General features: G+C 39.0%; 4 protein-coding genes and 1 pseudogene across 4 annotated transcripts; 3 read left to right on the top strand and 2 right to left on the bottom strand.

The window, feature by feature from the left end:
- Positions 1-1,531: 1,531 nt before the first annotated feature.
- Positions 1,532-2,456, top strand: LOC101120437 (olfactory receptor 56A3-like; annotated as a pseudogene).
- Positions 2,457-18,618: 16,162 nt separating this feature from the next.
- On the top strand, positions 18,619-19,566 carry LOC101120190 (olfactory receptor 56A3-like). The gene has a single exon (XM_004016219.2). It carries the CDS (start codon positions 18,619-18,621, stop codon positions 19,564-19,566), a length of 948 nt encoding a protein of 315 aa, XP_004016268.2.
- Positions 19,567-49,734: 30,168 nt separating this feature from the next.
- Positions 49,735-50,569, top strand: LOC101114052 (olfactory receptor 56A3-like). The gene is made up of 2 exons (XM_027979852.2): positions 49,735-49,990; positions 50,226-50,569. Exons 1-2 carry the CDS (start codon positions 49,735-49,737, stop codon positions 50,567-50,569), a joined length of 600 nt encoding a protein of 199 aa, XP_027835653.2.
- Positions 50,570-54,455: 3,886 nt separating this feature from the next.
- On the bottom strand, positions 54,456-56,378 carry LOC101113790 (olfactory receptor 56A4-like). The gene is made up of 2 exons (XM_004016628.3): positions 56,130-56,378; positions 54,456-55,151 (listed from the first exon to the last, which is right to left on the bottom strand). Exons 1-2 carry the CDS (start codon positions 56,376-56,378, stop codon positions 54,456-54,458), a joined length of 945 nt encoding a protein of 314 aa, XP_004016677.2.
- A 13,426-nt stretch (positions 56,379-69,804) lies between these two features.
- LOC101119931 (olfactory receptor 56A4-like) lies at positions 69,805-70,983 on the bottom strand. The gene has a single exon (XM_004016218.5). It carries the CDS (start codon positions 70,981-70,983, stop codon positions 70,042-70,044), a length of 942 nt encoding a protein of 313 aa, XP_004016267.3. The 3' UTR covers positions 69,805-70,041.
- Positions 70,984-72,089: the final 1,106 nt, after the last annotated feature.

Below are 72,089 nucleotides of genomic sequence, written 5' to 3'. Positions count from 1 at the left end.
AATTCACTAACATTTTCAGTGTATAATTTTTTTAAATAAATACATCAGATTATGGTGGTTGAAGGTCTACAATCATTTATCTGAGTCCCTAGTTTGTACTCTGCTACTTATTTCCATGTGTTGTTCCAGCTAAATTGTAGATATCACAGTCTATATGAAAAGTGAAAAAGTGAATGTTAGTTTCTAGGTTGTGTCTGATTCTTGGAGATCCCTGGACTGTAGCCCACAAGGCTCCTTGTCCATGGAATTCTCCAAGCAAGAATCCTGGAGTGGGTAGACATTCCCTTCACCAGGGGATCTTCCAGACCAAGGGATCAAACCTGGGTCTCCCTCATTGCAGCAGATTCTTTACTGTGTGAGCTACTAGGGAAATCCATAGTATATGTAATCATTTTGAAATAATGAAGGAATATGAATACGAATTTAGATACTTGTTATTAAGTAGTTTTCTAGGTAATTTCCCCCTTCTCTATAGTTTCTGTAAAAATTTAGCAATTCCATTAAAAATAGCAAAAGGGTTTCCCTGGTGGCTTATGGTAAAGAGCCTACCTGCCAATGCAGGAGACAAGGGCTTGATCCTTGATTCAGGAAGATCCTACATACCATGGAACAACTGAGCCTGTGTGCCACAACTACTCCACTTGTGCTCTAGAGCCCGGGGACCACAGCTACTGAGACCACATGCCACGACTACCGAAGCTGACCCTAAAGCCCGTGCTGCATGATAAGAGAAGCCACCACAATGAGAAACCCATGCCCCGCAAGTAGAGTAGTCCCTGCTTGCTGCAACCAGAGAAAAGCTCATGCAGCAACAAGAACCAGCACAGCCAAAAATAATTTAAAAGTATAAAGAAAATGGTTTTAAAAAGAGTGAAGTAAGTTAGAAAGTGAAAAACAAATATCATATATTAATTCTTACACACACGTGAAATATGGGGAAACGGTACAGATTAACCATTTCCAGTACAGGAATAGAGATAAGATGTAGAGAACAGACTTTGAAATAAGAGTGGTGTGGGGGAGAGGAACTGGTAGTTTGGGACTGACATAGATACACTAACATGTGTGAAATAGATAGCTAGTGGGAACCTGCAGTATCACACAGGGAGCTCAGCACAGTGCTCTGTAATGATTTGGAAGAGTGGTATGGAGGGGTAGAGTCGAAGGAAGGCTCAAAAGGGAGGGCATATATGTTTACATAGGGATGATTAATTCTGTTGTACAGTAGAAACTTACACAATATTGTGAAACAACTATACCCCAATAAAAATTTAAAAATAAGCTTTGAACAAATCAAACATTTACAAAGAAATCATATCATATCATCTGTATTGTTTGAAGTAATGTGACTACTCCCGGGAGGGCACAAAAGATGCACATGTAAATTCACTAGGCTTGGATAAATTGCCAGGATCCACAAGTCCCTTAAGTAAAGCAATTTCTTCTGTCACAATATATCTTGAATGAGCAACTAATTTTATCCTAAAATTATAGCTCAACTAAAGGAAGCTGCAGAACTATATGACAAAATATGACAACACACCAAAATGGCAGCATCTCCACTGAGTTTTCAGACTTCCTTCTGAACTGTTTTGTCAGGTCCCCCAGCTGGCAGCTCTGGCTATCCCTACCTCTTAGCTTCCTCCTGCTCCTGGCTCTGGGTGCCAACATCACCCTCCTGATCCCTATCTGGCTGGAGGCCTCTCTGCATGAGCCCATGTACTACCTGCTCAGCCTGCTCTCTTCGCTGGACACAGTGGTCTGTCTCACTGTCATCCCCAAGGTCCTGGCCATCTTTTGGTTTGACCTCAGGCCCATCAGCTTCTTTGCCTGCTTCTTTCAGATGTTCATCATGAATAGTTTCTTTGCCATGGAGTCCTGCACATTCATGGTCATGGCCTATGACTGCTATGTGGCCATCCGCCATCCATTGAGGTACCCATCCATCATCACTGACCAATTTATAGCCAAGGCAGCCATTTTCATTTTGGCCAGAAGTGTCTTTTTGACACTGCCCATCCCCATTGTCTCAGGACGTCTGCATTATTGTGGGAGAAACATCATTGAGAACTGCATCTGTGCCAATATGTCTGTCTCCAGGCTCTCCTGTGGTGATAGTACCATCAATCGTCTCTACCAGTTTGCTTGTGGATGGACTCTGCTAGGGTCTGACCTCCTCCTCATCTTCCTCTCCTACCCCTTCATACTGAGGGCTGTGCTGAGACTCAAGGCACAGGGAGCTGTGGCTCCCACTTCATCCTGATCCTCTTCTTCAGCACCATCCTCCTGGTTTTTGTCTTCACGCTGTGGTAGAAAAGAAAATGTCCTCTGACGTGCCCATCTTGCTCAATGTCCTCCACCATGTCATCCCTCCAGCCCTCAACCCTATTGTCTATGGGGTGCGAACCCAGGAGATCAAGCAAGGAACCCAGAGGTTACTGAAGAAAGGATGGTAACTAGGACAACTGGATCTCTTCTTTCCTAAAACTGGATGGTATTTGCATGGATTATTCAATCAATTATTGAATCAATCAGTGGACTGACATTCATATCAATGAATTTTAATCTCAAACTGTGTAAACTGTTTTTGTGTTCCCTTTAATAAAGCTTCAATCTCATTTAGAATTCCTCTTTCTCTCACACTTCAATAGGAATCTCCTTTAAAAAATTAAAAATAAAAAAAAGGAATCTCCTTGACCCACTTGTCTCCTTTCCCCACACTTCTTATCCTATTTTGTCCAAAATACTAAGATTCCTTAAGCAAGTTTTAAAGTGAGAGATTTATGTTCCTGAACAGACAACTGTTAATATATCATATATTTCTTATCTTGGGGATACAACTGCATCTATTTGGTGGGCTGAGTTGTGTAATTTGTAACGTGTTCTTATTCTTCTTTCCACTGAAGGGAGTATATTGGAAACTAAGATAGTAGTAGTCATTTCAGTCGCACAGTCGTGTCTGACTCTTTGTGACCCTATGGCCTGTAGCCCACCAGGCTCCTCTGTCCATGGGATTCGCCAGGCAAGAATCTCTTGGAGTAGGCTGCCATTACCTTCTTTAGGGGAATCTTCCCACCCACAGATTGAAACTGCTTCTCCTGCGTTGCAGGCAGATACTTTACTAGCTGAGCCACCAGGGAAGCCCAAAGATAATAGGAGTTGAAACTTCAACTCTGAATGCTGGGAAGTTACTAATATTCTGTAATTGTCTTTTTCTCTCAACTTTCAATGATAGTACAGACATTATTCAACTCACTGTCTCTCTGTCTCTCTTTTCTTCTCTTCACTTCTTTTCTCTATCAATGTGCATTAGAAAAGGGCAGGGTTTTTTCCCCGAATGCTCATGTGTGTAACAATTATCATAAAGTTTTAGTAGATTTAAGGGACTATTGAATGTATGACCCAAAGTGTCTGTGCATTGGACACGTATCTATCAGATCCAGGGTTCCATGGTGAATGATACGCAAACACATGGTATGCTAATGAGTTAAAGAATTTAAGCAACGTAATATACGATTCAGTAATAATCCTCAAATATACAATAGACTATATGAACATTATTTCTTGTTAATTTTAGTTTCTAAGTACACTTGGGTTCTGCAGATTCCATTAGCTATTAAAGTACAAAAATAAATAGAACATTAGAATTGCTTTCAGCCTTCCCTGGTGGCTCAGTTGGTAAAGAAACTGCCTGCAAAGCAGGAGATGTAGGTTCAGTCCCTGGGTCAGGAAGATTGCCTGGAGAAGGAAATGGCAACCCACCCCAGTATTCTTGCCTGGGAAATCCCATGGACAGAGGAGCCTGGCAGGCTGCAGTCCTTGGGGTTGCAAGAGTTGGACACAACTGAGCCGCTAAACCACTGCCACCCCTGTTTTCAGGAGCTCAAAGTTGGTTCAGAAAGTGTGTGTGTTAGTTATTCAGTCATGTCCAACTCTTTGCAACCCCGTAGACTGAAGGCGACCAGGCTCCTCTGCCCATGGGATTCTCCAGGCAAGAATACTGGAGTGGGTTGCTATTCTCTTTTCCAAAATTTGGATTAGGAAGAATATAAATAATGAGCGGTAACAGGCAGGAAGACTGGGGTCCCCAAGTGGAGGAAATAGACTGCAAATGTCAGACTTTTTTCCTCTCTCTTAAGAGGCAAGAGGAAATAAACTACCAAAGTCACGTGTTTTTTTTTCTTCTCTATACAAAATTAAAAGGAGGTTTCTTTTAAAACTCTGTGTTACCATGAGAACATCTGGTTCTGCCTGAACTGAACTTTTCTCAAACCTTGAGTTAACCAATGTGTTTTTCTTATGGAAATGTTTTTCTTAAACTATTTTAATGAACTGTGTATTTACTTTATTTTTTTTTCTTTTCCATTATGATTTATTACAAGATATTGAATATAGTTCTCTGTGCTATACAGTGACACCTTGTCATTTATTTTATTTTATTTTATTTTTAGCTTTTTATTTTTTAAATTTTAATATCTTTAATTCTTACATGCGTTCCCAAACATGAACCCCCCTCCCACCTCCCTCCCCATAACATCTCTCTGGCTCATCCCCATGCACCAGCCCCAAGCAGAATCTGCCTTTTTTCAAGTCGGTTCCACCTAAGACTGAGGACTGATAATGGCTCAACAAACCAGTATGTTTTACTCATGGAAATGTTCTCTTAAGCTGTTTTAAAGAAACTATGTATTTGCTTGGAAACCTGCCTTTCTTCAAGATTCATGTCAATTGTTTTATGGCCTGGGATGACTCACCTTGTGCCAATGCTTTCTTAAAATGCATGTTATGGGTGAGGGGCCTAGGGCAACACTCCCATTTTGAGACATTCCCTTTCTCTAATTAACAGCTTGCTAATAGGTGTATAACTTCTTGCTATAAATTAATAAAGGAGCACTCTTTCTGCCCCCTTCTGATGTCTATGTCAGAAGCTTTCTCTATCTCTTTTATACTTTAATAAAAGTTTACTACACAAAAGCTCTAAACAATCTAGCCTCATCATGGCCCCGGATTGAATTTCTCTCCTCCAGAGGCCAAGAATCCTGGTTCTTGTTCATGGCTCATAAGAACAACCTTTTAATGATAATTTCAAAAATATATTATTCTCATATGAAGAAGTTGAGGAATAAACAATGTGTCTCTACAGGAACTAAGATGCTGAGAAACATAGGAAAGCACCAGATGGAGTTAGAAGGTATGAGTTGTAAGCCTTGCACAACCACACACACATAAAATTAGTTTCCTGGAAACAAGTGAGTTGGTATTATTGTGTTTCATGTTACTCTGTTATCTGAAAATAGTGAACAATTTGTTTAGAAGATCCCTTCTACACATAAGACCTGTGCCTCAGTGACAACATATAATTGTGTTATTTTCACCGTGAAAGGAAAAATCTACCAAAAGTTCAGTACTATTCTCAACATCTGGTTCTTTCAGTCTTTACTGAAAGCATCAGGAACACATCTCTTGCCTTACGTAAGCTTTCATCCTGCAAAGATCTATCCATTTCTTTTTCTTCTTCCACTCACGGTGAAAAAGAATAAATATATTACTATTTGATTTCTCTATTCCTGTATAGCACTATGAACTACTATTTGAAAAATAAGCATGTACTCACATAAAAAGAAATAAGTAAAAGTGTATATTAATATAGGACTTTCCTGATGGCTCAGAGGGTAACGGGTCTACCTGAAGTGCAGGAGACCTGGGTTCGATCCCTGGGTCAGGAAGATCCCCTGGAGAAAGAAATGGCAACCCACTCCAGTACTATTGCCTGTAAAATTCCATGGATGGAGGAGCCTGGTAGGCTACAGTCCATGGGGTCACAAAGAGTCGGACACATATTTTATTGAGAAAAAGCACTTCTCAAAAGTAAAAAGGAATCTGTTCAGATTGCTTGGTTCACACCATAAATAACAGTTTTATTTATTACTTGAAGAAGTCTCCCGAAAAGCTTATTCATTTAAAGATTTCAATATAAAAAAATTGTCTTGGCTCAAAACTGCATAAAATTGTATAACTGGATACAAATGTAAAGGTCTTAAAAATACAGATATAATAGCCATCTAATATAAATACAATATAAGTTTTTATCTGTTATGAATGAAACTGTTATGAACAAGCAGGTCAAGAATTTATGTGAATATATGTTGTAAATTTTCCTTGGTAAATGTTAGAAGTAGATGGCAAGATTGTAGAGTATAGGTATACTTAAATTTCTAGCAGAATATCACAGTTTGAACAGTGCTTACCCTATTTTACTTTCCTTCCAGGAGTAAGAATTCCAGTTCTTTCTTCCTCCACATCCATGCCACCACCTGGTGTCATCTTTTTAAATGTCAGCCATTCTTATAGCTGCGCAGTGGCATCTCATTATAATTTTAATTTGCATTGCTTCAATTGGCCATTTAAGTGGCTCTTTCTGAAAAAAAAAATTCATTCTTTTATTTTTGTAACTGAGTTACTCATTTTATAGTTAAGTGATAGCATTATATATTCTAGAAAACAGTACTTTGCAGAAATATGCATCATGAAAATTTCTCACAATCTGTGTCTTGCTTGCATTCTCATTTTTCCATTTTTATTTCTTAAAGAGAAGTTATTTTAGATTTTGATGAAATCTAACATCATTATTAAGTCCTTTAAGGCATACTCGTTTTGTTCTAATTAAGAAATACTGACCTGTCTTAAGCTTATAAATATTTTTTCCAACAACTTCTAATAATTTTTAATTTTTAATTTTAGGTATAAGTCTATAACCTAAGGTTTGTTTGTGGTGTTGGATAATTACTAGAGGTTGTTGTTACTGTTGTTTTCCAAGTAGAAATACAGTTGGAAGTTTCCAGCAGCATTTGCTGAAAAGACTATCATTTCTCCTGTTGAATTACTTTGGGTCCTTAGTCAAAATGCAATATTTGTTCATGCATAGGTCTATTTCTGGACCCTCTATTCTTTTCCATTATACCAGTCTATGTATACTTACTTACACAGAAAACACGATGTCTTGATTACTTTATCACATTTTATATAATGACATGACATAATGTGAGTGCTCTAAAGTTGTTTCTTCTTAAAATTGCCTTTACATCCCTTTCAGTTTCATATAAATTTTAGAAGCAGTTTGTCAATTTCTCCAGAAAAGACTGCTGGGATTTTAATTAGGATGACATTGAATCTACAGATCAATTCAATGAGAATTAATGTTCTGAAAGGCTCCCTGTGGATCTGCCTGCTAATGCGAGAGACATGGGTTCTATCCCTGGATTGGGAAAATCCCCTGGAGAAGGAAATGGCAACCCACTCTAGTATTCTTGCCTGGAGAATCCCAGGACACAAGAACCTGGAAGGCTACAGTCCATGGGATTACAAGTGTCAGACATGACTTAGCGGCTAAACTACCACCACCAACATCCCGATATTACCCCTTCAAACATGTGCAAATAACACTTATTTACATTTTATACATTTTCTTAATTTATCTCAGCAATACTTCTCATTCCCATGTATAGATCTTTCACATATTTTTAAAAGTATTTCTACTTATTTAATATTATTTTCAACATTTTTCCAGTTCATTTTCCAATGGCTTATTTCTAATATATGAAAATATTGATTTTTATCTGTTGATCTTATATTCTGAGATATTGACAAATTAGCTTGTACAGTTTTAAAAATCGAATTTGTAAGACTTTCCACATACTTGATTTTCTTTAAATAAAGACAATTTTGCTCCTTCATTCTTCCCAAACTATGTTTTTTTATCCCTTTAATTTATTGCACTGCTTAGGAAATCCAGTGCAATGTTAACTGAAAATGCTGAGAGTGGATATCCTTATCTTTTCTCTTACACTGAGAAAAACATCATTAAGTACTACCTCAGCTCTTCAGCATCAATTTGAAAAAGTTTCCTTCTTTCCTTTTTTCTTTAGTATTATTATGAATGATATTGAATTTTGTTAAATATTTTTCCAATTTGATTGAGATAGCTATATAATTTTCACTCTATATTGTTGATATAAATAACAAGGTCAATTTATATTTTATTATGAAGTCAAACTACAACAGATGAATGGGTAAAGAACATGTGGTATATATATATATATATATATATATCTGTGTGTGTGTGCATATGTGTGTATATGTGTGTGTGTGTGTGTATTTATATATGGCAACAACATTGGATGGACTTGTAGGGCATTATGCTTGGAGAAATAAGTCAGACTGAACAAGATAAATATTGTGGCTATCAAGTCTATGTGAAATCTCAAAAACAAAACAAGCTAGTAAATATAACAAACTCATATTTATAAATAACAAACTATAAATAGAGTAAAACTTTTACTTTAAAATTGAGAATTTCTATGTGAATCACCTAAAACCTACAACAACCATGAAAAATTTTTAAATAAGTTTTTAAGCCATAACTAAAAAAAAAAAAAAAAAACTTGCTCTATTTTTTCTAGATCCTCAAAGAAATGTGTGAAAGTGCAAGTCACTCAGTCCTGTCCAACTCTTTGCAACCCTCTGGACTATACAGTCCATGGAATTCACTACGCCAAAATTCTAGAATGGGTAGCCTTTCCCTTCTCCAGGGGTCTTTCCCAACCCAGGGATCAAACCCAGGTCTCCTGCATTGCAGGCAGATTCTTTACCAGCTGAGCCACAAGGGGAGCCTTGAAGAAAAGAAATGTGTACAAGGATATAAACAGTAGTAGTATTTGTGTGTGTGTGTTCAGGCACTATTTTGTGTCCAACTCTTTGCAACCCCATGGACTGTAGCCCACCAGGCTCCTCTATTCATGGGGTTTTCCAGGCAAGAATATTGGAGCTGTTTTCCATATCCTCCTCCTGGGGATCTCCTGAACAAGGGATTGAACCCATATCTCCTATCTGAGCTTCTTACATTGGCAGGCAGATTCTTTTACTACTTGGTAACAATTATTACCAAAGAAGCTGAAGTTGAACCATTTTATGAAGACCTACAACACCTTCTAGAACTAACACCAAAAAAAATATGTTCTTTTCATTATAGGGGACTAGAATTCAAAAATAGGAAGTCAAGAGATGCCTGGAATAACAGGCAGGTTTGGCCTCCAAGTACAAAATGAAGCAAAGGCTAACAGAGTTTTGCCAAGAGAATGCACCAGTCATAGCAAACACACTCTTCCAACAACACACAAGAAGACTCTATACATAGACATCACCAGACAGTCAATATTGATATCAGATTGTTTATATTCTTTGCAACTGAAGATGGAGAAGTTGTATATAGGCAGCAAAAACAAAACCAGGAGCTGACTGTGGCACAGATCATGAACTTCTTATTGAAAAATTCAGACTTAAATTGAAGAAAGTAGGAAAAACCATTAAACCATTCAGGTACGATCTGAATCAAATACCTTATGATTATACAGTGGAAGTGACAAATAGATTCAAGGGATTAGATCTGATAGACAGAGTGCCTGAAGAACTATGGATGGAGGTTCATGACATTGTATAGGAGGCAGTAATCGAGACCATCCCCAGGAAAAAGAAATGCAAAAGGACAAAATGATTGCCTGAGGATACCTTACAAATAACCGAGAAAAGGAGAGAAGCTAAAGGCAAAGGAGGAAAGGAAAGATATACCCATCGGAATACAGAGTTCCAAAGAAAGCAAGGAGAGATAAGAAAGCCTTCGACAGTGATCAATGCAAAGAAATAGAGGAAAACAATAGAATGGGAAAGACTAGAGATCTCTTCAAGAAAATCAGAGATACCAAGAGAATATTTCATGCAAATATGGGCCCAATAAAGGACAGAAATGGTGTGGACCAACAGAAGCAGAAGATATTAGGAAGAGGTGGCAAAAATACACAGAAGAACTATACAAAAAAGATCTTCATGACCCAGATAACCATGATGGTGTGATCGTTCACCTAGAGCCAGACATCTGGAGTGCAAAGTTTTGTGGGCCTTAGGAAGCATTACTATGAACCAAGCTAGTGGAGATGATGGAATTCCAGCTGACATATTTCATATCCTAAAAGATGTTGCTGCTAAAGTGGTGCACTCAATATGCCAGCAAATTTGGAAAACCTAGCAGTGGCCATCGGACTGGAAAAGGTCAGTTTTCATTCCAATCCCAAAGAAAGGCAATGCCAAAGAATGCTCAAACTACCCCATAATTGCACCCACTTCACAAGCTAAAAAGTAATGCTTGAAATGCTCCAAGCTAGGCTTCAACAGTACATGAACCAAGAACTTCCAGATGTTCAAACTGAGTTTAGAGAAAACAGAAAACCAGAGATTAAATTGCCAACATCCATTGGTTCATAGAAAAACCTAGGGAATTTCAGAAAAACATCTACTTCTTCTTCATTGACTACCTTAAATCCTTTGACTGTGTGGATATCAACAAACTGGAAAATTCTTTAAGAAGTGGGATTACCAGGCCACCTTACCTACCTCCTGAGAAATCTGCATGCAGGTCAAGAAGCAACAGTTAGAACCAAACATGGAACAATGGACGGGTTCCAAATTGGGAAAGGAGTACATCAAGGCTGTATATTGTCACCCTGCTTGTTTAACTTACGTGCCGAGAACATCATGCGAAATGCCAGGCTGGATGAAGCGCAAGCTGAAATCAAGATTGCTAGGAGAAATATCAATAACCTCAGATACGCAGATGACACCATCCTTACAGCAGAAAGTGAAGAGGAACTAAAGAGCCTCTTGATGAAAGTGAAAGAGGAGAGTGAAAAAGCTGATCTAAAACTCAATGTTCACAAAACTAAGATCATGGCATCTGGTCCCATCACTTCATGGCAAATAGATGGGGAAGCAATGGAAACCATGAGAGACTTTATTTTGGGGGACTCCAAAATCACTGCAGATGGTGATTGCAGCCGTGAAATTAAAAGACGCTTGCTCCTTGAAAGAAAAGCTATGACCAACCTAGACAGCATATTAAAAAGCAGAGACATTACTTTGCTGACAAAGGTCCATCTAGTCAAAGCGATGATTTTTCCAGTAGTCATGTATGGATGTGAGAGTTGGACTATAATAAAAGCTGGGTGCTGAAGAATTGATGCCTTTGAACTGTGGTGTTGGAGAAGACTCTTGAGAGTCCCTTGGAGTGCAAGGAGATGAAACTAGTCCAACCTAAAGGAAATCATTCCTGAATATTCATTGGAAAGACTGATGCCGAAACTGAATCTCCAATACTTTGGCCACCTGATGTGAAGAACTGACTCATTGGAAAAGACCTTGATGCTGGGAAAGATTGAAGGTGGGAGGAGAAGGGGACAACAGTGGATGAGATGGTTGGATGGCATCACCAACTCGATGGCCATACGTTTGAGCAAGCTCCAGGAGTTGGTGATGGACAGGGAAGCCTGGCATGTTGCAGTCGAAGGGGTCGCAAAATATCAGGCATGATGAAGTAACTGATTTGAATAATTATTACAGATCACATAGGTGTGAGCCAAAGGGGATAATGAGCACAGTGGAAACTGAGCCCCACTCAAAAATAATGAAGTCAACTCACCCAAAGCAACATATGACATATTTTTAAGATTTAGTGCGAGGAAAATTAAAACTAACATCATATTTATAACACAATGAATTTTATGAAAATTCAATACACAAATATATAGCTAAATAAGCATACTGGAAATTAATTAGTAGCACATATTTTAAATACACTAGAGATTTCACATTTTGGAAGGCAGGAGAACTAGGAAGAATGTTGAGATATGAAAAAAAGTGAAATAAAAATGAAACAAAAGAAGGACCTGAAGAAAATGGATGATGCTTGTATAACTTGAAAAGTATGAATAATTCATATGAGGTTAAAAATGAATAAAAAATAAAGGATCAAATCATTTTCCCAGCATATAAATCCCATTTTAAAAAATTTGAAGCAGAAAAATTACTGTTGCTTTTCTCTCTGAAAAATACATTGTGTTTTCTCAATAATATTTTCTTCACTTCCTCTTGCACTTTTATCATTATCATGCTGTGATAAAAGTGATGATATATTAACATCAATTCATTCAATAACACAATTTTGGATGTCACTATCTATTAAGCATGTTCAGGAATTCCATGAGAGTTTCTGAGTGAGTTTACAGGATCGATAGAAGACATCCAAAGTGTATATACAAACACAAATGGACATGTAAGGATGTATGTAAGACACTCACATTTAGGAGACTAACTAACTGCCAATAGACACATGGCAGTGTAGGGCTGGATTCCCAGAGGTCCTTCCTTTTACAGAGAAAGAAAATAATTTCTTCTCTCATCTGCCTGCCTTCCTTTCCCAGAATGGCCTTAAGTGCCAAAGGGAGCAGGGATGGAGGAGTTCCCAGAGGGCAGAGTCCCTAAAGCTCCAGAGGTATACCTACCCCAGGTACTTGGAAACTATCCAAGGCTTCAGTATCAGTGGAACCAGAACCCATGCTTAACATCATCCATGACTGAGTGAAGAAAGATATACCAGCATTAACCAGAAGACAGGAAAGACTTATCTTTTCATCGGGGGTCTGTGTTCATTTCCATTCCTGGGCTAGCGCTGCTGAAGTAGTCTGAAAACCAGTAGACTTCTGTGTCAGGTGAGTAAGTGCAAGTGAAAGCTCTGCTCTGGAAACTTGTTCTCTCCTTTGCCCTTCTTTTCTTTTCTTTTTCATTTTTTTAATTTTTTTAATTTTTACTTTATTTTACTTTACAATACTGTATTGGTTTTACCATACATTGACATGAATCCACCACGGATGTATACAAGCTCCCAATCCTGAATCCCCCTCCTACCTCCCACTCCGTATCATCTCTCTGGATCATCCCCATGCACCAGCCCCAAGCATCCTGTATCCTGTATCGAACATGGATTGGCACTTCGTTTCTTACATGATAGTATACATGTTTCAATGCCATTCTCCCAAATCATCCTACCCTCTCCCTCTCCCTGAGTCCAAAGTCCGTTCTATACATCTGTGTGCTGCGATCCAAAAGTCTACAAGCAATAAATTCTGGAGAGGATGTGGAGAAAAGGGAACCCTCTTACACTGTTGGTGGGAATGCAAACTAGTACAGCCACTATGGAAAACAGTGTGGAGATTCCTTAAAAAATTGCAAATAGAGCTGCCTTATGACCCAGCAATCCCACTGCTGGGCACACACACCAAGGAAACCAGAACTGAAAGAGACATGTGTACCCCAGTGTTCATTGCAGTACTGTTTATAATAGCCAGGACATGGAAACAACCTAGATGTCCATCAGCAGATGAATGGATAAGAAAGCTGTGGCACATATACACAATGGAGTATTACTCAGCCATTAAAAACAATACATTTGAATCAGTTCTAATGAGATGGATGAAACTGGAGCCGATTATACAGAGTGAAGTAAGCCAGAAAGAAAAACACCAATACAGTATACTGACACATATATACGGAATTTAGAAAGATGGTAATGATAATCCTGTATGCCCTTCTTTTCTATGATTTTTTTTTTTTGCTTGGTGATGACAGAGATGCAGAGGGGGTGAAGTTTGTCCATAGGAGACGGTGGGGAGCTTGAAAGTACATCATCTGGACCCCACTTATGAAAAGTTCAAACATTTCAACAAGGAGTATGGACACTGGGCACAAAGTATTCATGCAAAAGTACTGTAATCATGGGGTAGGAATAATATTTATTGTATATAACTTAAGAGATAAGAATGGAGATCACAGTTGGGGGTCAGAGGGTGTCAGAAAGTAGCTCCTCAGATATTAGTTCAATCTAAATAATATCTAAAAACTACAGCTGCCAAAACCAGAAAATGATGCCCAAAGATAATCAGTAATGTCTGTAACTGCATTTTAAGGAGATGTCTTAAAGGTCTGTCTGAGTTCTGTGGATTTAGGTGAACCCTAACAACCTTAACATTTAAATATATAAAATAATATGGCAAATAAGATATGCATTTCTACCTCACTGTGATGACACAGGACACAGCTGAATGCATATATTCAACGGCTTTGGGCCTGACGTTTGTTTCTTTCACATCCAAACCCTAGCGGTTAAACTGAGGAAAAGACATATAACACCACTGAAACAATTTTTCCATTTGAAGACGTAAATTATTAAGATAGTCAACCTGACTCACTTTCTTCAGAGTGTGGTTACTATTATATGACATGATATGTGTACAATTCATCCCCCAATTGTCAATATTACTACTAATGTATTCTGTTATTAGCAAGAGGAAAAAAATTGGAAGATCATTTAATCTCGTCTACGTATCAGGTGGAAACAGGTGGAAAGGCCATGCCTGGCATGTCCCAGCTAGACAGGACCCTTTGTCTGGGGAAGCAGAGGACCAAGAGGAGTAGAGAGAGGAGACTGGGAGGAGACACCCCTTCTCCTTCCCCTGAGAGTCAGCCCTGGTCACTAACAGGGAGTCTCTGGTGAGGAGAACTGGGGAGCTGAGGAGGACTGAAACTGCATTCGGAGGTTAGAGTTCATAACTGGAAACAAGAACACAACTTGAAACGGTACAGAATCAAAAGTTGGTTTCTACTGATATGAAAATACTGTTTAGTTCTGGGTTCACAGTTTGATTAAATCTTCCTTTCCCCTGCTACTCTGCCCCCATCCCAAAGCTATTTCTCGTCTATCAGTTCTGTTTTCAGAACTACTAATTCTATCATTGGTGATTTTTGATTACTCTTTTATAGTATTGATGAGGAAAGTACATTATCATAGAATGTTTTTTAGGGTCAGAGAGAAACTGGAAGTTGTTTGAATCTAACACACTTGATTAGAATTAGATAGGAATAGGATTAGCCTAGTACTGGGTAGATGGTTAAGATTTTGAGAATCATTTCCCTTGTTTGTAATGTGATGATAATAAAACATATTTCACAAGAGAGTGAAAGAGAAAATGAGATGAAGTCCTAGATATTGGAGCACCATTCTCAGCAAGTGACAAGAGTTTAACAACTAAACAGTATGAAAATTTACATTATGTTAGCAAGCCTAGTGAGAAATTGAGAGAGAATTTTAAAAACTCCTGGAAAAAAGTTTGTAAACCCACGTGATAACTCTTTATATGAGACTCTGTTTATGAAGACAGATTTGACTACAATGGACTGCATGATTTGAAGGCTACCAGAAAGTCCTAACCTATACATTTTGCCATGTTACAGTCTTCTTTTGATTCCCTGTCACAATTCAGGTGGAGGAGAACCTTAGAATTCTTCATCTGCAATGTAAATGAAGATGGGTGCTAAACTGTTTCAATTTTATCCAATTCCTGGCGACCCCATGGACTATGGTCCACCACGCTCCTCTGTCTGGAGTGGCTTGCTGTGCCCTCTGCCAGGGGATCTTCCCAACCCAGGGATCAAACCCATGTCCCTTATATCTCTTACATTGGCAAGCAGGTCCTTTATCATTAGTGCCATGAGGGTACCACATCACTTTACTCACAATTCTCTTTCTCCAGCCTATTCCCTATGCCTGTTAGTCAGCACTCCCCTGAGCTATGCTGTGCTTAGTCGCACAGTAGTGTCCAACTCTTTGCGACCCCATGGACTGTAGGCCGCCAGGCTCCTCTATCCATGGGGGTTCTCCAGGCAAGAACACTGGATTAGGTTGCTATGCCCTCCTCCAGAAGATCTTCCCAACCCAGGGATCAAACCCAGGTGTCCTACAGTGCAGGCGGATTCTTTACCATCTGAGCCACCAGGAAAGCCCAAGATTACTGAAGTAAATAACCTATATCCCTTCTCCAAGCAGCCCTCCCCTACTCTCTCATAATAGTTTATGCAAGACCATGTCATTGCTCATAGCACTTATTAGTATTTCTGTTGTCCCAAAATGGTTTTAGTTCTCCCTACTTCAGAATAGAGATGGTTTCGAACTCAATTTGGTGACCCTAGTATCTAACAGCATGCCAAGGAGAAACTTTAAATGATGAGACAACAATGGCAACATTGAGCTGGCTGGGAGGAAAGAGGGAATGTGCACCTGGATTATTGCACTGAAGATGAAAAACAGAAACAGAAAGGAGATGGAAGGATTTTAAAGGTAGATCTCATCACCCTTACACTAATGCAATCAGAAGAATCAAGGTTCCTCCTGCTTACTGTTAGGTATCAGTCCAGCAGAGCTGGGTGGAACTGCTCATTCTCCTTTTAAAGTTGTTTCTTCCAGAATTTAGTAATCCTACATGGGAAATAGATGGGGAAACAGTGGAAACAGTGTCAGACTTTATTTTTGGGGCTCCAAAATCACTGCAGATGGTGACCACAGCCATGAAATTAAAAGACGCTTACTCCTTGGAAGAAAAGTTATGACCAACCTAGACAGTATATTGAAAAGCAGAGACATTACTTTGCCAACAGAGGTCCATCTAGTCAAGGCGATGGTTTTTCCTGTGGTCATGTATGGATGTGAGAGTTGGACTGTGAAGAAGGCAGAGTGCAGAAGAACTGATGCTTTTGAACTGTGGTGTTGGAGAAGACTCTTGAGGGTCCCTTGGACTGCAAGGAGATCCAACCAGTCCATTCTGAAGGAAATCAACCCTGGGATTTCTTTTGGAAGGAATGATGCTAAAGCTGAAGCTCCAGTACTTTGGCCACCTCATGGGAAGAGTTGACTCATTGGAAAAGACTCATGCTGAGAGGGATTGGGGGCAGGAGGAGAAGGGGACGACCAAGGATAAGATGGCTGGATGGCATCACAGACTCGATGGACGTGAGTCTGAGTGGACTCCGGGAGATGGTGATGGACAGGGAGGCCTGGCGTGCTGCGATTCATGGGGTCGCAAAGAGTCGGACACGACTGAGTGACTGAACTAAACTGAACTGAACTAATATGAAAAACTAAGAAATAGAGTAAACAAAAAGCAATTTTTACAAATAATCCAAATCAAAATGACTTTTTAGACAAATGCAAATTCACAAACATTATTTGCAGTGCCTAATTTTTAAAATCTATAATTCAGTTCAGTTCAGTCGCTCAGTCATGTCCAACTCTTTGTGACCCCATGAATCGCAGCACATCAGGCATCCCTGTCCATCACCAACTCCCGGAGTTCACTCAGACTCACGTCCATCGTGTCAGTGATGCCATCCAGCCATCTCATCCTCTGTCATCCCCTTCTCCTCCTGCCCCTAATCCCTCCCAGCACCAGAGTCTTTTCCAATGAGTCAACTCTTCGCTTGAGGTAGCCAAAGTATTGGAGTTTCAGCTTCAGCATCATTCCTTCCAAAGAAATCCCAGGGCTGATCTCCTTCAGAATGGACTGGTTGGATCTCCTTGCAGTCCAAGGGACTCTCAAGAGTCTTCTCCAACACCACAGTTCAAAACCATCGATTCTTCAGTGCTCAGCTTTCTTCACAGTCCAACTCTCACATCCATATATGACCACAAGAAAAACCATAGCCTTGACTAGATGGACCTTTGTTGGCAAAGTAATGTCTCTGCTTTTAATATGCTATCTAGGTTGGTCATAATCTTTCTTCCAATCTGCAGTGATTTTGGAGCCCCCCAAAATAAAGTCTGACACTGTTTCCACTGTTTCCCCATCTATTTCCCATGAAGTGATGGGACCGCATGCCATGATCTTCGTTTTCTGAATGTTGAGCTTTAAGCCAACTTTTTCACTCTCCACTTTCACTTTCATCAAGAGGCTTTTTAGTTCCTCTTCAATTAAAGCATAATAAATACAGCTGAAAGGTCAAATTATGGTAGCTGGTGGTCTATAGTCATTTATCTGAGTCTCTAAGTTGTGCCAGGTTCTGCTGCTTATTAGCATGTATTGTTCAAATTAAATTGTAGATATTGTAGTCCATGTAATCATTTTTAAATAGTGAAGAAACAAGAGTATGAATTTAGAGACTCACCTGTTATAAAGAAGCTTCCTAAGTAATTTTCTCCTTAATTTCTATAAAGATTTAACAGCTCTATTAAAAATTACAAAATGAAGTGAGTCAGAAAGAGAAAAAGAAATATCATATATTAATACATATATGTGAAACTTGGTGAAACAGTACAGCTGAACCTATTTGCATGGCATGGATAAAGATCTAGTCAGAGAGAACAGATATGTGGATACAAGAGTGCTATGGGTGGATGAAGTGGGAGACTGGGATTGATGTATATACTCTACCATGTTTAAAATAGATAGCTAGTGGGAACCTGCAGTATAGTGCAGGGAGCTCAGCTCAGTGCTCTGTGATGACTTAGGTAAGATGGCAGTAGGGGTGGTGAGGGGGAAGGAGATTCAAGAGGGAGGAGATATATGTGTACATACAGCTGATTCATTTTATTGTACAGAAGAAACTAACAAAATATTATAAAGCAAATATATACTCTGTTAAAATATTATAAATAAACCTTGAAGAAATCAAACACTACAAAGAAATCATAGCACCTCAGCCTTCTGAATTGCTTAAAGTAATATGAATATCATATTGCATACATAAGATATACACAAAAATTCACTTAGAGATGGATAATCTGCCAGGATGCATAAGTCACTTAAGTAAAGCAATTTGTTCTGTCTCCATGTATCTTGAATCAGTAGCTAATTTTTATCCCAATTTTACAGATCACTAAAAGGAAGGTGCAGGAACATTTGACAAAATATGACAGCACACCAAAATGGCAGCATCTCCACTGAGTTTTCAGACTTCCTTCTGAACTGTTTTGTCAGGTCCCCCAGCTGGCAGCACTGGCTGTCCCTGCCCCTCAGTCTCCTCTTCCTTCTGGCCATGGGGGCCAACACCACCCTCCTGATCACCATCTGGCTGGAGGCCTCTCTGCATGAGCCCATGTACTACCTGCTCAGCCTCCTCTCCCTGCTGGACATGGCGCTCTGCCTCACTGTCATCCCCAAGGTCCTGGCCATCTTCTGGTTTGATCTCAGGTCTATCAGCTTCTTTGCCTGCTTCCTCCAGATGTTCACCATGAATAGTATTTTTGCCATGGAGTCCTGCACATTCATGGTCATGGCCTATGACCGCTATGTGGCCATTTGCCACCCTCTGCATTACCCGTCTGTCATCACTAACCAATTTGTAGTCAAAGCAGCCATTTTTATTTTGGCCAGAAGCATTTTCTTGACAGTACCCATCCCCATTCTTTCAGGACGTCTCCATTATTGTCAGGAAAATGTCATTGAGAACTGCCTCTGTGCCAATATGTCTGTCTCCAAGCTCTCCTGTGGTGATATTATCATCAATCGTCTCTACCAATTTGCTTGTGGATGGACTCTGCTGGGATTGGACCTCATCTTCATCTTCCTCTCCTACACCCTCATTCTAAGGGCTGTTCTGAGACTCAAGTCAGAGGGAGCTGTGGCCAAGGCCCTAAGCACATGTGGCTCCCACTTCATCCTGATCCTCTTCTTTAGCACTGTCCTTCTGGTTTTTGTCTTCACGCTTGTGGTAGAAAAGAAAGTGTCCTCTGATGTGCCAGTCTTGCTCAATATCCTCCACCACGTCATCCCTCCAGCCCTCAACCCCATTGTCTATGGAGTGCGAACCCAGGAGATCAAACAAGGAATCCAGAGATTACTGAAAAAAGGTTGGTAACTAGGACAAGTGGATCTCTGCATCCCTAAAATAGGATGGCTTTGAGTCAATAGTGGATGAGTGGATTGAAATTTGTATCTATGAATTTTAATCTCAAACTATGCAAATTGTCTGTTTTTCCTTTTAATAAAGCTTTCATTTCTTTTAGAGTTTCTCTTTCTCTCACTTCTCAAAAATGAATCTTCATGATCATTTCTCCCCTTTTCCCACACTTTTTTTTCCAAAAGTGCAAAATAATAAATGTCCTTAAGCAGATTCTAAAGGAAGAGATTTATGTTCCTGAATGAAAGTGAAAGCGTTAGTCACTCAGTCTTGTCCCTCTCTTTGCAGCTGCATGGACTATAGCCTGCCAAGCTCCTCTGTCCATGGGATTCTCCAGGCAAAAATACTGGAGTGGGTAGCCATTCCCTCCTTCAGGGGATCTACCAGACCCAGGGATTGAACCCAGGTTTCTGGCATTGCAGGCAGATTCTTTACCATCTGAGCCACCAGGGAAGTCCTGAAAAAATAACTTTTAATATGCCATATATTTCATATTCTGGTGTAAACAATTGTGGATGTTCTGTGGGCTATATTATACAATTTGTAAGGTGTTCTTATTCTTATTTCCACTAAATATAACATATTAGAGACATAGGAGCTGAAACTTTAGCCCTGAATAGTGGAAGGTTGCTATTGGTCTCTGTGTGCTTATTCAGTCAGTTCAGTCATGTCCAGCTCTTTCCGACTTCATAGACTGTAGCCCACAGGTTTTCTGACCATGGAATTATCCTGGCAAGAATACTGGAGTAGGTTGCCACTTCCTACTCTAACTGGTAGGTAAATGGGTCTTTTTCTCTCAGTCTCCAACCATATCACAAGCTTCTTTCTCACTGCCTTACTGTCTCTCCTCTTCTCTTCTCCAGGAGTGTGCATTGCAAGGGGACACAGTTTGTTTTTTTCTGAATACTCTTGTGTCTAACAGTTATCATAAAGTTTTAGCAGATTTAAGAGACTACTAAATTTTTTCCCCAAAGTGTCTGTGCTTTGGACATGTATCTCTTGAATCCAAAAGATATGCAAAGACAGCTATGTGAATGATATGCAAACACAGCTATGTGAATGAGTTAAAGAATTGTTAAGCAATATAATATATGATTCAGTAATAATACTTGCAGATATAACAAATTATATAGAAATTATTTCTTATTAATTTTACAGTTTCTAAGCACATTTGTGTCCTGGGAATCCTGTTAGCTATTAAGATTCAAAAATAAATCAAACATTAGTATTGCTTTTGGGAGTTCAAAGTTGGACTAGGAAGAATACAAATAATAATTCCAGAAATATATTCTTCTCAAATGAAGAGGAGGCTGAGGAATGGAATCATGTGCTTCTATGGGCATTTCTTTGGAAGGAATGATGCTAAAGCTGAAAGTCCAGTACTTTGGCCACCTCATGTGAAGAGTTGACTCATTGGAAAAGACTCTGATCCTGGGAGGGATTGGGGGCAGGAGGAGAAGGGGACGACAGAGGATGAGATGGCTGGATGGCATCACTGACTCGATGGATATGAGTCTGAGTGAACTCTGAGAGTTGGTGATAGACAGGGAGGCCTGGCGTGCTGAGATTCATGGGGTCGCAAAGAGTCGGACACGACTGAGTGACTGAACTAACTGACTGATGGGCATTAAGGTGCTGGGCAACATAGGAAAGCACCAGACAGAGTTAGAAGGTCTGAGTTGTAAGCTTTGCACAACAACACACACACACAATTTCCTAGGAACAAATGAGTTGGTCTCACTGTGTTTCATGTTATTCTATTACTTGAAAATAGTGAATAATTTGTTTAGAAGATCATTTCTGCATATAAGATTTGTGCCTCAGTGACAACATGTAAGTGTGTTATATCATTTTCACCATAGAAGGAAAATCTCACAAAGCTTAGCACTATCCCCAAAATCTGGTTCTTTCAATCACCACTGAAAGCATCAGAAAACATCTCTTGACCTACTTAAACTTTCATTCTGCAAACATCTATAGAAATCTTTTTCTTCTTCCTCTCATAATGTAAAAGAAAAAATTACTATTTGATTTATTTGCTCCTATTTAGCACTAGGAGCAAATATTTTAAAAACAAGCATGTGCCCTTCCCAGGTCCACACCAGTCAGAATGGCTGCGATCCAAAAATCTGCAAGCAATAAATGCTGGAGAGGGTGTGGAGAAAAGGGAACCCTCCTGCACTGTTGGTGGGAATGCAAACTAGTACAGCCACTATGGAGAACAGTGTGGAGATTCCTTAAAAAATTGCAAATAGAACTACCTTATGACCCAGCAATCCCACTGCTGGGCATACACACCGAGGAAACCAGAATTGAAAGAGACACATCTACCCCAATGTTCATCGCAGCACTGTTTATAATAGCCAGGACATGGAAACAACCTAGATGTCCATCAGCAGATGAATGGATAAGAAAGCTGTGGTACATATACACAATGGAGTATTACTCAGCCATAAAAAAGAATTCATTTGAATCAGTTCTGATGAGATGGATGAAACTGGAGTCAATTATACAGAGTGAAGTAAGCCAGAAAGAAAAACACCAATACAGTATACTAACACATATATATGGAATTTAGGAAGATGGCAATGACGACCCTGTATGCAAGACAGGGAAAGAGACACAGATGTGTATAACGGACTTTTGGACTCAGAGGGAGAGGGAGAGGGTGGGATGATTTGGGAGAATGACATTCTAACATGTATACTATCATGTAAGAATTGAATCGCCAGTCTATGTCTGACGCAGGATGCAGCATGCTTGGGGCTGGTGCATGGGGATGACCCAGAGAGATGTTATGCGGAGGGAGGTGGGAGGGGGTTCATGTTTGGGAACGCATGTAAGAATTAAAGATTTTAAAATTTAAAAAATAAAAAACTAAAAAAATAAAAATAAAAGAATAAAAACAAGCATGCACTTATATAAGAAGCAATAAGTATAAGCATATATCAGTATTTTATTGGTGAAAATGCATTCTCAAAAGTAGAAAGCAATCTGTCAAGATACTACTTGGTTCATACTGTAGATAACTTTCTCATTATTACTTGAAGATTTCCCACAAAACCCATTCACTCAAAGATTTCAATATTAAAAAATGTCATGGTTTAAAACTATATAGCTGGATACCAAGGTGAAGGTCTTACAAATATAGATATAATATCACTTAACCTAAATATAAGATTTTACATATTATTAATGAAACCATTAGGAACATGTAAGTAAAGACTTTGTGTGGATAAATGTTTTATGTCTCCTTGGTGTTACAAGTAGATTGCAAAGATTGTATAGTAAGGGTATGATTAAATTTCTAGCAGATTGCCAAGCTGCTTTGAATATCTTTGTTCCATTTTACATTCCCACCAACAGTGAGAAACCATTTCTTACTGGGTTTCTCACCCATGCCAACATCCATGCCAACACTTGGTGTTTTCAGTCTCTTTAAAATTCAGCCCTTCTAGTAGCTGTGCAGTGGCATCTCTTTGTTGTTGTTCAGTAGCCCCATCCTGTCTGACTCTTTAAGACCCCATGGACTGCAGCATGTGAGGCTTCCCTGTCCTTCACCATCTCCTGGAGTTTCCTCAAAAATCTGGTTTTTGTGTTGTTCTAGTTGGCTGTTTAAATGGCTTGTTTTGAAAACAGTCTATTGAAGTCTTTTATTTTTAAATTGGGTTATTTATTTTATACATAAATAATAGCATTATAAATTTAGAAAAGAATACTTGGTAGAAATATCCATTATGAAAATTTCTCACAACCTATGGTTTGCTTGCTTTCTCATTTTCCCATGTTTCATTTTTTAAAGAGCTGTTGTTTTAAATTTTGATGAAATATAACATCATTATTAAGTCTTTAGGAGAAGGCAATGGCAACTCACTCCAGTACTCTTGCCTGGAAGATCCCATGGAGGGAGGAGCCTGGTGGGCTGCAGTCCATGGGGTTACTCAGAGTCAGACCCGACTGAGCAGCTTCACTTTCACTTTTCACTTTAATGCGTTGGAGAAGGAAATGGCAACCCACTACAGTGTCCTTGCCTGGAGAATCCCAGGGACGAGGGTGCCTGGTGGGCTGCTGTCTATGGGGTCGCACAGAGTCGGACATGACTGAAGTGACTTAGCAGCAGCAGCAGCATTAAGTGTTTTGATGCACTTTTTGTCCTAACTAAGAAATATGACCAGTCTTGGGGCTTCCCAGGTGACTCAGTGGTAAGGAATCCATCCGTCAATGCAGGAGATGCCAGATCCCTGGGTCAGAAGATCTCCTGGAGAAGGAAATAACAACTGCTCCAGTATTCTCGCCTGGGAAATTCCATGGACAGAGGAACCTGGCAGGCTACAGTCCACAGAGTCGCAAAGAGTCAGACATGACTGAGCACACACATGTGACCTATCTTAAGTTTATAAAGACTTCTCCAACAGTTTCTAATAATTTTTACTTTAAGATTTTAGGTGTAAGTCTGTAGCCTAAGGTTTGTATGTGGTATTGGATAATGACTCCTTCTTCTTTTTTTTTTTTAATATGGAAATACATCGTTGCAGCAGCATTTGCTGAAAAGACTATAATTTCTCCCATTGAATTACCTTAGGCCCTTAGTCAAAAGGCAATATTCATTAATGTATAGGTCTATTTCTGGACCCTCCTTTCTTTTCCATTATTCTATGTATACTTACACAGAAAACATAATGTCTTGATTACTTTACCACTTTTTGTGTAATGAAATGAAATAATGTGAGTGCTCCAAAGTTGTTCCTTGTTAAAATTGTCCTTACTCTTTTATGTCCTTTTTGTTTTCATACAAATTTTAGAAAAAAAACTTTCCAATTTCTACAAAAAGGCTGCTATGATTTTTATTTAGGATTACATTGAATCTACAGATCAGTTTGATGAACATTAATGTCCTGAAAATATTGCACCTTCAAACTCATGCAAATATCATATATTTACATTTTTTAAGGGTTTCCAGATGCCAATAGGGCTAAAGAACCAGCCTGTCAACGCAGGAGACATAACAGACAGGGTTCAATCCCTGGGGTAGGCATGGCAACCCACTCCAGTATTCTTGCCTGGAGAATCCCATGGACAGAGGAGCCTGGTGAGCTACAGTCCATAGGGTTGCAAAGAGTTGGACACAATGAAGCTACTTAGAACTCATGAATTCATATTTTTTTACATTTTCTTAGTTATCATAGCAATATTTTTAGTCCCGTGTACAGATCTCACATATGTTTTTTAAAAGTTTTCCTATGTATTATAATGTAATACTATTTTCAATTTTTCAAGTTCATTTTCCAATGGTTTGCTTCTAGTACATAAAAATATTGATTTTATCTGTTGATCTTGTATTCTGAGATTTTTGCAGTTTTAAAAATTGAATTTGAAAGACTTTCCACATACTTGATATGGTCTTCTTTAAATAAGACAGTTTTGCTTCATTCTCCCCAAACTATATGCGTTTTTCCTTTCATTTATTGCATTGCTTAGGAAATCTAGTACAATGTTAGCTGCAAAGGGTGCACACACAGCACACACATTATGAAAGGATATTGAATTTTGTTAAATGTTTTTTTCTGATTTAATTAAGATCGTTGTATATTTTCCCTCTACTTTGTTGATATAAATAACTACATCAAATTATATTTTATTGTTAGACCAATCAAAAAAAGATGAATGGATAAAGAAGATGTGATATATAGATAGATAGTTAGATGGCAACAAAATTTAATGGACTTGGTAGGGTACTATGCATAGAAAAATAACTGAGATAGAGCAAGACAAATATCATGTGATATCATGTGTATGTGAAACCTAAAAAGTAAAACTAGTGAATATAACAAGATAGCAACAGACCTGTAGATAGAGATAACAAACTAAAACAGAGTATAATATTTAAAAATTGTGAATCACTAAGTGGATCACCTAAAATTTACATATTATTGCAAATCAACTATAGGTCAATTAAAAAATTTTTAAAGTATGTTTATAAGCCATAACTAAAAAGAATTTTCAGCACTTATGTTTTTTTTAGATACAAGCAGTGAAGTGTGTGTGTGTTTGCATGCCAGTGGTGCCTGATTCTTTGTGAGCCCATGGACTGCTCTTCTGTCCATGGAATTTCCAGGCAAGAATGCTAGAAAGGGTTGCCATTTCCTCCTCCAGGGGATCTTCCCAACCCAGGGATCAAACCTGCATCTCCTGAGTCTGTTGCATTGGCAGGCAGATTCTTTACCACTGAGCCACCGCAGTTCAGTTCAGTTCAGTCGCTCAGTTGTGTCCAACTCTTTGCAACCCCATGAACCATAGCACACCAGGCCTCCCTGTCCATCACCAACTCCTGGAGTTTACCCAAACTCATGTCCATTGAGTCGGTGATGTCATCCAACTATCTCATCCTCTGTCGTCCCCTTCTCCTCCTACCCACAATCTTTCCCAGCATCAAGGTCTTTTCAAATGAGTCAGCTCTTCGCATCAGGTGGCCAAAGTACTGGAGTTTCAGCTTCAACATCGGTCCTTCCAATGAACAATCAGGACTGATCTCCTTTAAGACAGACTGGTTGGGTCTCCTTGCAGTCCAAGTGACTCTCAAGAGTCTTCTCCAACACCATAGTTTAAAAGCATCAATTCTTCAGCACTCAGCTTTCTTTATAGTCCAACTGTCACACCCATACATGACTACTGGAATAACCATAGCCTTGACTAGACGGACCTTTGTTGACAATGTAATCTCTGTGCTTTTTAATATGCTGTCTAGGTTGGTTCGTAGCTTTCCTTCCAAGGAGTAAGTGTCTTAATTTCATGGCTGCAATCACCATCTACAGTGATATTGGAGCCCAGAAAAATAAACTGTCACACTGTTTCCAATGTTTCCCCATCTATTTGCCAAGAAGTGATGGGTCCGGATGCCATGATCTTTGTTTTCTGAATGTTGAGCTTTAAGCCAACATTTTCACTCTCCTCTTTCACTTTCATCAAGAGGCTCTTTAGTTCTTCACTTTCTGCCATAAGGGTGGTGTCATCTGCATATCTGAGGTTATTGATATTTCTCCCAGTAAACTTGATTCCAGCCTGTGCCTCTTCCAGCCCAGCATTTCTCATGATGTATTCTGCATATAAGTTAAATAAGCAGGGTGACAATATACAGCCTTGACATACTCCTTTTCCTATTTGGAACCAGTTTGTTGTTCCATGTCCAGTTCTAACTGCTGCTTCCTGACCTGCACACACATTTCTCAAGACGCAGGTCAGTTGGTATTCCCATCTCTTTCAGAATTTTCCACATTTTATTGTGATCCACACAGTCAAAGGCTTTGGCATAGTCAGTAAAGCAGAAATAGATGTTTTTTTTCTGGAACTCTCTTGCTTTTTCGATGATCCAGAGGAGGTTGGCAATTTGATCTATGGTTCCTCTGCCTTTTCTAAAACCAGCTTGAACATCTAGAAGTTCACAGTTCACGTATTGCTGAAGCCTGGCTTGGAGAATTTTGAGCATTACTTTACTAGTGTGTGAGATGAGTGCAATTGTGCAGTAGTTTGAGCATTCTTTGGCATTGCCTTTCTTTGGGATTGGAATAAAAACTGACCTTTTCCAGTCCAGTGGCCACTGCTGAGTTTTCCAAATTTGCTGGCATATTGAGTGCAGCAATTTCACAGGCAGCTGCATGGTGCAGGAGCAGCAGCGAGGAGATACCCCATTGAACCACCTGGGAAGCCCTAAATAAGCATACTGGAGATTAATTAATACGACATATTTTAAGTAAAATGGAGATTTCACTTTTCAGAAGGGAAAAGAAATAGGATATTGAGATAAGCAGAAGAAAGTGAAATAAAAATAAAACAAAGAAGTACCTTAAGGAAATGGATGATGCTTGCTCCCATAATTTGAAAAGCAGGAATAATATAAGTGAGGCTAAAAATGAAAATAAAAATAGAGGAGCAAATCATGCTTCCTAATAACCAGTTGTATACACATACAATTTAAGAATATTTTATGCACCAAAGACTATTGTTGTATTTTCTCTCTGAAAAATACATTGTGTTTTCTAGATAATATTTTCTTAATTTTCTTTTGCATTTTTATCATTATTACATCGATCCATTCAATAGCATGATTTTGGAAGTCCCTGTATATTAAACATATTTCAGGAATTCCATGAGAACTTCTGAGTGAGTTTATAGAATCTATGGAAAGTACCAGAAGTGTATATGCAAAATGATATGAACACATAAGGATGAATGTAAGACCCATAGCCGGAAACTATCTACAGAGCACATATCAATGGAAGTTTGGATTCCAATTCCCTCTCTTTTACAGAGAAAGAAAACCATCGCTTCTCCTATCTACCTGTCTTCCTGTTCCAAAATGACCTTTTTGTCCAAAGGGAGCAGCTATGGAGAAGCTCCCAGAGGGCAGAGTCTCTGAGCCCTAGAGTTACAGCTAGCCCAGGTGCTTGGGAAATATTCAAGGTTCCAATATCAGTGGAACCAGACTGTATTTTCACATCTGTAAGTGAATAAAGCAGAAATAGATGATTTCTGGAACTCTTTTGCTTTTTCCATGATCCAGCAGATGTTGGCAATTTGATCTCTGGTTCCTCTGCCTTTCTAAAACCAGCTTGAACATCAGGAAGTTCACAGTTCACATATTGCTGAAGCCTGGCTTGGAGAATTTTGAGCATTACTTTACTAGCATGTGAGATGAGTGCAATTGTGCGGTAGTTTGAGCATTCTTCAGCATTGCCTTTCTTTGGAATTGGAATGAAAACTGGGGAATGAGTGGGGGATGTCAAAAACAAGTTCCTCAGATTTTGGGTCAATCTAAATAATTTTTTAAAGCTATGGGCTTCCCTTGTGGCTCAGCTGGTAAAGAATTTGCCTGCAATGCAGGAGACCTGGTTTCGGTCCCTGGATTGGGAAGATCCCCTGCTAAAGGGAAAGGCTACCCACATCAGTATTCTGGCCTGGAGAATTCCATGGGCTGTATAGTCCATGGGTCACAAAGAGTCAGACACGACTGAGTGACTTTCGCTTTCACGTGGCTGCCAAAACCAGAAAATTATATCTGAAAATGAATGAGATATCTCACTGGATACCCTCCACAATGCCTGTAACTGCACTTTGGATAGATGTCTTACAGCTCTGCCTGAGTTTTGTAGAATTAGGTGATCCCTAACAACTCTTCCACTCCTCAAACAGAGCTTCAGTGGTGCTGCACTGTGGTCTATACTGCAGTTTGGGATAAAGCTTGGGTGGCTAGGTTTGCATGTTAGCCTTGGACCTTCAACTTTCCTGGCTTCTTCCTACCCCTGGCTGGTGCCAGTAACCATTAGCCCCAGGTCCTCAGCCCTAGTGCTGCATTTGGCAAGTTCTGATTGTAAAAAAAAAAAAAAAAAAAGATAGACACAGTAGAGTAGGAGAAGGTGAGGCTTCTATACTTCTAAGGCTGTGTTGCTTGTTCAGGGCTTTTGGAGAGGCATTTGCACTGAAGATTGCCTTCTTCTCCAAGGCAAACCATTAAATATCACAGTAATCCAAGTCTATGCCCCAACCAGTAATGCTGAAGAGGCTGAAGTTGAATGGTTCTATGAAGACCTAAAAGACCTTTTAGAACTAACACCCAAAAAAGATGTCCTTTTCATTAGAGGGGACTGGAATGCAAAAGTAGGAAGTCAAAAAACACCTGCAGTAACAGGTAAATTTGGCCTTGGAATGCAGAATGAAGAAGGGCAAAGACTAATAGAGTTTTCCCAAGAAAATGCACTGCTCATAGCAAACACCCTCTTCCAACAACACAAGAGAAGACTCTACACATGGACATCACCAGATGGTCAACACCAAAATCAGGTTGACTATATTATTTGCAGCCAAAGATGGAGAAGCTCTATACAGTCAACAAAAACAAGACCAGGAGCTGACTGTGGCTCAGATCATGAACTCCTTATTGCCAAATTCAGACTTTAATTGAAGAAAGTAGGGAAAACCGCTAGACCATTTAGGTATGACCTAAAATCAAATCCCTTATGATTATACAGTGGAAGTGAGAAATAGATTTAAGGGACTAGATCTGATAGATAGAGTGCCTGATGAACTATGGATGGAGGTTCGTGACATTGTACAGGAAACAGGGATCAAGACCATCCCAATGGAAAAGAAATGAAAAAAAGCAAAATGGCTGTCTGGGAAGGCCTTACAAATAGCTGTGAAAAGAAGAGAAGCAAAAAGCAAAGGAGAAAAGGAAAGATATAAGCATCTGAATGCAGAGTTCCAAAGAATAGCAAGAAGGGATAAGAAAGCCTTCCTCAGCGATCAATGCAAAGAAATAGAGGAAAACAATACAATGGGAAAGACTAGAGATCTCTTCAAGAAAATTAGAGACACCAAGGGAACATTTCATGCAAAGATGGGCTTGATATAGGACAGAAATGGTATGGACCTAACAGAAGCAGAAGATATTAAGAAGAGGAGGCAGGAATACACAGAAGAACTGTACAAAATATATCTTCATGACCCAGATAATCACGATGATGTGATCACTAATCTAGAGCCAGACATCCTGGAATGTGAAGTCAAGTGGGCCTTAGAAAGCATCACTATGAACAAAGCTAGTGGAGGTGATGGAATTCCAGTAGAGCTATTTCGAATCCTGAAAGATGATGCTGTGAAAGTGCTGCCCTCAATATGCCAGCAAATTTGGAAAACTCAGCAGTGGCCACTGGACTGGAAAACGTCAGTTTTCATTCCAATCCCAAAGAAAGGCAATGCCAAAGAATGCTCAAACTACCGCACAATTGTACTCATCTCACATGCTAGTAAAGTAATGCTCAAAATTCTCCAAGCCAGACTTCAGCAATACGTGAACCGTGAACTCCCTGATGTTCAAGCTGGTTTTAGAAAAGGCAGAGGAACCAGAGATCAAATTGCCAACATCCACTGGATCATGGAAACAGCAAGAGAGTTCCAGAAACACATCTATTTCTGCTTCATTGACTATGCCAAAGCCTTTGACTGTGTGGATCACAATCAACTGTGGAAAATTCTGAAAGAGATGGGAATACCAGACCACCTGACCTGCCTCTTGAGAAATCTGTATGCATGTCAGGAAGCAACAGTTAGAACTGGACATGGAACAACAGACTGGTTCCAAATAGGAAAAGGAGTACATCAAGGCTGTATATTGTGACCCTGCTTATTTAACTTATATGCAGAGTACATCATGAGAAACGCTGGACTGGAAGAAATACAAGCTGGAATCAAGATTGCCGGGAAAAATATCAAGAACCTCAGATATGCATTTGACATCACCCTTATGGCAGAAAGTGAAGAGGAACTAAAAAGCCTCTTGATGAAAGTGAAAGAGGAGAGTGAAAAAGTTGGCTTAAAGCTCAGCATTCAAAAAACGAAGATCATGGCATCTGGTCCCATCACTTCATGGGAAATAGATGGAGAAACAGTGGAAACAGTGTCAGACTTTATTTTTGAGGCTCCAAAATCACTGCAGATGGTGACTGCAGCCATGAAATTAAAAGATGTTTACTCCTTGGAAGGAAAGTTATGACCAACCTAGATAGTATATTCAAAAGCAGAGACATTACTTTGCCGACTAAGGTCCATCTAGTCAAGGCTATAGTTTTTCCTGTGGTCATCTATGGATGTGAGAGTTGGACTGTGAAGAAGGCTGAGCGCCAAAGAATTGATGCGTTTGAACTGTGGTGTTGGAGAAGACTCTTGAAGGTCCCTTGGACTGCAAGGAGATCCAACCAGTCCATTCTGAAGGAGATCAACCCTGGGATTTTTTTGGAAGGAATGATGCTAAAGCTGAAGCTCCAGTACTTTGGCCACCTCATGCAAAGAGTTGACTCATTGGAAAAGACTCTGATGCTGGGAGGGATTGGGGGCAGGAGGAGAAGGGGACGACAGAGGATGAGATGGCTGGATGGCATCATGGACTCTATGGAAGTGAGTCTGAGTGAACTCTGGGAGATGGTGATGGACAGGGAGGCCTGGCGTACTGCGATCCATGGGGTCGCAGAGTTGGACACAACTGAGCGACTGAACTGAACTGAACTGAAACAAATGCTCTCCAACAAATGCTAAAGGATATTTTCTAGACAGGAAACACAAAAAGGGTATATTATCCCGAACCCAAAACAATAAAGTAAATGGCAACGGGATCATACTTATCAATAATCTCCTTAAACGTAAATGGGTTGAATGCCCCAACCAAAAGGCAAAGACTAGCTGAATGGATACAAAAATAAGACCCCTATACATGCTGCCTACAAAAGACCCACCTCAAAACAAGGGACACATACTGACTGAAAGTGAAGGGCTGGAAAAAGATATATCACGCAAATAGAGAGCAAAAGAAAGCAGGAGTGGCAATACTCATATCCAATAAAATAGACTTTAAAACAAAGGCTGTGAAAAGAGACAAAGAAGGCCACTACATAATGATCAAAGGATCAATCCAAGAAGAAGATATAACAATTATAATTATATATGCACCCAATATAGGAGCACCGCAATATGTAAGACAAATGCTAACAACTATGAAAGGGGAAATTAACAATAACACAATAATAGTGGGAGACTTAAATACCCCACTCACACCTATGGACAGATGAACTAAACAGAGAATTAACAAAGAAAGGCAAACTTTAAATGATACAATAGAACAGTTAGACCTAATTGATATCTATAGGACATTTCACCCCAAAACAATGAATTTCACCTTTTTCTCAAGTGCTCATGGAACTTCTCCAGGATAGATCACATCCTGGGCCATAAATCTAACCTTGATAAATTCAAAAAAGTCAAAATCATTCCAAGCGTCTTTTCTGACAATAATGCATTAAGATTAGATCTCAATTACAGGAGAAAAACTATTAAAAATTCCAACATATGGAGGCTGAACAACACGCTTCTGAATAACCAACAATTCACAGAAGAAATCAAAAAAGAAATCAAAATATGCATAAAAACGAGTGAAAATGAAAACACAGCAACCCAAAACCTGTGGGACACTATAAAAGCAGTGCTAAGAGGAAAGTTCATAGCTATACTTCAATTAAAAAAAATAAAAGGAAAAAATAGTGGATGAATAGACTGAATTTTATATCTATGAACTAGGTAAACTGGATATTGGGTCTTCTTTAATCAAACAGTTTGATTTTAAGAGTTCCTTTCTCTCATCCTTTATTATGAATCTCCATTTAGCTGGATTCTTACATGGAATGAGAGTTAGCATATGTCCAGGGTTGGCCTGGAGTGTGGCTTAGGTGTTTTGACCACTCCATTAGCGGTGCTGAGTGCACAGGTCATGTGCAATACCTTGCTTTTACTCCTGACACCCTGTTTTTGCTCCCAACTCTCCAGAAGTGACAGTTGGGTTTCTTGGTCTTTTTGTATCTTTTCATTCTGAATTTACCCCAGCTGTGCATGCATGCAGTTATTTGTAGTCTCTTATAGTTTCTTTGTATTTATTGCTCAAGGAGACATTTGTCCAGGTGCCAGCATTGCAGTGCTGCAGCTGAGTTCCAGGTTCCAGTCTATCTTGGTGCTACTCATCATCTATAACCTGAGGAGAGCAAAAAATTTGGTTTTGATCTCTTATAAATATAAGCTTTTGTGCCTCAATAACGACTTGTGTGTTACTTTGGTTTGATCACAGAAGGAAAATCTCCCCATAATACAATGTCAATACTGTCCCCAAAGTCTGAGCCTCTTAGTTTTCACTGGAAGCACCTGCTTCCTTGACCTACTTGAGATTTCACTTTACAAAGCTCTGTCCATTTCTTTTTCTTCTTCATCTCACAGTAAAGAACAATAAATTGAGATTTAATTCCCCTGTTCCTTCGCAACATTGGGAACTACTATTTAAACAAAAGCATGCACTTACATAATAGAAGACAATAATAATCAACATTTTAACTGGGAATAATACATTTCTCAAAAGTGAAAAAGCAATCTGTGGAGATCCAGCTAAGTTCATACAATATATAACTTTTTTCTTTGTTATTTCGAGAGGAACTCCCCAAAATCTCATACTCTCAAATGTTTCCCTTTCAATATATGAAGAATGGCTTGGTTTAAAGGTGCATAACTGGACGCCAACAGAAGTGTCTACAAATATAAGGATATAATATGCTTCCGAGGTAAATTTAAGCTACTGTCTTTTAGGAAATATTAAAAGTCTGTGAGTTTTAACAATATTATGTATTAATATCTACTCATGTATTTATATCAAATACACATATCAGTGTAGGTAAAGATATAGATATGGGTATGGATGATGGGTATTGATAAATATTCACCATAAACATAACATTAGAAATATTTTCATTAATTTTGATCAGAAAATTGCTCTATGTAACCAGTCCATCATACCTCTGCAAAACTCTCGTCTTTTACTCTCTTAAAAAATTGATTGTCAATGCCATCTAGCCATTTTAATGCATTTATATGTGTTTAAACTTTAAACTTAATTGTTTTCTTGGCCTTTGATTTTGTTTGATACTTAATTTCTGATTCATTAAATATCCACTAAGCAAACAGACTGAAAAAATATATTCACACATGAGAAAATGAAAGATGATACATAGAGGAAAAAATAACAGGAAACATTAATTGACACATTCAACAAAAATTTGTTAGCCATCTCTATGTGTCAAAATGTGCTAGGCACAAGGGATGAGGGTGGAGCAAGTGGCTTATGTCCATATCTTCATGGATCTTATAAGCAAAATCCACATTCCTCAGAGTTTTTGGTAGAATTAACACCTTCTGTCTTTTTTAGCTCCTTAAAGACAACTTCCTCCCTGAAGTCACTGCCAAAGCTGCCTTATAGCAACAGCTCCCTCTCTGCTGAAGTTTCTGAGTTCCTCCTGAACTGTTTCGTCAGGTCCCCCAGCTAACATCTCTAGCTGTCCCTGCTTCTCAGCTTCCTCTTCCTCCTGGCCATGGGGGCCAACGCCACCCTCCTGATCACCATCCAGCTGGAGGCCTCTCTGCACAAGCCCATGTACTACCTGCTCAGTCTCCTCTCCCTTCCTGGACATGGTGCTCTGCCTCACCATCATCCCCAAGGTCCTGGCCATCTTCTGGTTTGACCTCAGGTCTATCAGTTTCTTTGCTACTTCCTCCAGATGTTCATTATGAATAACTTCCTGCAAGCATTTTTTTCACACATTAAAAAATATTTATTGAAAGTCATTCATTTTATATTCAGTGTAGTACTAGAAACTGGGAAACTAACAAAATAAATCTCGATCTCAGTACTAAAAGTACATGGCCTAGAGGGAAAAGGAAAAATATGTAAAATTAATTATACTTCAATGTTACAAAAGTTTGATTAAAACACGCAAACAAATAAGGCACTTTAGAAGACCAAAAGAGGTTTTCATTTCTCTAGGTGACACTGATCTACCTCTGTGACCTCCTCTTTCAATCCACACCATCTAAACTGCTTCCCAAGCACTTTCTCAAAAATATGAACTACATCCTGCCTTTGAGACTTCTTACTTTTGATCCTTTGTTCACATGGCTCTTCCCCTCAAGTCCATTCAGTTTCCTTGACCACAGTATTTAAAATAGTATCCAACAATATTCCCCCAAAACGCAAATGATTTCCTATTGCCCTCTGTTTCACTCTTCTGCATAATGCTTATCACTATCACAAATTTTATTCATTTATTTATTTATTCTGATTGCATTCTCTAAAATTTATTTCTTAAATTAGTTTCTTTAGGCAGAAGAAAATGATGTCAAATGTAAATATGGATTTACACAAAGGAACAATGAGCATCAAATTTTGCTACTACATGGATAAGCACTTTATATTTTTATTCTATAAGGATATTTTGTTTAAAATTCTCTGTTTAAAGAAAAATAATAGAAATGGAGTTTGCTGTCTATAAGACATGAAAGAGCAAAATGTATATCAGTAATAGTACAGAAAAAGGAGAAATGAAAGCATATTATTGTAAGGTTATTATGTTATATATATATAATATATAGAAGGATATATCACTTGATGGTAGATTGTAATTAGTTAGAGATGTGTATGATGATCTCTGAAGTACTGCCAAAAATAATGGGTATATCTCATATGGGGAAAAAATAGACTAATTTTTTTTTTAATTACTGTGCTCAACCCAAAAGAAGGAAGAAGGAACAAAGAATAAATGCCAAAAGGATAAACCCAAGCATAGCCATAGTCACATTAAGTACAAATGAGCAGACTAAACACCTTAAATTTCAATTAATGCAGAACTTATTGGATTAATTTTTTTTAAGACCCAATTAAATGCTGCCTACACAAAATACACTTCAGATATAAACACAAATGGTTTAAAAGTAAAGAAATTGAAATATATGCTATATCAATACTAATCTAAAGAAAAATTGAGTGATTATATTAATGCCAGAAAAAATAACTTTCAAGTCAAGAACATCAGTACAATACACAATATTTCAAGTTGACCAGGTGGTCAACACTGAACTCTGATTGATTATTTTCTTTGCAGCCAAAGATGGAGAAGCTCTATGCTGTCAGCAAAACAAGACAAGGAGATGACTGTGGCTCAGATCATGAACTCCTTATTGGCAAATTCAGACTTAAATTGAAGAAAATAGGGAAAACCACTAGACCATTCAACTATGACCCAAATCAAATTCCTAACGATCATACAGTAGAAGTGAGAAATAGATTTAAGGGACTAGATCTGATAGACAGAGTGCCTGATGAACTATGGACGGAGGTTCGTGACATTGTACAGGAGACAGGGACCAAAACCATCCCCAAGAAAAAGAAATGCAAAAAAGCAAAATAGCTCTCTGGGGAGGCCGTACAAATAGCTGAGAAAAAAAGAGAAGTGAAAAGCAAAGGAGAAAAGGAAAGATATACCCATTTGAATGCAGAGTTCCAAAGAATAGCAAAGAGATTAGAAAGCCTTCCTCAGCCATCAGTGCAAAGAAATAGAGGAAAACAATACAGTGGAAAAGACTAGAGATCTCTTCAAGAAAATTAGAGATACCAAGGGAACATTTCATGCAAAGATGGGCTTGATAAAGGCAGAAATGGTATGGACCTAACAGAAGCAGAAGACATTAAGAGGGGGCAAGAATACACAAAAGAACTGTACAAAAAAGGTCTTCACGACCCAGGTAATCATGATGGCATGATCACTCACCTAGAGCCAGACGTCTTGAAATGTGAAGTCAAGTGGGCCTTAGGAAGCATCACTACGAACAAAGCTAGTGGAGGTGGTGGAATTTCAGTTCAGTTCACTTCACTTCAGTTCAGTTGCTCAGTCGTGTCCAACTCTTTGCAACCCCATGAAGTGCAGCACACCAGGCCTCCCTGTCCATCACCAACTCCCATAGTTCACTCAGACTCACGTCCATCGAGTCTGTGATGCCATCCAGCCATCTCATCCTCTGTCATCCCCTTCTCCTCCTGCCCCCAATCCCTCCCAGCATCAGAGTCTTTTCCAATGAGTCAACTCTTCGCATGAGGTGGCCAAAGTACTGGAGTTTCAGCTTCAGCATCATTCCCTCCAAAGAAATTCCAGGGTTCATCTCCTTCAGAATGGACTGGTTGGATCTCCTTGCAGTCCAAGGGACTCTCAAGAGTTTCTCCAACACTACAGTTCAAACGCATCAGTTCTTCTGCACTCAGCTTTCTTCACAGTCCAACTCTCACATTTATACATGACCACTGGAAAACCATAGCCTTGACTAGACGGACCTCTGTTGGCAAAGTAATGTCTCTGCTTTTCATTATGCTATCTAGGTTGGTCATAAATTTTCTTCCAAGGAGTAAGTGTCTTTTAATTTCATGGCTGCAATCACCATCTGAAGTGATTTTGGAGCCCCAAAAAATAAAGTCTGACACTGTTTCCACTGTTTTCCCATCTATTTCCCATGAAGTGATGGGACCAAATGCCATGATCTTCATTTTCTGAAAGTTGAGCTTTCAGCCAACTTTTTCACTCTCCTCTTTCACTTTCATCAAGAGGCTTTTGAGTTCCTCTTCACTTTGTGCCATAAGGGTGGTGTCGTCTGCATATCTGAGGTTCTTGATATTTCTCCCGGCAATCTTGATTCCAGCTTGCGCTTCTTCCAGCCCAGCATTTCTCATGATGTACTCTGCATATAAGCTAAATAAGCAGGGTGACAATACACAACCTTGACGTACTCCTTTTCCTATTTGGAACCAGTCGGTTGTTGAGCTATTTCAAATCCTGAAAAATGATGCTGTGAAAGTGCTGCCCTCAATATGTCAGCAAATTTGGGAAACTCAGCAGTGGCCACAGGACTGGAAAAGATTTGATTTCATTCCAATCCTTAAGAAAGGCAATGCCAAAGAATGCTCAAACTACTGTACAATTACACTCATCTCACACACTAGTAAAGTAATGCTCAAAATTCTCCAAGCCAGGCTTCAAAAATACGTGAACCCTGAATTTCCAGGTGTTCAAACTGGTTTTAGACAAGGCAGAGGAACCAGAGATCAAATTGCCAACTTCCGCTGGATCATTGAAAAAGCAAGAAAGTTCCAGGAAAAAAAAAAAAAAAAACCATCTATTTCTGCTTTATTGACTATGCCAAAGCCTTTGACTTTGTGGATCACAATAAAATGTGGAAAATTCTGAGAGAGATGGGAATACCAGACCACCTGACCTGCCTCTTGAGAAATCTGTATGCAGGTCAGGAAGCAACAGTTAGAACTGGACATGGAACAGCAGACTGGTTCCAAATAGGAAAAAGAGTATGTCAAGGCTGTATATTGTCACCCTGCTTATTTAACTTATATGCAGAGTACATCATGAGAAATGCTGGGCTGGAAGAAGCACAAGCTGGAATCAAGATTGCCAGGGGAAATATCAGTAACCTCAGATATGCATTTGACACCACCCTTATGGCAGAAAGTGAAAAACTAAAGAGCCTCTTGATGAAAGTGAAAGAGGAGAGTGAAAAAGTTGGCTGAAAGCTCAACTTTCAGAGAATGAAGATCATGGCATCTGGTACCATCACTTCATGGGAAATAGATGGGGAAACAGTGGAAACAATGTCAGACTTTATTTTGGGGGGCTCCAAAATCACTTCAGATGGTGACTGCAGCCATGAAATTAAGACACTTACTCTTTGGGAGAAAAGTTATGACCAACCTAGAGAGCGTATTAAAAAACAGAGACATTATTTTGCCAACAAAGGTCCATCTAGCCAAGGCTATGGTTCTTCCAGTAGTCATGTATGGATGTGAGGGTTGGACTATAAGGAAAGCTGAGCACCAAAGAACTGATGCTTTTGAACTGTGGTGTTGGAGAACACGATTTAGAGTCCCTTGAACTGCAAGGAGATCCAACAAGTCCATCCTAAAAGAGATCAGTTCTGGGTGTTCATTTTAGGGCCTGATGTTGAAGCTGAAACTCCAATACTTTGACCACCTGATATGAAGAACTGACTCATTTGAAAAGACCCTGATGCTGGGAAAGATTGAGGGCAGGAGGAGAAGAGAACGACAGAGGATGAGATGGTTGGATGACATCACCGACTTGATTGATGTGGGTTTGGGTGGACTCCAGGGATTGGTGATGGACAGGGAGGCCTGGCATGCTGCAGCTCATGGGGTCACAAAGAGTCAGACACGACTGAGCGACTGAACTGAACTGAACTGAAAATACTAAAAACACATAATTTTAAACTTTCATGTGGCCAAATTAAAATAAAAATTAAAAGTTACATTAATTTTAATAATGTATTTTATTTAATCCAATATATACAAATAAATATTTCTACAAATAAAATAAATAATTTAATAATGAACATTCTTTTGCTATGATCTGGATCTTTGAAATCCAGTATATTTTACATCCAAAGAATATTTCAGTTGGGACTATCTGTATTTTGAGATAACCATGTGTGGCCAATAGCTACCGTATTGATCAGAACAATTTGCTTTTAAAGGCAAATGAAAAATGTGTAGTAGAGCAGTTGAGTTAGGGGAAATTTGTCTTTCTTTGAAAAGAATTACAGCTATATTCTTTCTTTTGGCTATGGTTTTTCTTTCTTTATTATGTTTTGCCATGTGGAGAAAAAGGAAGCCAGGATTTTAGAAGATACATGATGACATCTTCATCTTAAAATGCTGGATGACATGAACCCAAATAACAGGCATTAATGTGTGAACATTAAAATAAGAGAATACTCATTTGTTTGCTATTTACAACACATAGGCCTCAAATCCTCAAAATCGGCAGTGACAGAGTTGAAATGGAGCCATGCATAAAATTTGGAAGTCACAGAACCTAATGAAAAATGTAAATAGAAATTTTACTATTTACTCATGATAAGTAAAAAACATTAGTGCTAGAATAAGTAATAGATGTAAATATCAAAGATATATCAGAAGGTAGATGATAAGCATCATCATTTGTAATTTCTAAACTTTATACTGTTTACACATGCTTATGTATATGTATATTAAATTAGCTATTTTGTGTTTTATTATTGTAATAAATATATTTTCTATGAAATGTTAAATAGAGAAAACATTATAATTTATTATTTATTCTAATCACTGCAGATGGTGATTGCAGCCATGAAATTAAAAGACGCCTACTCCTTGGAAGGAAAGTTATGACCAACCTAGATTGCCTATTCAAAAGCAGAGACATTACTTTGCCAACAAAGGTCCATCTAGTCAAGGCTATGGTTTTTCCAGTGGTCATGTATGGATGTGAGAGTTGGACTGAGAAGAAAGCTGAGCGCTGAAGAATTGATGCTTTTGAACTGTGGTGTTGGAGAAGACTCTTGAGAGTCCCTTGGACTGCAAGGAGATCCAACCAGTCCATTCTAAAGGAGATCAGTCCTGAGTGTTCATTGGAAGGACTGATGCTAAAGCTGAAACTCCAATTCTTTGGCCACCTCATGCAAAGAGTTGACTCATTGGAAAAGACTCTGATGCTGGGAGGGATTGGGGGCAGGAGGAGAAGGGGACAACAGAGGATGAGATGGCTGGATGGCATCACTGACTTGATGAAAGTGAGTTTGAGTGAACTCTGGGAGTTGGTGATGGACAGGGAGGCCTGGCGTGCTGCAATTCATGGGGTCACAAACAGTCAGACATGACTGAGCAACTGAATTGAACTGAACTGAGTATGAACAGGAAACCTGTCTCTTCAAACCAAATAAGCATTATCCATAAAATTCAAAGCTCAGATTTTGTTGATGATAACTTGCAGTTTGCTTATACATTATCCATAGTTAGACCTTTCCTCATATATCCAGGAAGAGTGAGATAGATAAATATTTGAGACCAGACCCAACTGACACAGGATATTGATCTTGAGCTGGGAGAACAATGCAGAGGGCATACAGACAATGGTGATGGCCCTTCAGGCCAACATTTTAACATCACATCATCTATCAAATATGCATTTATGTCTAATTTAGTCAAACCCTTGTTATGGTGCTAAGGTTTCAGTAATGAGCAAATTGGCAAGGTCCATATGCATAAGAGCAAAGTCTCTGAATTTGGAAGAAACAGAAGTTCAAGAAGTAGTGAGAAATATCAATAGGTAGGAAGAATATAGCCAAGGAGAACATAAGATATGGGTACAAAGCCATGGCCACTTGCAGAGAGAACATTATAACCAGTTTTGTGCAAATAAATTTGACAGACATTTGACAACTAAACAAAATGAACAGATTTCTTAGTGACACAAGTTATTAAAACTGAGATTGATAATTAATGTTATATGTCAAATTAGCTGGGCCATGAGATGCACAGATAGTTGGTCAAATGTTATTCTGGCTATCATTCTGGATGTTTCTATGAGGGGGTTTTGAATGAGATTAACATTTAAATCAGTGGACTTTGAGTAAAGCCATTCATAATGTGGGTGGGCCTCATTCAATCAGTTGAAGGCCTGAATAGAACAGAAAGATGGTGTCACTCTGAGCAAGAGAAAATTCTCCAGCTGACTGTTCAGACTTCTTCTGCAACATCCGCTCTTGCTGGTTCTGCGGCAGATGTCCTTCAGATTAAAACTGGAGCGTTACCTCTCCTGGGTCTCCAGCCTACCTGCTCACTCTGTCAACTTTGAACTTTCCAGCCTCCATATTGATATGAGCCAATTCTTTTACATATATAAAAGTATATATATATATATATATATATATATATATATATATATGTACATACACACATATTATACATATATACATACACATACACTAATGCAAGAATAGAAAATCTGAATAGAATGACACCTACTAAAGAAGTTCTATTTTATAACCTTTCCATAAAGAAAATTTTAGTCACAAATACTTCCATGATGAATTCTAATAAACATTTAAGGAAGAAATAATATTAATTTCCAAAAACTCATAAAAATAGAACAAAGGAAATAAGTTTAGTCATTTTATGAGACCAGAATTACTCTGAAAACAAAATGAGGAAGAAATATTGTAAGAGCATCTCTAATCAATTTCATTCATAAATGTACATATAGAATCTTAGCAAATCAAACAAGTAGTATATTTAAAGGGTAATATAGTATGACTAAGCAAAAATTGGCCTAGAAATGCAATATTGACTTAACATTCAAAAATCATTCATTGTAATTATTTGAATTAAACTAAAACAATTTTGAAAAACAGAGTGAAATTCAATTCACCTTGCCAGATATTAGTATAAATCACAAAGCAATTGTAACAAAACATTGCAGAACTGATTCAAATGTGACCAGATACTTCAACTTGGAGGATATTTTGGACATGAGGTTCTTGTATATAAGAATATAGCAAATGTCATCACTGACAACATAAATCACTACTGTAGATATTTATTACTCAGTACATTGTGTTGATAAAATTGCACCCTCATTTGCAGAAAATGAAGCTGGTTATATATGTTAGAATAACCACAGAGGTGGTATTCAAAGTCTTTTTTTTTTTTTTTGCATTCTTTTTTTTAAATAAATTTATTTATTTTAATTGAAGGTTAATTACTTTACAATATTGTATTGGTTTTGCCATACATCAACATGTATCTGCCACAGGTATACACGTGTTCCCCATCCTGAACCCCCCTCCTTCCTCCCTCCATGTACCATCCCTCTGGGTCGTCTCAGTGCACCAGCCCCAAGCATCCAGTATCATGCATTGAACCTGGCCTGGCGACTTGTTTCCTATGAGTAGCACATACAGTGTGAATGCTAACAGACCAGAGTGAATAGGCATTTACATAACTAAAGGCCATCTGCTTGCCAAATATTTAACCCTTAACCAGGCAATGGCATCCCACTCCAGTACTCTTGCTTGGAAGATCCCATGGACGGAGGAGCCTGGTAGGCTGCAGTCCATGGGGTCGCAAAGAGTCGGACACGACTGAAGTGACTTAGCAGCAGCAGCAGCAGCTTGATCCTAAATAAATAGGTTAGTAGGACAGTGGTCACTTCAGTCGTGTCCAACTCTGTGAGACCCCATAGACGGCAGCCCACCAGGCTCCCCCGTCCCTGGGATTCCCCAGGCAAGAATACTGGAGTGGGTTGCCATTTCCTTCTCCAATGCATGAAAGTGAAAAGTGAAGTGAAGTTGCTCACTCTTAGCGACCCCAAGCTCCTCCATCCATGGGGTTTTCCAGGCAAGAGTACTGGAGTGGGGTAGGACAGTGGTGGTAGGGAGTGGGAGAGGGATAGTCTCTCTCATGGGCCTTTGAATGGCAGTTATTTGTAAACAAATGATATCTTAATGAACAAAAAGAAATGACTGTACTAGAGTAGGCAAGTGAGTATCAGCCTCATGATATACAATATAAACCATAAATAAAGACATAAAAATTAAAGATAAGACTTGAGAGCTTATAGAAAATATAGAAAAACAACTTTGCAAACTTGATGGGAAAGAGTTTTAACTAATCATCCAGCAGTAGAAACTACTAGGAAAGCTCTAGCTAAGATTGCCTATATAGAAATTGAAGATTTCTATTTAACAAAAATATTGTATTCAAAATTAGACTGCTGATCAGGAGAGGCTATTAGCAATCTCTAAAGACAGAATTAAGTGTTCTAAATCTTCAGTCTTAAAATATACAAGGAACCATCAAGAAAAAAAAAAGAGCAAAAAAAGGTAAAGAATATATGAGAAGGAACAACAGAATGATTTAAATTTTTATTTATAAAAGCTTAACAATCCAAAAAGTTAAATCAAAATAGTGAGGACTCTTTTAGACATTTTATCTTCTTTTAATGGGACAACAGCTAACACTGCTGTGGCTATAAGAAATCAAGGAACTCAATCCAATTCTGAAAGGAGTACACAGGCATCATAGAGAAATCTGGTCTCCTAGGTTTATACCACAGGGAAATTTTCACACATACATTTTTTAAAAATGGTAAAGACAACATTCCTTGTCATGTAGTGATAGAAAGGTCCCGATCTAAATGTTGGCTTTGTTAATAAAAAGTATACATACAATAGAATACTACTTGGAGTTAAAAGAAATTATTTGGATTTGCATATTTTACTTTTCATAGTTTTTTTTTACATAGTTGAATGAAAAAATAACAAACAGGATGAGATTTATAATATAATACAATATATAAAAATTAAACATCACCACTGAGAAAAATTCTTTCTTATGGATAACTTATAGATAAATAAACAATGAAGCTGAATGAGCAAGGACATGTATTAATAAATAAGGCTTATGTCTTTTGAGGGGAGCAGAAATTAGGATTGAGATTGCATGATGAAAGTAAAATAAAATGTTTCATTATTAATACTAAAAAGCAAAAACATTAGCATAAAGCTAAATCAAGGTCATGATATTAGTGTGTCACAATGTGAAGAGATCCTCAACTCTGGGCCCCAGAAATCCCAAAGGAAAACAAATAAATAAATAAAGGAAAACTTCATTTTCCATAACAATTATAGAGTTAAAATCAAATCACCAGAGTTCCTTGCAGTCCAGTGGTTACAACTCTGCACTTTCGCTGATGTGGCCTGGGTTCAATTCCTGGTTGTAACTTATAACCTGTAAGTGTCCAGCATAGCAAAAAGAGAAAAAAACTTGCAATTAAAAATGTTGTATTGCATTTTGTAATCTTTCATTTCAGTAAAAATGCAGTGAGAGTCTTCTCTGGAGAATGCATCTTATTTCTCAATAACTAAGTTTTCATTTGTTTCATTTCACTTTTTTTATTGTAACATTATAGTTAAGGTCATAATAAGAAATCATCTATCCATTCAACAGCGTTTATATGTGTCCTTAGTTGCTCAGTTATGTCTGACTCTTTGCGACCCCAAGAACTCCTCTCTCTGTGGGGATTCCCCAGGCAAGAATACTGGAGTGGGTTGCCATGCCCTCCTCCAGGGGATCTTTCCAATCCAGGGATTGAACCCAAGTCTCCCACATTGCAGGCATATTCTTTACTGTCTGAGCCACCAGGGAAGCCTTCAATAGCATTTATGGACAGTACTTATTCTCTACTGAGAATGAACTTGAAGCCCACAGTGACTTGTGAATGAACTTACTGCATCTCTGGAAAGGAATAAGAGCATTCCTATATATAAATGTGTGAATATATGGGTGTAAATATGTGAGTTCTCGATATTCAGAGAAATAACTCATAGTATATCTTATATACAACATAGCCAGTAGGTCTGAGCTCCCACAGGCTCTTTTTCTCAGGCTGAGACAGAAACATTATCTTCCTTAACTGCGTTCCTATCTGTCCTGGAGGGCCTTATGAGCTTGCTTGTCTTGATTTCTACCTCCACCTCAAGGGAAAAGGAATGGACAGTTACTCCAGGGTAGAGTCCCTGAGGCCAGTGTGGTTATAACAATCTCAAATTATATTTGGTTAGAGTCCCAACGTCAGCGGAGCCAGGACCCATGATCGTACATCCTCTGAAAGTGAGTCTGGGAAGCAAACCTGGAGGGGGGCTGAGAGGCATGGACACCAAGATCAGCCAGAAGGCAGAGGGGCCCTATGTCTTCAGTCCAGATGTGTATTCCTGTCCTTCCCTGAGTCAAGAGTGCTTGAGGGGTTTGAACAGAGGTAGTGAAACTGTGTCCTGTGTGACAAGAGGACCTTTCTTAACTGCCTTGGCACATCTTGGGGCTTCATATACTAAGGATGAATGTAAGCTGGATCTTGTCCATGGAAAATTAACTAATGTCTTCGAATAGCTAACAAATCAGAGAAGGCAATGGCACCCCACTCCAGTATTCTTGCCTGGAAAATACTATGAACGAAGGAGCCTGGTAGGCTGCAGTCCATGGGGTGGCTAAGAGTCAGGCATGACTGAGCGACTTCCCTTTCACTTTTCACTTTCATGCATTGGAGAAGGAAATGGCAACCCACTCCAGTGTTCTTGCCTGGAGAATCCCACAGACGGGAGAGCCTGGCGGGCTGCTGTCTATGGGGTCGCACAGAGTCGGACACGACTGAAGTGACTTAGCAGTAGCAGCAGCTAACAAATAGGACCTAGTAGAACAATTCAGCTGTTTTCAGTCTGAAGTCTGGAAATCTAGAAACCCGACAAGAGAAAATCTGTGCATAAATACTTGATTAATCAGAGGGGAGAAAGATACTCTCCGCAGCGACAGACCAGAAAACAAGGGTGTGTATGAGAAGGAGTAGAGGGAGAATAACATATCTCAGTTCAATCCAAAGAGTGGTTAAGACTCCGTGATTCTCCTGCGGGGGTATAGGTTCGATCCCTAATTGGGGAACTAAGGTGAGGGAACTAAGATCCTGCTGCTTGAGGGTTGAGTGGTGAAAAAAGAATTTATAAAAGCTAAAATGCTAATACTAGAAAATCTAGTAACTTCTTTTCTGTCTCTAGATCCAGCCCATAAGTTTAAAAGACAGACTGATGGTAGTATTTCACATTTATCCAAATAATATGGAGTGGGCAATCCTTTTCATCCCCTCCAAATTTCAAAGTCTATGCTTCCAGGGTGCTGTGACATAGTTCCATCCTGGACTCTAAACTTGAGTTAGTTTCCTGCATTGGTCTCCAGCTTCAGCTGGCTTCCTCAGCTTGACCCTGATGGAGACAAGAAATGATTAGCTCTGGGGTCTCAATCCTATCCTTGCCATAGGCTATCTCTGATTACAGAGGAAATTGAAGAAAGGGAAAAGGTATATGCATATCTAAGTAATCCAAGTACTTTAGTCCTATAGATGAGTAGATAGATACTCAGTGCTTATTGAATAAAGCATTGGTTGAAAGGAAAAAACAGAAAGAATGAGAGAAAAAAAGGCAAGAAATCTTTAAAAAGAAAGAATAGAAAATAAAATGGGCAATTCCTCATTTCTGCTCTCTAGAAATTCTATTGTAGTACTAGAAATAATCTTTCCAAAACTATCCAGGAATAAAATACTGCATTTCTTGTAGGTTTCCTTATGGGTCCTTGTTCCCTGTGGCTGAGATGTTTTCATGTGACTAGATACTCCAGAAATCAGGCAGGAGTATTTAATGTAGTTTAACTATGGTGAGATTTGGGATTGTGTTAAGAATAAAAATGCTGTAATGTTACTACATGAAGGTATGAGCAAAGGAAGAGCTAAAACACAAAATTCAGTACAAAATGACAAGTCCTGTTTGAAGGAAAGTGTGTCAGAATTTGACTTGGAAATTTGCATGTGTTGTGGCAAAATTAACTGGTATAAATACAACTCTTGCTTTGTGTACTGTCTCAGAGGCACAGATGAGACCATTTTAAAACCACTTTGAAATTTACCAAGATCGTGTAAGCATTGCTATTCTTAAAAGCTGTAAAAGAACTGAGATTTAATGTAAACTCCCAATGGATCTTGAAATTACTTTTGCCCCAAAGAGAGGGACAGTTCCTGGCAGACCCTATTAAGACAGACCTCCCTTGATATTAAATCAGAACATAAAAAGGAATGAAGGAAAAAGTTGAGGAAGAGGAGGATAAAGTCCAGTATCTTTGCTAACCCAGAAATTTCCCAGGGCCAATTGGTAGGAAGGTTGAAGTCTAACAAAAAACAAAGTGAACAGGATTGGAAGTGTGAGATCAAGGACATGCATAGGTGGAAACTAATATGTGTTTTTAACAGTTACATCAAATTAGGTATTTTTGATTGAAAAATCTTTTCAGCTTTGAGGTCATACTTATATTAAAAATCCATTCCTATCTACTGAGCTCTCATTCCAAAATTACCTACTACTATATTCAACTTTCAAAAATTATGTTATCCTAGAGGAATAGTTGCTCTATTTGAGGACATTGAGAAACCAAATACATTATCATAGCATTATAGGTGGAGAAGGCAATGGCAACCCACTCCAGTACTCTTGCCTGGAAAATCCCATGGAGGAGGAGCCTGGCGGGTTGCAGTCCATGGGGTTGCTCAGAGTCGGACACGACTGAGCGACTTCACTTTTACTTTTCATTTTCATGCATTGGAGAAGAAATGGCAACCCACTCCAGTGTTCTTGTCTGGTGAATCCCAGAGACGGCGGAGCCTGGTGGACTGCTGTCAATGGGGTCGCACAGAGTCGGACACAACTGAAGCAATTTAGCAGCAGCAGCAGCAGCAGCAGCATTATAGGGCTTATTATAATAGGAATCCTGACTTTCCAACCAATGTTCTTTAACTAATTAGATGTAGTACAGCTAAGAACTGGGTTGAAAATCAAGTAGAAATTTGCATCTAGATTGAAAGTTTTCCTGTCTGTGTGGTCTTGGTATTTTCTCAACCTTTCTGCCTCTCCTTCCCCCTCATTTGTAAAGTTACATAAGACATGCCTCCTGGGTCATTTTAATAATTGAGATAATGCTCCTAATATAGAGAGAAGGGTTTGATCCTGGGCTTTCCATTTTGGCTTAGTGGTAGAGAATCCCACCTGCCAATACAAGAGACTCATGAGACACAGGTTTGATCCCTGGGTCCAGAGGATCCCCTGGAGGAGGAAATGGCAACCCTCTCCAGTATTCCTGCCTGGAGAATCTCATGGACAGAGGAGCATGGCAGACTACAATTCATTGGATCACAGAGTCAGATACTTCTGAGCACACACACACACGCACATGTATTTTAGCACAATGTCTAGTAAGTATTCGAAGTCCACTTGATTCACCGCAAACAATATTTGCATTTTACCAGCTAGCTAAACACGTGTAAAACAGTGAAGTTGATATATTTATGAAACAATTTATACCCATGGGATGACACTGGAGCAGAATCTTTGTAGACAGATCGAGGGACTATATACAGCATGACTTTAAAGACTCCAGGAATGCTAATATCAGACATTTTGTAGGCATTTCTCACTGCAACAAGCAGCTCATTTTTTGCAGCTTTCTTTGAACTTGCCTTTAAAATTCAGCAGGAGAGTAGTCCTGGGAACACTTTACCTTCATGTAAGTTTAGTGAGCTCGCTCAGTCGTGTCCGACTCTTTGCGACCCCATGGACTCTAGCCCACCAGGCTCCTCCATCCATGGGATTCTCCAGGCGAGAATCCTGGAGTGGGTTGCCATTAGTCCTCATCTACTCTCAAAATATTCTGCACATTACTCTGTTATTATCTTATCATTTTGTCTTATAACTGACAATCCCAAGGGAATTTTCACCTGAGAACAAGGATAATACTTAATCTTTTTGTTCCCTCTTTATAAAGAGCTTTTTTAAAAAAAAAAAAAAGCTAAATTAGAAGAAAGGAGTGACAGCACTGGACAGTATATGGTATGAATGTAGGAGGCATTATCTGGTCAATTGGGCAAAGAGATTCAGAGAGGACTCACTAAAGACCTCCACACTGCTAAAATCTGGGGACCTGATCTGTAACAATCCTCAGTTGTAAGAAAACATCTTATAGCTAACTGTTCATAACTCATTCTACTTTATAAGATATTTTCATTGAAAAATAGAACTATTTCATAAATGAGGAGACACAAAAATTGCAGAAGATTGAAATGAATTTATTTTCTGTGTGCAACATGAAAAAATCTTCATTTAAAGCAAAATAATCTGCTAGAAACCATAAGTTTGCTCCTGAACTTTTCTCCCATTGTTAGCATAATCAGAGGCTAATTTTGATCTTAACTTTTTAGATCATAAAAGGAAGTCTGTAGAAACAAAATCCACAAGATGACATCTCACAGAAATGGCTCCACTGAGGTTTCAGACTTCCTCCTGAATTGCTTTGTCAGGTCCCCCAACTGGCAGCTCTGGCTGTCCCTGCCCCTCAGCCTCTTTTTTCTTCTGGCTATGGGGGCCAATGCCACCCTCCTGATCACCATCCGGCTGGAGGTCTCTCCACGTGAGCTCATGTACTACCTGCTCAGCCTCCTCTCCCTGCTGGACATGGTGATCTGCCTCACCGTCATCCCCGAGGTCCTGGCCATATTCTGGTTTGACCTCAGGCCCATCAGCTTTGTTGCCAGTTTTGTTCAGATGTACATCATGAATTACTTTCTTGCCATGGAGTCCTGCACATTCATGATTATGGCCTACGAGCACTATGTGGCCCATCTGCCATCCACTAGGATACCCATCCATCATCACTGAGTAATTTATAGTCAAGGTGGCCATTTTTATCTTAGCCAGAAATGCACTTCTGACTATGTCTGTTTCCATCCTCTCTGCTCAACTCCATTATCGTGGGAGAAATGTCATTGAGAACTGCATCTGTGCGAATATGTCTGTCTCCAGACTCTCCTGTGATGATGTCCCTATCAATCGTCTCCTTCAGTTTGCTGGAGACTGGACTCTGCTGGGATCTGACCTCATCCTCATCTTCCTCTCCTACACCCTCATACTAAGGGCTATTCTGAGACTCAAGTCAGAAGGAGCTGTTGTAAAGGCCTTAAGCGCATGTGGCTCCCACTTTATCCTGATCCTCTTCTTCAGCACCATCCTCCTGGTCTTTGTCCTCACTCATGTGGCAAAGAAGAAAGTGTCCCCTAATGTGTCAATGTTCTAAGTTCTAGCTCTAAGAGTCTATGAAACCATGCCCTGCTTTAAGACAGGCATCACTCATCTCATCCAGTCTCTTTTCTTTACTTTTTCCCTTTAAGCTATTGACATGGACCTTCATACACACCCTCATGACAGTTGAAAGGAAATGGGAAATTTAAACATCGTATCAAGGGTAACTTCCAAATACCACCACGTATGATTTTGTTCAAATCATAAGGTCAAATGATCAGGCCAAAACCCAAGATCATTTATATATTCACATCATTTATAGGTCCCAGCCTACATTCATCTGCTCAGAGAAGCTTATGGCTTTCTCTATTGGTAGGGCTCCATGTATGTTTACCTCCTGGTCTAAAAGCCAGGAGACCCTAAGAAACAAAGAGCATTTTCCTCTGAAAGCCCAAGTCATACTACGTAAATCTTCATCTTTTCTTTAGGACTGACATGTTCTCAAGATTACCAACACAGGAAAATATCAATTTGATTCAGGGAGTTTCTGCTTTCTGACCCCCAAATAAAAATGCTTAAATTCCACTATCAGTACAGTTCCCAAAGTCTGGACCATTTAGCTTGGGGTAAAATATTAGATGAATCGCTAATCAATTTAAGGTATAGTTTTCCATACTTTGTCAATTTCTTGACTCCTCCATCCAGTGTTGCAAAGAAATAAATCTTGAAATTTTTCTTTGGTTTCATGACTTTTGAACTTCTATTAGTAACTATTTGAAAATGAAAATGTGTTTGTATCAGCCTAAATTGGGCTTACCAGGTAGTTCAGTGGTAAAGAATTGGCCTGCCAATGCAGGAGACACAAGTGAAATGGGTTCAATCCCTGTGTTGGGAAGATTCCCTGGAGAAGGAAATGGCAACCCACTATAGCATTTTTGCCTGGAAAATTCCATAGACAAAGGAGCCTGGTGGGCTACAGACCATAGGATTGCAAAGAGTTGGACACGACTGAGCATAACAAACAATAATAAACAATAATTTCAGGTGCTATTAGGTTCAAATTCCATTTTTACAATACACTCTCTATTATATAAACGAGTATGACTAACTAAAGTCTCACTCTTACAAACTTTACTATTTCAGAAGAAGGTCTCAGTTCAACATGTTTTTTAACTAAATATCAATGAGAAGGGTTCTCAAAAGAAAAAGGAGATCTACTTCTAAAGCAAATTTAATTAGCAGCTATTATGAAATAGATAATGCTTGCAACCTCTAACTGATTTTTTCCAACATCTTCCCACTGATGGTCTAAAAATTTATGAGATTTTATGACTCACATCAGCTTAAAGTAAACACAGACTTTCCAATAAAATTGCAGACTGAAACTTAGATGAAATGAATTCACAGAACTGAAGAATTTACCACAAGCTATATCTACCAAAACAGAGTTTAAGAATTTTTTTGTTTTATTTAAAACTGCTTTATTTTGCCTACTTACAGATTATTTTAATGTGAGAAAAGAAATTCTGTATAGCTTAAGAAATCTATGCCAAATATCTATGTGAAAAACACAACAGAGAGTAAGAATGGCTATATCCCATTCAAAATACATAATATGAATTAAGATTTTTCTTTTTCCAGTCACTGATGTGAAACTCGGGGAAGTGGATAGGAAAAGTTAGCTAATCAGACAAAGAAAAGTTTACGCTCAAAAAATGCCCATAATGATAAATGATGTTTCTGTCATTTGTTTTTGCTTTACCACAAATAGAAAAGGAAGCCAGTGAATCAGGCTTCTTTGTGCTAAAATAATGAGAGAAGATAGAATATTAGAAAATAGAGTGAAAAGACTAAAACAGGGAAAGTCTTTTGTATTAGCATTATGCATATCAGACACGCTCAAATCCTGCAGTGACAGCCCTGAGGCTGAAGATAAGCTGTAAATAAATCCAGGAGACAGTTATTCCTAATTACTTTTTATTGGTGAATAATAAGGATTATTAACATTAGGATAAGCAATGGAGAAGGAAATGACAATCAGTGTTCTTGCCTGGAGAATCCCAGGGACCAGGGAGCCTCATGGGCTTCCGCCTATGAGGTCACACAGAGTCGGACATGACTGAAGCGACTTAGCAGCAGCAAGCAATGGTTGTTCATGTTTAAAGACAATTCTCATAAAGGAAACATGTATTTTTATCTCATTTAAATCTTGCTTCATCAGATTTTCATAATCTTATACATCAGTATTTGAAATTGGCTGATTTTAATTTTTTATAATCTAATGTTTGGAAAAAATACAAATAGGAAATGAGGTCCTTTGAACCTTAGAACAAATATCCAGGTAATGTTAAAATGAAGGCTATATTGGCAATTTTAGCATTACTAATAATTTAAAAGTCTTCCCCTATACTGATATATGTATCAAATGGATATCTTAGAGCATCAGTCCCTAACCTTTTTGGCACCAGGAACTGGTTTTGTGGAAGACAATTTTTCCATGGCTAAGGGATAGGAGATGGTTTCAGAATGATGTAGGTACATTATATTTATTTTGCACTTTATTTCTATTATATTTATATCAGCTTTACCTCAGATCATCAGACATTGGATCTCAGAGGTTGGGGACCCCTGTCTTGGAGGACATGCCAACTGACACTGGAGATTGATCTAAGCATATATTTCAGAATGTTTCCAGAACATGACAGTGACCATACACACCAAATTTTGAGATTAGTTGTTCCCTTATCTATGTATTCAACACCTGAAATATTGTCAGATGTATCAGGATCTAGGATTTGAGGATAAGGTCATGAGCAAAAGAGACTTAAATCTAAGTATATTTACAGGGAAATTAAAGAAATAAATAAATTCAGAAAATAAGTGCTATAAAGAAAAAAGGTAATACAACATGTTAGCATGATCTATGAGAAGTATGCTACCTTGGATGTAACTATTAAGGAAGTATTCCCTGTATAGGTGGTCTTTGAATTGAGATTATGAATGTTGAAAAGTTCATCATTTGAACGTAAGGAGAATACTGTTCCAGTTAGTTGGAGCAATTAGTACAGAGTACTAAGCAAAGAAAAAGCAGAAGTCTAAGAAGTAGTGGAAGTCCTAGGGGGGGATACAGCCATGGGGAGGATAAGGCAGAGATGACAGGGAAGACCTGTTCACAAGTAGCAGAACTTCTGGCTCCAAACAAACAAAGGAAGATTGACTATGGGAAGGTGACTATCGTTGTAGGCCTGTCAGAATACTGGAGATCTTTTCAAAAGTAGTCTTTTGGAGAAATTTGGTATGGAAATAGGGTTCAGTCTTTAAAGCCAAACTTCTGATAGCATATGTAAAAAAAAAAAAAAAGCTCTGCCATTGATGGCAATTCTGCTTTTCCAATTGTTCTTGCAAAAAAACTTTGGTGTCATCTTTTATTCCTCTCAATCTTTTATAACCTCCTTATGGACTCTCAGTAAATCTTGTGACCCATAACTTCAATTTTCACCTTAGTTCAAATCATTATCATTTCCTACCTGGATTATTGAAGTAAACTCCTCATTGGTTTTTCCAGTCCTGCCCATACTCCTCATGTTCTATTGGAAGCACTGTTCCATCCCTGCTCTGGAAATTACATGTGAAGGGATATGGAATGTAAAGACTGAGTAGTATGTGGAAGGCACTAAATATTTATTTAATGAATGAGTAATTGAGCTATCACAATGGCAAGAGGTCAGAATGAAGAAAATAATGGATACCAAACCATATATTCAATGAGGGTTTCAGGAAAGGGTTACTGAGAGTAAATATTGTGATAGTGGTTGAGGAAGGTTTAAATAAAAGATAAGGGTAGCAGCACGGATGTTACATGGTGTTCCTTGTGGTCTTCAGTTGAAACCATCACTGACACACTCAAATTTCCATAATCCTTGATCTTTGACTCACATCTCTCAGAACTGGTACTTGAATAGCTTGATAATCCCTTGCTTGATTTCCTGGGTTCGTACTCCATAAACAATGGGGTTCAGGGCTGGTGGGATGAGATGGTGCAAGACATTGAGAAGAATGGGTACCTCTGGGGACACTTTTTTCCCTGCCTTATTTGTGAAGATGAAGACTAGCAGCAATGTATAGAAGAAAAGTATAAGAATGAGATGGGAACCACAAGTACTCAAGGCTTTGGTGGATGCACCTCCTGACTGCAAATGCATAACAGCACTCAAGATGAAGCAGTAGGATAGCAAGATAAGGATCAGATCAGAACCCAGTAGGCACCAAACACTCACAAATTGGTAGAGCTTATTTAGGTGAATGTCTCCACAGGAGAGCTTTGCTACAGAAATGTTGGCACAGATACAGTTTTCCACTACATTGCTGGCACAGTAATTGAGTCTCGCAGCCAGAACTGGTGTAGGCAGCGTGGCCAGCAAATTGCGGAAGATGATGAAGATGGCCGCATTTACGACAAACTGTTCCGTGATAATGGATGGGTAGCGCAATGGGTGGCAGATGGCCACGTAGCGGTCATAAGCCATGACCAGAAAGGTGGAGGACTCCATGGGAAGGAATGTATTCATGATGAACATCTGCAGGAAGCAGCCCATAAAGCTGATGGGCTTCATGTCGAACCAAAAGATGAGCAGGACCTGCCAGAATTATTATTTTCAAAAGCAGTACATTCACTCCCACCCTAGGGTACCTAACCCTTGGATAATCCTTTGATGGCTTCAACCACTCATATCCCCAAACCACAGTCTCATAATCCTAATGGGGACAGTGTCCTAATTCTAAATACCTTCTACATGCATCCCAACTTCCAGAGCCCGATTTATACACTTTTCAACTATAGATCACACCATTTTGTTTAAAAAAATTTATTTCTAGTCTGTCTTCTCTTGATCTCTATAGTTCTTACCCAAACTTCATATGGACACATCTGCTCATCTAAATGTATCACAAGGACGTCAAATCCAATAAGCCTAATACTTATATTTGGACACCCTCCAACCTCTCCTTATACATAAGAAACATCTTCCAATTACGCCTCCTACCTCAGTATATGACATAAATATACATCTAGTTACATTTTTTAAGTTTTTTAAATGTTGATCAGTTTTGAAGTCTTTATTGAACAATAAGTATTGTTACAATATTGCTTCTGTTTTATGTTTTGGTTTCTTGGCCTTGAGGCACATGGGATCTTAGCTCCCCCAGCAGGTATTGAACCCACACCATCTGCACTGGGAGGTGAAGTCATAAGCACTGGACTGCCAGGGAAGTCCCTAGTTACGTTTTAGAAAGAAAAGTCTTGAGCCCTTGAATATAAGGGTGGGGTGATTCAGAGTCAAGGAGAATCTCCTTAGAAGTAAAGAGAAAGTCAAAACTTGGACTATCACTGACTCAGACATTGAGAGAGGGCTTCTCAGTTTGAAAAAAAATGTGAAACCTTAAAAATCATAGGCATTGAGAATGAGAGGAGACATATCTGGAAGCTGTGATAGACCTAGTATGATACTGTTGGCAACTCATTGAAAATTTTACAAGAGTATTTACATCTGCAAAGCAAGGTAGTGTTTAGAGAAAGATGATTGAATACCCAGGAGTAAATCCAGGGAGGGTCTGACCTTAGGGATGACTGTGAGGCAGAGGATGACATCCAGCACAGAAAGGATGGCAAGCAGGTAGTACATGGGCTCATGCAGAGATGCCTCCTGCCAGATGGCAAGTAATAACAGAAAGTTGGCCCCAAGGGCCAAAACTAGGAGAGGAGCCAGGACTAGAGACAGCCAGTGCTGGGTATCCTGCATTCCTGGAAAGCAGATCATCAGGAATTCAGTCACCTGGGTCCCTGTGTGGTTGAGAGATAACACCATGGCTGGCAGGTAAGCCTGAAACTGACTGAAAGAAAAGAGATATGAATTCAGGGTTTGATTGTTACATTAGTAATCCCCTGACTGATTTATCTGCCTTCATTCTAGGCCATCAAGTTTCTCCATAATTCTATTGACATAAAATCTGTCTAAAATTTAAATTGGATAAAATCACTCTTTGTTAAAACATTTTCCTTAGCATTCATGACTTTACAAAGCAAGAATAACTCCCTTCACATGAGTATGCTCCAACTCCACACGTATAGACACAGCCCCTTATAGAGCATGTTTTGTTTTGTCTCACCTCCGTGTTTTAGCACATATCATATCCTTCTCCTAGAATTAACTCTCTTGCCCTTAAATAAATAGCTTCTGTTTGCCTCATTCTATCTGTGCCATGAGTTACACCTCTTAGAAATTTAAGAAAAAAACAATGTTTTTCTTGTTACTCTTTGCACATATATATACATAATTAAATGCTTCTTCCACTTCTTGTTCTCTGTGACCCTTAAACATCCTGAGCATGCTACTATTAAAGCATTAATAAAACTTTCTCATATTCCTTCACATTTCCTATTTGTCTTCCAAAAACTCTGTTCCATCTGCCAGCAGTGGAATCTTATCTCTTTATTATAGCACAAATAAAAATACCACATATCTGGTAACACAGTAAGCACTCAATAAGTACTATTAAGATAGGAGACTGATAGACTGTTGAAAGCATCATAACACCTTGCACTCATTTAACTTATTAATACTATCTCCACATCTTGCTCTACCATTAACCACGGGCACTGTTGCTTAACACTCATTAAAAATCTGAACAAAACAAAATGGGTAAATATTTTAGTGCTGAGAGGAGAAAGAGAACAATAAATACAAAAGACAGCTGTGCAGTGTCTTATTTGCATGAGTCTTTGGTAAGTAACTGCTTAAAACAAACAAATTGTTTATCATTTCCTGAAAAAAGAAGAAAAATTAAAGAAATGAGGTTCTAAGAAAAGGGAAGAACTGAGGAATACTTAAACATGCCCCAGAATAAAAGCTCACTGACAGAAGGGTCAATTCCTTTAGAGTATCTTCTTAACCATCCAGGATCCTGCTGGTAAAGTAGTTTCCAGGTTGGGCTGTTCTCTCTCCTGAAGCAATAGATGGATTTCGGAGCACACACACACTAAATCTCCCTATCAAGGTTTGGAGATGTTTATTTTTCTTGACCCTGTAGTATGGGCATCTCATCAGGACTCTCTTTTATCTAGACCAGCAGTTCCTCAATACTAGTGTGCGTCAGAATCACCTGGAGAGTTTGTTGATGCACAGGTTGCCTGACGCACAGAGGATAGTCTGCAGAGTTACCAACTTTGTAGGTCCATCTGCAGGGAAGCTCTGCTCAGCTTTAGACACCAAACTGATTATTTCTCCCATTCTGACCAATCTCTACTCTCCCTATTTGAAAATTATCTTCCTCCCATGGACTCTCTGGGAATTCTCTAGGTTTTTTTAATGGTTTTGTCTCTCTTCCTGGACCTACAGTTCTTAGCCACCTCTCCTGGTGGTTCATTTAGGTCATTAGGATCAGGGACAATTTTTTTAATTAATTTATTTATTTTAATTGGAGGCTAATTACTTTACAATATTGTGGTGGATTTTGCCATATACTGAGATGAATCAGCCATGAGTGTACATGTGTCCCCCATCCTGAACCCCTCTCCACCTCCCTCCCCATCCCATCCCTCAGGGTTGTACCAGTGCACCAGATTTGAGTGCCCTGTTTCATGTATCAAACTTGGATTGATGATATATTTTACTTATGGCAATATACGTGTTTCAATTCTATTCTCTCAAATCATCCCACCCTCGCCTTCTCCCACAGAGTCCAAAAGTCTGTTCTTTAAATCTGTGTCTCTTTTGCTGTCTTGCATATAGGATCATCATTACCATCTTTCAAAATTCCATACATGTGCGTTAATATACTGAACTGGTGTTTTTCTTTCTGACTTACTTCACTTTGTATACTCAGCTCCAGTTTCATCCACCTCATTAAAACTGATTCAAATGAGTTCTTTTTAATAGCTGAGTAATATTCCATTGTGTATATGTACCACAGCTTTCTTATCCATTCATCTGCTGATGGACATCTAGGTTGCTTCCATGTCTTAGCTTTTGTAAACAGTTCTGCAATGAACATTGGGGTACACGTGTCTCTTTCAATTCTGGTTTCCTCAATGTGTATGCTCAGCAGTGGGATTGCTGGGTCATATGGCAGTTCTATTTCCAGTTTTTTAAGGAATCTCCACACTGTTCTCCATAGTGGCTGTACTTGTTTGCATTCCCACCAACAGTGGGTTAGGTTTCCTTTTCTCCTCACCCTCTCCAGCATTTATTGTTTGTAGACTTTTTGATAGCAGCCATTCTGACTGGCTTGAGATGTTACCTCATTGTGGTTTTGATTTGCATTTCTCTGATAATGAGTGATGTTGAGCAACTTTTCGTGTGTTTGTTAGTCGTTTGTATGTCTTTTTTGGAGAAATGTCTGTTTAGTGTTTTGGTCCATTTTTTGATTGGGTCGCTTATTTTTCTGATATTGAGCTGCTTGTATATTTTTGAGATTAATTCTTTGTCAGTTGCTTCGTTTGCTATTATTTTCTCCCATTCTGAAGGCTGTCTTTTCACCTTGCTTATAGTTTCCTTCATTGTGCAAAAGTTTTTAAGTTTAATTAGGTCCCATTTGTTTATTTTTGCTTTTATATCCACTACTCTGGGAGGTGGGTCATAGAAAATCCTGCTGTGATTTAAGTCAGAGAGTGTTTTGCCTATATTCTCCTCTAGGAGTTTTATAGTTTCTGGTCTTACACTTAGCTCTTTAATCCATTTTGAGTTTATTTTTGTATTTGCTGCTAGAAAGTGTTCTAGTTTCATTCTTTTACAGGTGGTTGACCAATTTTCCCAGCACCATTTGTTAATGAGATTGTCTCTACTCCATTGTATATTCTCGCCTCCTTTATCAAAGATAAGGTGTCCATAGGTGCATGGATTTATCTCTGGGATTTCTATTTTGTTCCATTGATCTATATTTCTGTCTTTGTGCCAGTACCATACTGTCTTGATGACTGTAGCTTTGTAGTAGAGCCTGAAGTCAGGTAGGTTGATTCCTCCAGTTCCATTATTCTTTCTCAAGATTGCATTGGCTAGTCAAGGTTTTTTGTGTTTCCATACAAATTGTGAAATTATTTGTTCTAGTTCTGTGAAAATACCGTTGGTAGCTTGATACGGATTGCACTGAATCTATGGATTGCTTTAGATGGTATACTCATTTTCACTATATTGATTCTTCCAATCCATGAACATGGTATATTTCTCCATCTATTTGTGTCATCTTTTGTTTCTTTCATCAGTGTTTTATAGTTTTCTATATATAGGCATTTTGTTTCTTTAGGTAGATTTATCCCTACAGAAAATTAGCAAAGAAACACAAACTTTAAATGATACAATGGACCAGGTAGACCTAATTGATATCTATGTTTTTTCTTCATGGCAGTTGGCACAAATTCAGACGTTAACAATATGCCTCTAATAATTCAAGAAGGACTACTCTCTAGTCAGACTCCCAGTCCAAACTTCCATGAGCTCAGTTGACCCACAATCTAATGTGCTCATGCTCTTCTGATATCAGTGATCTTCAGGGTCTTCACATACTAACAGCTGCAGCTATAATAACATTCTCTGAAGTAGACAGTAAGTAAAGTTGAGGACCAAACTGCAAGTGTCACTTATGCTTGGCTTTCCAATGTACTGTTCCCAAAAATACTTACAGAGAGAGTCTGTGCCAAATAATAGTAACCGTTCGACAACCCAGCTGCTTTCAGACAATGTGTGACTCCTCCACTTGGCCTCCCACCCTGGCTTTACCCAGATGAAGATGCTGTGTCTATAACAGTCACTGTTATGCAGCTGGAAACGTGAAGAGTTGGTTTAAGAATACTGCTCCCTTGGGTTCCTGCCTCCCTGCAGATACACACACACTTTCAGTATAAAAAGAGAGAATTTTGCATTTAAACTCAGATGAAATGAGAAATCAGTGACCAGCTTACATTTTCTCTTGAGATGTCTGAGAGTTACATAAACTGAGATACTATTGGTGATGGAAAGAAGTATCACTCAGAGACTTGGAAGATGTATTTAAGAGATCCTTTAAAAAGACAAATGTCATTAGATAAGAAATGACTTCTTCCTACATATTAGCTACATTCTAGAAAAACTGTTTTTTTAAATAAGTACTTTATGATGATTTATTTTACTATTGAGTGAAAGTGTTAGTGGCTCAGTCATGTCTGACTCTTGGCAACCCCATGGACTGTATAACCTGCCATGCTCCTCTGTCCATGTAATTCTCCAGGCAAGAATACTGGAGTGGGTAGCCATGCCCTCTTCTAGGGAATCCTCCCACCCCAGAGACCTAACCCAGGTCTCCTGCATTAAAAGCAGATTGTTTACCATTTGAGCCATGAGGGAAACTATTAATTTTTAGTTATTAAATTTTATAAATATCTTTTTTAATTTATTTATATTTTAATTGAAGGATAATTTCTTTACAGAATTTTGTTGTTTTCTGTCAAACCTCAACATGAATCAGCCATAGGTATACATATATCCCCTCCCTCTTGAACCTAGAAATATCTTTACACAGGAAAAAATATGTCACTTAAGTAAAAACAAATATATGGATAAATAGAAACTTTCTATTCCCTAGTTTCACAAAATTTCACCCAAAAAATGAAGCAGCAATAGTAAGGTGAATAATTGTAGGGATGTGTAGTAAATCTGTAAGCACACGTAGAAGGACATATCCTGAAAATAATGAGCACGGAACAACTGGAAAAGTGGTCATATAGGAGAGCACTTGAGAAGTTTTGTACTGGGTTAGAATTAGTTTTGGGAATTGTGAAACAGAGAAGAGAGAGCAGTTTAAAGCTATTGTTTTGATGAAAGACAATACCATGGAAGTAAATTATTTAATAATTTTTTAAAGAATGACTAACTTCATCATGGGCTTCCCAGGTGGCTCAGTGGTAAAAGAACACCCCTGCCAATGCAGGAGACACAGCAAATGTGGGTTTGACCCCTGGGTGGGAAGTATACCCTGGAGTAGGAAATGGCAACCCACTCCAGTATTCTTGTCTATAAAATTTCATGGACAGAGAAGCCTTGCAGGCTATAGTCCACAGAGTTGCAATGAGTTGGACATTACTGAGCCACTGAGCACACAGCTTCATCATAGACCAGCTATACTAGAGAATATCCTCAAATGATTTATAAAATAACATATACTGCTGCTGCTGCTGCTGCTGCTGCTGCTGCTGCTGCTGCTGCTGCTGCTGCTGCTAAGTCACTTCAGTCGTGTCTGACTCTGTGCAACTCCATAGACGGCAGCCTACCAGGCTGCCCTGTCCCTGGGATTCTCTGGGCAAGAATACTGGAGTGGGTTGCCATTTCCTTCTCCAATGCATGCGTGCATGCTAAGTCACTTCAGTCGTGTCTGAATCTGTGCGACCCTATGGACAGCAGCCCACCAGGCTCCCTTGTCCATGGGATTCTCCAGGCAAGAATACTGGACTGTTCAAAAAGGGGTATGGTCACAAAAAGGAGCAAATTAATCCTAGGACTACTGACCAAAATCTGAATCTCCACTATTTTTAGGGTGATCATGGAAGGAATTGCAAAGAGTAAAATCCACTTATCTTTGTTCAATTAATCCACTAATTTGTAAGTCTGAATTCTATGGGAAGACAAGGTAGCACCAGGACAGGATATAAGAATTGACACAACAAGGCTGAAAGTAGAATGAGAAAGTCAATTTAACTATATATCTAAGATAAGCAGGTCTAATCACACTAGGACCACAGCCTTGTTCAACTCAATGAAACTAAGCCATGCCCTGTGGGGCCACCCAAGACGGGTGGGTCATGGTGGAGAGGTCTGACAGAAGGTGGTCCACTGGAGAAGGGAATGGCAAACTACTTCAGTATTCTTGCCTTGAGAACCCCATGAACAGTATGAAAAAGCAAAATGATAGGATACTGAAAGAGGAACTCCCTAGGTCAGTAGGTGCCCAATATGCTACTAGAGATTAGTGGAGAAATAACTCCAGAAAGAATGAAGGGAGGGAGCCAAAACAAACAAGCAAACAAACAAAAAATAGCCAGTTGTGAATGTGACTGGTGAGAGAAGCAAGGTCTGATGCTGTAAAGAGCAATATTGCATAGGAGCCTGGAATGTTAGGTCCATGAATCAAGGCAAATTGGAAGTGGTCAAACAGGAGATGGCAAGAATGAACATTGACAACCTAGGAATCAGTGAACTAAAATGGACTGGAATGGGTGAATTTAACTCAGATGACCATTATATCTACTACTGTGGGCAGGAATCCGTTAGAAGAAATGGAGTAGCCACCATGGTCAACAAAAGTCCGAAATGCAGTTCTTGGATGCAATCTCAAAAAGGAAAGAATGATCTCTGTTTGTTTCCAAGGCAAACCATTCATATGAAAGTAATCCAAGTCTATGCCCCAACCAGTAATGCTGAAGAAGCTGAAGTTAAACAGTTCTATGAAGACCTACAAGACCTTTGAGAACTAACACCCAAAACAGATGTCCTTTTCATTATAGGGGACTGGAATGCAAAAGTAGGAGGTCAAAAAACACCTGGAGTAACAGGCAAATTTGGCCTTGAAATGCAGAATGAAGCAGGGCAAAGACTAATAGACTTTTGCCAAGAGAATGCACGGGTCATAGCAAACACCCTCTTCCAACAACACAAGAAAAGACTCTACACATGGACATCACCAGATGGTCAACACCAAATCAGATTGATTATATTTTTTGCAGCCAAAGATGGAGAAGCTCTATACAGTCAACAAAAACAAGACCAGGAGCTGATTGTGGCTCAGATCATGAACTCCCTTATTGCCAAATTCAGACTTTAATTGAAGAGAGTAGGGAAAACCACTAGACCATTCAGGTATGACCTCAATCAAATCCCTTATGATTATACAGTGGAAGTGAGAAATAGATTTAAGGAACTAGAGCTAATAGATAGAGTGCCTGATGGACTATGGCAAAGGTTCATGACAATGTACAGGAGACAGGGATCCAGACCATCCGCATGGAAAAGAAATGAAAAAAAGCAAAATGGCTGACAAACCATTAGCCAGACTCATCAAGAAGCAAAGAGAGAAAAATCAAATCAATAAAATTAGAAATGAAAATGGAGAGATCACAACAGACAACACAGAAATACAAAGGATCATAAGAGACTACTATCAGCAGTTGTATGCCAATAAAATGGACAACGTGGAAGAAATGGACAAATTCTTAGAAAAGTACAATTTTCCAAAACTGAACCAGGAAGAAATCGAAAATCTTAACAGACCCATCACAAGCACGGAAATTGATACTGTAATCAGAAATCTTCCAGCAAACAAAAGCCCAGGTCCAGATGGCTTCACAGCTGAATTCTACCAAAATTTCGAGAAGAGCTAACACCTATCCTACTCAAACTCTTCCAGAAATTGCAGAGGAAGGTAAACTTCCAAACTCATTCTATGAGGCCACCATCACCCTAATACCAAAACCTGACAAAGATGTCACAAAAAAGAAAACTACAGGCCAATATCTCTGATGAACATAGATGCAAAAATCCTCAACAAAATTCTAGCAATCAGAATCCAACAACACATTAAAAAGATCATACACCACGACCAAGTGGGCTTTATCCCAGGGATGCAAGGATTCTTCAATATCCGCAAATCAATCAATGTAATTCACCACATTAACAAATTGAAAATAAAAACCATATGATTATCTCAATAGATGCAGAAGGCCTTTGACAAAATTCAGCATCCATTTATGATAAAAACTCTCCAGAAAGCAGGAATAGAAGGAACATATCTCAACATAATAAAAGCTATCTATGACAAACCCACAGCAAACATTATCCTCAATGGTGAAAAATTGAAAGCATTTCCCCTAAAGTCAGGAACAAGACAAGGTGTCCACTTTCACCGCTACTATTCAACATAGTTCTGGAAGTTTTGGCCACAGCAATCAGAGCAGAAAAGAAATAAAAGGAATCCAAATTGGAAAAGAAGAAGTAAAACTCTCACTGTTTGCAGATGACATGATCCTCTACATGGAAAACCCTAAAGACTCCACCAGAAAATTACTAGAACTAATCAATGAATATAGTAAAGTTGCAGGATATAAAATCAACACACAGAAATCCCTTGCATTCCTATACACGAATAATGAGAAAGTAGAAAAGAAATTAAGGAAACAATTCCATTCACCATTGCAACGAAAAGAATAAAATACTTAGGAATATATCTACCTAAAGAAACTAAAGACCTATATATAGAAAACTATAAAACACTGATGAAAGAAATCAAAGAGGACACTAATAGATGGAGAAATATACCATGTTCATGGATTGGAAGAATCAATATAGTGAAAATGAGTATACTACCCAAAAGCAATTTACAAATTCAATGCAATCCCTATCAAGCTACCAGGCACATTTTCACAGAACTAGAACAAATAATTTCAAGATTTGTATGGAAATACAAAAACCTCGAATAGCCAAAGCAATCTTGAGAAAGAAGAATGGAACTGGAGGAATCAACTTGCCTGACTTCAGGCTCTACTACAAAGCCACAGTCATCAAGACAGTATGGTACTGGCACAAAGACAGACATATAGATCAATGGAACAAAATAGAAAGCCCAGAGATAAATCCACACACATATGGACACCTTATCTTTGACAAAGGAGGCAAGAATATACAATGGAGTAAAGACAATCTCTTTAACAAGTGGTGCTGGGAAAACTGGTCAACCACTTGTAAAAGAATGAAACTAGATCACTTTCTAACACCGCACACAAAAATAAACTCAAAATGGATTAAAGATCTAAATGTAAGATCAGAAACTATAAAACTCCTAGAGGAGAACATAGGCAAAACACTCTCAGACATAAATCACAGCAGGATCCTCTATGATCCACCTCCCAGAATTCTGGAAATAAAAGCAAAAATAAACAAATGGGATCTAATTAAAATTAAAAGCTTCTGCACAACAAAGGAAAATATAAGCAAGGTGAAAAGACAGCCTTCTGAATGGGAGAAAATAATAGCAAATGAAGCAACTGACAAACAACTAATCTCAAAATATACAAGCAACTTCTGCAGCTCAACTCCAGAAAAATAAACGACCCAATCAAAAATGGGCCAAAGAACTAAATAGACATTTCTCCAAAGAAGACATACGGATGGCTAACAAACACATGAAAAGATGCTCAACATCACTCATTATTAGAGAAATGCAAATCAAAACCACAATGAGGTACCACTTCACACCAGTCAGAATGGCTGCGATCCAAAAATCTGCAAGCAATAAATGCTGGAGAGGGTGTGGAGAAAAGGAACCCTCCTACACTGTTGGTGGGAATGCAAACTAGTACAGCCACTATGGAGAACAGTGTGGAGATTCCTTAAAAATTGCAAATAGAACTACCTTATGACCCAGCAATCCCACTTCTGGGCATACACACCGAGGAAACCAGAATTGAAAGAGACACATGTACCCCAATGTTCATCGCAGCACTGTTTATAATAGCCAGGACATGGAAACAACCTAGATGTCCATCAGCAGATGAATGGATAAGAAAGCTTTGGTACATATACACAATGGAGTATTACTCAGCAGTTAAAAAGAATTCATTTGAATCAGTTCTGATGAGATGGATGAAACTGGAGCCGATTATACAGAGTGAAGTAAGCCAGAAAGAAAAACACCAATACAGTATACTAACACATATATATGGAGTTTAGGAAGATGGCAATGACGACCCTGTATGCAAGACAGGGAAAGAGACACAGATGTGTATAACGGACTTTTGGACTCAGAGGAGAGGAGAGGTGGGAAGATTTGGGAGAATGACATTCTAACATGTATACTATCATGTGAATTGAATCGCCAGTCTATGCCTGACGCAGGATGCAGCATGCTTGGGGCTGGTGCATGGGGATGACCCAGAAAGATGTTATGGGGAGGGAGGTGGGAGGGGGTTCATGTTTGGGAATGCATGTAAGAATTAAAGATTTTAAAATTTAAAAAAAAAAAAATAAATAAAGCATTTTAAAAAATGTTAAAAAAAAAAAAAAAAAAAGCAAAATGGCTGTCTGGGAAGGCCTTACAAATAGCTGTGAAAAGAAGAGAAGCAAAAAGCAAAGGAGAAAAGAAAAGATATAAGCATCTGAATTCAGAGTTCCAAAGAATAGCAAGAAGAGATAAGAAAGCCTTCCTCAGAGATCAATGCAAAGAAATAGAGGAAAACAACAGAATGGGAAAGACTAGAGATCTCTTCAAGAAAATTAGAGATACCAAGGGAACGTTTCAAGCAAAGATGGGCTCGAAAAAGGACAGAAATGGTCTGGACCTAACAGAAGCAGAAGATATTAAGAGGTGGCAAGAATACACAGAAGAACTGTACAAAAAAGATCTTCATGACCAAGATAATCACAATGGTACGATCACTCACCTAGAGCCAGACATCCTGGAATGTGTAGTCAAGTGGGCCTTAGAAAGCAGCACTACGAACAAAGCTAGTAGAGGTGATGGAATTCCAGTTGAGCTATTTCAAGTCCTGAAAGATGATGCTGTGAAAGTGCTGCACTCAATATGTCAGCAAATTTGGAAAACTCAGCAGCAGCCACAGGACTGGAAAAGGTCATTTTTCATTCCAATCCCAAAGAAAGGCAATGCCAAAGAAAGCTCAAGCTACCGCACAATTGCACTCATCTCACACAATAGTAAAGTGAACTTCCAGATGTTCAAGCTGGTTTTAGAAAAGGCAGAGGAACCAGAGATCAAATTGCCAACATCCACTGGATCATCAAAAAGCAAGACAGTTCCAGAAAAACATCTATTTTTGCTTTATTGACTATGCCAAAGCCTTTGACTGTGTGGATCACAATCAACTGTGGAAAATTCTGAAAGAGATGGGAATACAGACCACCTGACCTGCCTCTTGAGAAACCTATATGCAGGTCAGGAAGCAACAGTTAGACATGTTGCTTGGATGTGGAACAACAGACTGGTTCCAAATAGGAAGAGGTGTACATCAAGACTGTATATTGCCACCCTGCTTATTTAACTTATATGCAGAGTACATCATGAGAAACGCTGAGCTGGAAGAAGCACAAGCTGGAATCAAGATTGCCAGGAGAAGTATCGATAACCTCAGATATGCAGATGACATCACCCTTATGGCAGAAAGTGAAGAGGAACTCAAAAGCGTCTTGATAAAAGTGAAAGAGGAGAGTGAAAAAGTTGGCTTAAATCTCAACATTCAGAAAACGAAGATCATGGCATCTGGTCCCATCACTTCATGGGAAATAGATGGGGAAACAGTGGAAACAGTGTCAGACTTTATTTTGGGGGGCTCCAAAGTCACTGCAGATGATGATTGCAGCCATGAAATTAAAAGACGGTTACTCCTTGGAAGAAAAGTTATGACCAACCTAGATGGCATATTGAAAAGCAGAGACATTACTTTGCCAACAAAGGTCCGTCTAGTCAAGGCTATGGTTTTTCCAGTGGTCATGTATGGATGTGAGTGTTGGACTGTGAAGAAAGCTGAGTGCCGAAGAATTGATGCTTTTGAACTATGGTGTTGGAGAAGACCTTTGAGAGTCCCTTGGACTGCAAGGAGATCCAACCAGTCCATTCTGAAGGAGATCAGCCCTGGGATTTCTTTGGAAGGAATGATGCTAAAGCTGAAATTCCAGTACTTTGGCCACCTCATGGGAAGAGTTGACTCATTGGAAAAGACTCTGATGCTGGGAGGGATTAGGGGCAGGAGGAGAAGGGGACAACAGAGGATGAGATGGCTGGATGGCATCACCGACTCGATGGACATGAGTTTGAGTGAACTCCAGGAGATGGTGATGGACAGGGAGGCCTGGCATGCTGCGATTCATGGGATCGCAAGAGTCAGATATGACTGAGCGACTGAACTGACTGACTGAAGATAAGCAGGAGAGAATGGGAATGCACATGGTACCTGAAATATGATAGAAAAGTCAGGTAGGACAAGATGAAGTCAGAAGTTGACAAAGTACATCTGAAAAAAGAATACTCATTTTCACTTAAAATATGCCCATACACACACACACACACACACACACACACACACACACACACACACACACACGAGTCATTGTTAATTTTCTTTTATTCATTAAAAAGAAGGAAAGAACTATGAGACATTCATGTTCCAGAGAAATGACATTAGATAAGTAACGAGATCTGGCAGAACTAAGGGAGACAGCTCTATTCACTCAACTATAAGAATCGAAGTTTCAGAGCCAGCTTCTACATCACCACAAGAGATACATCCATGGCACAAACCAGTTTGAACTGTGTCAGGTGGAACTAAGAGATCTAACATATAGCAAAGTATTAAGCAATTAAAGAAACTGAGAACCATTGAAAATGATTACAGTAACATTTATTTCTCTTTTTTCTTGTAACTGAAGTACAATATTAGTTTTAGGTATACAACATAGTGATTTGCTATTTTTACACATTACAAAATGATCACCATGGTAAGTCTAGGTACCATCTGTCACCACGCAGAGTTATTACAATACTATTGGCTATATTTCCTACACTGTGCACTACATTTATTTTATAGATGAAATTTTTTATTTCTTAATGCCCTTTATCTATCTCACCTGTTCCTACCCTCACACACACACACATACACGCATGCAACACACACAACACACAATGCTCATCCCTTCTGACAGTAACCAAAAATCAGGTGTTGGCAAGGATGTGGAGAAAAGGGGACCCTTGCGCACTATTGGTGGGAATGTAAATTGCTGCATCTACAATGTACAAAAGTTGACAAGTCCCTCTCAAAAAAACTAAAAATAGAACTACCATATGATCCAGAAATTCCACATCTGGGTGTTTATCCAAAGAAAAGGAAGACACTAATTCAAAAAGATACATGCACCCTTATGTACATTGAGGCATTATTTACAATAGCCCAGATATGGAAGCAGCTTGAATGTCCATCTATACATAAATGGATAAAGAAAATGTGGTTATATATAAACAACTAACTATTATGCAGGCATTTTTTAAAAGAATAAAATTTTGCCATTTGAAACAAAATTAGACCTAGAGGACATGCTAAGTGAAAGAAGTCAGACAGAGAAGGGACAAATACTACATGATTTCACTTATATATGAAATCTAAAAAGTAAGACCAACAAACAAAACACAATAGAAGCAAACTCATAGAAACAGTTTTTCTTTATTTGAAAAATAATATCACTCTAGTTAAGCTCTTGTAACTATGGCTTGATAAGTCCCTCTTACATAGATAAGGCCAGGGGAAACATTCAGGTAACTCCAGAATGCAAAAGACTAAGTTTCCAGTAAGTGAAATAGAAAGTAGGAACCAAGTTACGGATATCTTCATAATCAACTCTAACACTGGAGAAAGCAACATCGAAACTTATTCCCGCAGTTATGCCTCAGGATAATCATTGCCTGTTAGCAATTTCTGTTCCCAAGATTAGGACTCTCACATTTTACCTCTTATAACCTCCTGAGCAGTTTCTGGATTCCCTGCTTGATCTCCTTGGTTCTCATACCATAAACAATGGGATTCAGAGCTGGGGGGATGAGGTGGTGCAGGATGTTGAGCAGGATGGGGACATCTGGGGGAATCCTCTTCCTGGCCAGGTTAGTGATGACCAGGACCAGCAGGACTGTGCTGAAGAAGAGGATGAGGATGAAGTGAGAACCACAGGTGCTCAGGGCCTTAGCAGCAGCTCCCTCAACCTTGATCTTTAGCACAGCTTTCAGGATACAAGAGTACGAGAGAATGATAAGGATGAGGTCAGAGCCCAGTAGGGTCCAGCCTGCCACAAACCGGTAGAGCCGATTGAAGGTGATGTCATCACAGGAGAGTTTGGACACAGACAGGTTAGTGCAGATGCAGTTCTTGATGGTGTTCTCCGCACAGTATCTCAGTCGGGAGGAAAGAATGCGGATAGGTATAGTAACAAGGCCATTCCGGGCCACTACAAAGATGGCAGCCCTAGCTACAAATTGGTTAGTGATGACAGACGGGTAATGCAGAGGGTTGCAGATGGCCACATAGCGGTCATAGGCCATGACCATGAATGTGCAGGACTCCATGGTCAGGAAACTGTTCATGATGAACATCTGGAGGAAGCAGCCTGAGAAACTGATGGCTTTATTGTCAAACCAGAAGATGGCCAGGACCTTGGGGATGATGGTGAGGCAGAGCACCATGTCCAGCAGGGAGAGGAGGCTAAGCAGGTAGTACATGGGCTCGTGCAGAGAGGCCTCCAGCCGGATGGTGATCAGGAGGGTGGCGTTGGCCCCCATGGCCAGGAGGAAGAGGAGACTGAGGGGCAGGGACAGCCAGTGCTGCCAGCTCTGGTAGTTAGGGAAGCAGATGAGGAGGAATTCGGAGACTAGGGGAGAGGAGTAGTTGCTGAGTGATCCCATGTAATTTTGATCACAGCTGACCCTTTGGAAAATCTGAAAGACAAGAAAAAATCCATTCCGACAACATGACTACCTATGGGAAAGTAACTTATTTTCCAAAGAACCACTGGAAAAATGATAATAGTGGAGTGAATATTTCATAAGTATAAACGCATCACTTTTAAAATATAAACTCATTTATTCTATTAAAATTCTACAAATAAAATGATAGTAAAATGACCATATTTCCACTTTAGCTTGAATAATTCCCATTTTTCCCCTTCTCATTGTTCACAGTTTCCCAACTTCTGAATCTCAAATCTGAATTTACAGCTGAAGCTCTTAGCCACTAAAATTTCTGCCTCTATCTACAAAAACACTTATATAGGCCTTGATGCTGTATCAGCATAGGCCCCACATGAATGCCTATTGTTGTTCTTCCAGCAAGAGAGGACAATACAGGCAAAGCAGAAACCAGGCCTATGTGCCTCGCCAGAAAATACCAGACTTGAGAATTATGACTATCATTTTACAGAAAATTGCACCTTAGAGAGTTCTAAAAAGAAAAATTTTGCAATAAGAATGTATGGAAAAGTCTCCTAATGCAAGCAGTTGAGAGAAGAAAAAGAAATTTTAGGCGTCAATGTATGTGCACGCTAAGTACTTTCAGTCGCGTCTGACTCTTTGCGACCCCATGGACTGTAGTACTCCAGTCTTCTCTGTCCAGGGGATTTTCCAGGCAAGAATACTGGAGTGGGTTGCCATGCCCACCTCCAGGGGATTTTCCCAACCCAAGGATGGAACCCAGGTCTTCTGCAGCTCCTGCATTGCAGGTGGATTCTTCACTGCTGAGCCACCAGGGAAGCCCCTTAAGAGTCAACAGTTTGGGTTTACAGGTACTATTATAGGAGTGAGTGATAGCAGCTCGTGCTGAATTTATCTGACCACACATGGATTCCCCATCATTCACAAACACAGATAAACAGATTTCCACGTGTTCCTGGCCTGGTTCACTATAACCACTTATGAATAAATCTAAGATACTTATGAAATCACCTTATAAATGATTGTCATACTAAAACTTAGAACATTGGTTGATGGGCCCCAGTAACATTTTGGGTTTTTTT

Source organism: Ovis aries, chromosome 15 (assembly GCF_016772045.2).
Source record: "Ovis aries strain OAR_USU_Benz2616 breed Rambouillet chromosome 15, ARS-UI_Ramb_v3.0, whole genome shotgun sequence".
Lineage (NCBI taxonomy): Eukaryota > Metazoa > Chordata > Mammalia > Artiodactyla > Bovidae > Ovis > Ovis aries.
Note: the sequence above shows the minus strand (reverse complement) of the source record. Positions and strands in the feature narration are given on the sequence as shown.

What these genes read in the sequence shown, in the direction of transcription:
- LOC101113790 (XM_004016628.3), bottom strand. Translation starts at nt 56,378, where the DNA reads ATGGTGTTATCTCTCAACCACACAGGGACCCAGGTGACTGAATTCCTG. An exon ending in GCCTCACAGTCATCCCTAAG is followed by an intron (nt 55,152 to 56,129) that starts GTCAGACCCTCC and finishes TAATTCTGGCAG; the next exon opens with GTCCTGCTCATCTTTTGGTT.
- LOC101119931 (XM_004016218.5), bottom strand. Translation starts at nt 70,983, where the DNA reads ATGGGATCACTCAGCAACTACTCCTCTCCCCTAGTCTCCGAATTCCTC.
- LOC101120190 (XM_004016219.2), top strand. Translation starts at nt 18,619, where the DNA reads ATGACAGCACACCAAAATGGCAGCATCTCCACTGAGTTTTCAGACTTC.
- LOC101114052 (XM_027979852.2), top strand. Translation starts at nt 49,735, where the DNA reads ATGACATCTCACAGAAATGGCTCCACTGAGGTTTCAGACTTCCTCCTG. An exon ending in CATCCCCGAGGTCCTGGCCA is followed by an intron (nt 49,991 to 50,225) that starts TATTCTGGTTTG and finishes CTGTTTCCATCC; the next exon opens with TCTCTGCTCAACTCCATTAT.